The sequence below is a fragment of the Neopelma chrysocephalum genome, unplaced genomic scaffold (assembly GCF_003984885.1).
Source record: "Neopelma chrysocephalum unplaced genomic scaffold, ASM398488v2 Primary Assembly neopelma1_44, whole genome shotgun sequence".
NCBI lineage: Eukaryota > Metazoa > Chordata > Aves > Passeriformes > Pipridae > Neopelma > Neopelma chrysocephalum.
Genome location: NW_020897703.1, coordinates 12,015,873 through 12,087,961, shown reverse-complemented (window position 1 = coordinate 12,087,961; position 72,089 = coordinate 12,015,873). Strand labels below are relative to the sequence as shown.

Below are 72,089 nucleotides of genomic sequence, written 5' to 3'. Positions count from 1 at the left end.
ATAAACAAACAAACAAAAGCTATAAAAAAAAAATCCCTATCACATATGCAAGACTCTCTGATACTGAGAAAATGCACAAAGAATTTTTTCATGCTCATTTAGTTGTCTGCTTTGACAACTGCTTTTATTTGACTCATTGCCTCAGATAGAAAATACCAGCAAAATTTGGTCTGAAAAATTCAGTGGATTATATATCTTAAATCATCTTTTCCTCTCGGTTTAACGATTCCTACAATTTTGCACCACAACTATTCTGATATAACTTTAAGAAGGTTATAAAGCCATGCACTACAAAGTTAACGCTAGAATAATGGAAGTCTGTATAAAATTAATTCAAACTTCTCATGTATATGTACATAGCCTTCATTTATGTGACTGTATGCTACTTTGGACACAAGTTCCACAACATTTTTCTCAAAGTTCCAGTATGAGTTACTAATGTGCAGAATGAGCAGTGACCACTAAAGCTCTTGAATCATCAGTTCTTCCCCTATTGCCAGTGTATGGTCTTATGAATTTCTTTCTATGCACTGTTCAAAGCATGTTTTGAAGACAAAAGTCCTCATTTTATCACTCCTACAGCATTTACTTTCTATGAAGCATCTGTCTGCCTACTATCTCTTTGAGGTAAACAGATACTACCTGTAATTCACAGCTGTTGACTTAAGGTAGATTGATATAGAACCACAGAATCATAGAATATCTTGAGCTGGAAGAGACTCACTCACACTCATCGAGTCCAACTCCTGGCCCTGCACAGGAAAACCCCAAGAATCACAATATGTATAATAATTCTGAGCATTGTCCAAATGCTTCTTGAGCTCTGGCAGGTTTGGTGCTGTGACCACTTCCCTGGGGAGTGTGTTCCAGTGCCCAACCACCCTCTGGGTGAAGAACCTTTCTCTAATATCCAATCTAAACCTTGCCTGACTCAGCCTCATGCATTTCCCTCAGGTTCTGACTCTGGTCACCAGAGAGAAGAGATCAGTGTCTGCCTCTCCGTTTCCCATTGTGACGATGTTGAAAACTGCAATGAGGTCTTGCCTCAGTCTCCTCTTCTCCAGGCTGAACAAAACAAATTACTTCAGCTGCTCCTTGCAAGGAATGGTTTCCCCTCCAGACCCTTCACCATCCTTGTGGCCGTCCTTTGGACACTCTCTAATAGCTGAATATCTTTCTTTTATTGTGGGACCCAAAACTGCACACAATATTCAAGGTGAGGCCACACTAGTGCAGAGCAGAGTGGGACAATCCCCTCCCTTGACTGGCTGGCGATGCTTTGCCTGATGGTCCCCAGGACAGGGTTGGCCCTCCTGGCTGCCAGGGCACTGCTGACTCATATCGACCATCAATCAGGACCCCCAGGTCCCTTTCCATGGTGCTGATTTCCAGCTTCTCACTCCTCACTCTGTACATATATGCAGGGTTGCCCTGTCCCAGGGATATTAAAATCAGAAGTTTCCAATAAATTTGGCTGCCCATTTTAGATGGTTAATTTAGCAAGAGAGGGGAGCAGTGATTAGTAGCATGTAGTACTTCATACTTTCAAAATTCATCTGCCAGTGACTTTTGCTGTGAGCAATCTTTAGTGCTGAAAGTCACAGCACATAAGCCTTATTGACCATGTGCAAATTTGCTGCAGAGCAAGATACAAGGCATCACTAAGACATTGTGTGGTAGACATGAACCCAGGAAGACCCATGGAGAGTTTTTTTTTGGTTGACCTTAATTTAAATTCCTAATTTTTATCAGTGATTTCAGATATAGCCCTGGTCTGTAGCCCTGGTCTTGGGAGAATTACAATAAGTGAAGTATCAACTGTCATTCACGTTTCAAACATCTGAGCTGAAGGATGATCAATTACGTTGAAGATTTAGTATACATCTGAGCCAACTGGATACAAAATAAATAGATTTCCTTGAATAGTAACAACAGTCCATTTTAAGATCACTTGCCCCCAGGACACACCCATTGCCATAGCAACAACTTTCATTCATAGCTCAGTGCACCACATTTTCCAAAGGTGAGTCAGTGTCACTCTCACTTTTTCAGATCCCCAAAGCATTAGGGAGATGGTTTGTAATTCATGCAGCAAATTATTAACTAGGCAGCAAGTGAGGGTCATGGACTCACTACAGGGGTCTGGAATTCAGCTCAGTTAGCAGGAAGAAAGCGACCAAAATAGCACTATACCATCAATGTCTTGATACATAGTATCATTGAATTGAGCGCTCTTTTAGATTAAAAGACATCCAGATACCTACACTCTTAAAAGCCATTACAGTAGTCAAAAATCTGCATAATGCTACCATTAATCTGAGTGCACTGTGTTGCACGGAGTTAGTTACAGCTCTACATCCCTTGAGATTTTCTCCTCTGCTCTGGGAACACACTGCTGCCCAAGTCCTAAGGGCTGTGACTCTAACATGCCACAGCCTGTGGGCAGGAGGATGTGGAAGAAATACAACTTCTTTAAGCTGAAGTGTCAGTGAAGGACAAACCATGCTGAGTTTTCTTGTCTTTATGAAAAAGGTCTTAGGAGGGTATATAGATTCTCAGTGTTGGCTGCTTTGCACTCACAGGAGAACATTATTATTCTTCTGCATCAAAGTACAAGTAAGCTCTGGCCAAACAACAAAAGATTTACTGCTTCTTTAATTTGTTTTTAAATGCAGCTTGACAAGTTTAACCAAAGCCCACATACTAGCAGAATATCTTATGGAAAAATCCTTTAATGTCTGGGATTTATTAAGTATGTGTGTTATATTAGAAACAGCATAATAGAGGAGCTGTGTTTGAGTGTTAGCTACTACAGACTTTTTTACCACTTAGCTAAAGTGGTATTAGCTATTATACCAGCTAATAATAATTACTGTAAAGTGAAACACAATCTTCTGCATTTTAGTTTATAGTCACCATTCTTAGGTAGGTATTACCATTCTTATCTGGACCAGAAACTCAAACATATTTTACGTTTAAAGCAGCACAAGTGAAAAAATAGTCATAATGCATGGAGCAGGGAAAAAAATACCCCCACTTACCCCCTGATGTTGTAAATGCTTAGACCTAGGTGGAGCTGGGGAGGGTCTGAAACAACTACCCTTCATGGTAATCTACACACTAAGATAAAGCTCAAAAATTCCAGTTATGATGTCTGGATGTTAAAAAGAAGTAAAATACATTTTTTCCCCACTGAAAATATAGCAGCAGGTTTTTGACACGGAAAGAAAGAACATCTTCATGGCTACATACTACAAGCAAATACTTAGTAAAAGGATATGAAGAACCAGAGAACATAAAATTAAGTAGACGAGTGATGAGAAGCCAATGTATGAAAGGGAAAACAGGTAGAAACTGTCACTGTATGTTGTTCTTAACGTCATTAGATGGGAGAGATGAAAGACATCTGTAAGGCTCTAAGCATGGTTTGTAGTGCTTCTGCAATAGACCCTGAAAAGCAAAGAGCTGAAACCTTTTCTGCCCTGTAAACCATTCTTATAGTCAGAAGCATCAAAATGCTGCATCAGTTTTTTTCAGTCATCTGTCATTTATTCTGTCAGCAACAGTGAAGTTATGAAAAGGATGCAGAACAGCCTAATATGCACACTGCCGTATTTGGAGATTACGCCAAGCTGGAGAAGCTTCCAAGTTGCTTGTCTACACCAGAAGTGCTTTTTTTCAGATAGTGCAAAGCGTATAGAGTAATGACCAGGTTTTATCCTGAACCCAAGCCTTGTGAAGTGCACCATTCCTCTATCCGGATTAAATTCCCCAAGAAACACAAATGCTGAACTCATCCAAAGGCTTCTTTACATCCCTGTAAGTTGTCCTTTGGTGCTTTCTAAATTAGGCAGCAAATGCACATCCTAATTTGCACAAAAAGGATCTGTGGCAAAAATCATATTTCTTTCATGTAATTGGTTTTCTTTTAATCCCGACCTTAATGTATATCATTCTTGATGAACTGCTTCAAATAGGCTTTGAACTAGGATTTTAAGAAGAATGTTAAATAATGAAAAAAATGCTATCTCATTTTACTGCTTACTTCAACATTCAGAGAGATGAAGAACAGTGACAGCATAGCTGTTCACCCATAACCCTGGGACAACAGGTAAACTGACAGTGTGTAATTACTAAGAGGTGATATTAAGTTAAAACATATAGCCAAAATACTGCTCTTGCATATGCATCCCTTGGTTTTCAAGGCAGTGTTTAAAATAAAAAACCTTCACTGAGACAGAAAAATTGCTATAGTTATATCATAGCACACTGAGTTGCGAACCTTTTAATGAAAGACATAATTCTTCTGCTGTCTGCATCATACTATATTCTCATGCAAAACACTTTAATGCATTGTGTAAATTATCTAAGACTTTCTTAGTATGTATTACATTTCTTAATCATAGATATTGGGTGTAAAAAAAAGAGAATTATGTGACATGCTGCAAAACAAATTGCTTGGTGTTAGCATATACTAGCTGGGTCTATATCTGAAAAATGCATGCATAGAAGGGTTGGATTTTTTTTTTTAATGTGTTGAACTTGCTTCTAAGTGCATATGTTATCAATGAAGCAAAAATGACTAATCTGAAATGATGGTGGTCTGATTTTCAGCCAATATCATCAGTTTAAAAGCAAGGGATCTAGATTACAGTCTGGATGATCTATTCCTTCTGAATTTCAGAAAAGGCTTCAGGCGGGAAGAGGATATATATAAATAAACCAAATGTTTTCAATCAGTTTTTCCATTCAATTACATTTAGTTTAGCTATAAAGAAGTTTTAAATGCAAATCTCGTATTTCAGCAATGAAGAGTTTTTGTTTCCAAGTTAGCAGGAAGGTTTGGTTTGCTGATATTTCACCAGGTGAACACTACTGCAGTGTAAATGGTGGGCAATATCATCAGCACCTTGTAAGGTATGAGTTGCTCATAGATGTTCCTTTTGAGAACAAGATCTGATGAGACATACTATGTAATTTTCTGTTCTGTTTCAGTTTGATTGAAGGTAAAGCTCATTTACATTATATTAACACTGAATATTTGTGAGTACTAAGCAGAGGTTAAAACTTAGCATATTCTATACTATTTATCTAATAAAACTTCATTCAAATAGATGAGACAGCTGCTTTGAACGCAACCTGAAAATCCATATGTCAAAAACCATCAAATAGACCAGAATTTGTGAAGGTTAAACTCATGTGGCTCTTGCAAAACTATAACTGTATATTGCAGTTGTGAGTACAGAGGAATAGGACATCTTTTAAAATGGACTTCTGGGAATAAGGCATGTAGAAATATACACTAAGAAAGTCATGATCTGGCAGTTCAAATGGATCAATTGCAATTATCACACTTAATCATTACAGATATGTTGTTCTGTGTGTAAGCTCTCAGCTCTCTAAAGATCAAGGGTAATCATGGTTTTATATGTGTTCTTTTTAACTAATATAAAAACAGTGGTGCACATTCTAAGAGATGTTGACTATCTGGAGGCAGTGTTCTTCAAATCTTAGTGGCTTTTGTATTATTTTCATAATCCAGGGTGGGAGCTGAGGGGACATATATATACGACAATGACAATGATACCAAACTATCTCTCCCACTGTGTTCTATGACCAATTCCTTAAAGTATACTGCAAGATAATAATATTGTGAACTATATTACTAAATGCAAAGTGTTACGGATTACAAGCAAACACAGAAATTAATGCAATGAATTGTTAATCAAAACACACATGCTAAAATGCATATTTATATAACAAACAAACCCTCTCAATTTTAATTAACACAGGCTTTACAAATAACTTACGCCTTTCGTGAAATATAAATAGAAGTAGTGTTGTAAAATAGACAACATCAAAAGACAGTAACACATTTTTAACAGAACATAAAAGGATCTAAAAGAAATTGCTTGTATATCTTCTGAATTTTTATTCATACCATGGATGAAACACTGGCTGATGTTTGTGGCGGTTATTCATGACATGTCTGGTTGTGTTATGACCTTCCCTTTTTTATTGGTTTATTTGATGTTTGTGGTATTTTATATAATTGATTTATGACTCGTGATATGTTTGGGAGCTTTCTAGTAATATACAACAGTGATTGTACGTCTGTAGTGAGGTTACATATTGCTGTTTGTGAGTTTTCTTGGCCAGGTCACCATTGTAAATAAAACTTGTTCTCAATAGATTTTTATATGGTTAAAGATTTTGACTACTTGAGTGACTGATTGATGGACCAGAAAACACTTGCTAGCAGGACAACAGAGTATCATAAAATATTGTCATTTGTATTTCTGATTCAAAAACCTCACCTTTTCAGTCTTATAAAGTGAAATAGGTGTAACAGCAGTAAATGGTTCACCTGCCTTTCTCCTCAGGTGTCCTGATGTATGTAGGTGCCCACAACATTTCAAAGGTTTCTTCCTCAGGCTTACAGTAATGTTGCAGCAGTTGGCTTTATTATTTGGTAATTATCCTCCACATCCTTCCTCTGCTACTCTAATGAGTCCTTCAGCAAAAACTCTACCAGAAAGTATATGGGAATTGTCTTCCCCCCCCCTCAGTTTCTCTTTGTCTTTCTTTCTTTCTGTCTTTGATTCTCTCTTTCTTTTCCTTCCTTCCTTCCTTCCTTGTTCTGTCATGTTTCTAGGACAGAAATAACAAATGAGAATGAATATTCCAACTACTACAGGGATGGCTTTTCAAAGAGAATTTGGAAATTCCCTCTATAATATACATATTACACAAATTACTCAAAAACTCCTCTTTTTTTTTATGTGGGTCATGCTTTGAGTTCCTGCAACAAAACCTATAAACATTCTAATTAATAGCACATAAAACCCATTTTGCACTGTCCAGACTAGGAAAAGATGGACAGCTTTTAGTTCATGACTATCCATGAACTGGTGCTAATGAGCATCTGCAACATCTATCCAGATGTAGAATAGTTCTGTTACCAGTACTTCTATTGTAAACTCTCATTAGCATTTCCTGAATCTGATTAACAGGTATTGGAGGATCTTGGTCCAGACATGGTTTAATTTTATTTAGAGTCAAGTCCATGGGTTGATATCACATCCAAAAGTATCACTCACTGTTGCACATTCACTGCCTCTCTGACTGAATAGGAGCTCAGCACAGGGTGCAGGTAGAAATTAGTATATCTAGCTTTGGTTTTTCAAGGGAAAAGAAGAAAGGGAAGTGACTGACCTCATCTGACCAGCCACGACCTTCTTTGTCTAAAGAAACCTAATGAGATCAAAGCACAAAATCTTAAAAGTAATACCATTTAACAGTAACCACTTTTCTCCATTTTCAAACATCTTGGGTCATGCTAAATACTGTGGCTGAAATGATGAAACTTACTGTGAATAAAGACACTGTTGTGCGACACACTTCTCCCCTTTCCATCTCTGACCCCCCCTTGTTCTGTAACCTCATTCAGTTCACAAAAATTAATAGAAAAGATATAGTTTTTCTTCTCAAGATAGTTTTCTGCTGGTTTGGTATTTTGAATGGGCTTACAGGGTGATCAGAAACCAGCAAAGGCAGCACCAGAAGGGGACTATGGCTTTCCCTATGGTTCTGTGGCAACAATGACCTAGAAGAACTCAGGCATAACTTTTGGCACACTGACTAGTCACAGAGGATCCTTGTGTAAAATATGTGAGGAGAAAAGACACTTAAAACTCATAGACTTCTTGAAACTTGATTTCCACATGTACACAGAGGACCCTGGTGTGTATCCAATACACAGAGACAAGCACAAGTTCTTATCCAATTTCTGTCTTCTAGTTTCAGAGATAGCATTTTTTAACATTTTGTATTGAAACCATTTCATAGGGTTTTGGGGAACTAGCATTACTTCTGATTTTTGTGACAGAAGAGTGAAGTGGCTTGATCTTAGGATTTCATGGATCCTAACAAATTGGATTAGATTTTATTTTGGTTTTGAAACAGCAAAGCAATGAAAGAGTGAAGACCAGTGGGTTAGTTGGTTTCTCGGCATATGTTTAAGGCACAGATTAACAATAAGACATAGAATAACTGAATTCATAAGCTTTCTTATTTATGTGAATTTAGAAGATTATAACCAGTTGGGATTTTAACTGAAGAAAAACCCCAAGGAAATCGTCTTTAGAATCTTTACTTTACAACTAATCTATCTGAAAGTTAACAGGGAAAATGAAATACCTGCAGAAACTTTATCATGACCTTAGCATGTAAGGTAATATTGGGGTTTTTTGCAGTATTACTCTACATACAGCCTTAAGGGTAGTCACAGCACTGGACAATTCTAACTAGTAAATATGCTGACATAAGCTCCAGAAGGACCACCTTCTGAAAGGACTCGTGTATTGTATACCTCTGGCATGCTTGTAAGCAGAAAGCAAAATGAAAGACTCAAAAATGCCCCATCTTTGATCTGAAGAATATATATTCGAAGAGTAAACAAGTGAACATATAGTTGCCAAGCCAGATAGGATCAATTATCCTCCAAACTCAGAATTCTGCTTTGCCAGGGGCCTATTTAGGTGCTTCAAAGGAATCAGTCAGCTAATTATGCAATGTCTTACATGGCAAAAAGGGATGAGAGGACTATTTGTTATCCCAGTGATCAGCTAACACCCTGAAGTATGAATTTGAGGGCCCCTCCTAGTAAATACAACTATAAATTACACTATTGGTCATAAAATTAAGAAATCCCTTTAAAAATCCCATTGCAATATTTAACTCTTTGACCTCTGTAGGTTAACAACTATTCATATTGTGAAAAAAACTATTTCATGCTTATTTCTTAAATACTTATTTTTTAAATGAAAGTTTCTTAAAGTCATTAAGGCTAATAATGGAAATACCTTCTATGTAATGACTAAAAATTATACTCTGAAGTTCCTGATGTGCTGAAGTCTTGAAAAATATTTGGCATTATTAAAAGAAGTTACATAAACAAGCTACTTAGTTATCTAAGTACTACAGCAAAGTTGAAGTGAATTTGTTGGGGCAAACCATGGGTTGATAGGTTTTGATCTAATTCATGTTAGCTTACCTTTAAAGTGTTCTTACTCCCACATAAAACAAATTTCTTCTTCTTTTTGCCCTTCCTTTGTTTTTAGTGCATGTGCTTTATTCATTGAAAGCAGACTCTTTCTCTCAGCTCTGGTAAGCTGCTGTGCCTACACGCCATCCTGCACTGCAGTAACTGGGAATGCTTATTATCAAGTCTATCTACAGTGACAATTATGCAAACATCATCGGTGATTTTGGAATACAAACAAATGTCCACTGAGACAGACAAACTACCACTGACACCTTTTTTTTTTTCTAAAGCTTTAACCCTTTGAATCAAAACAGTTTCCTGGAAATTGTTTGATAAGTTTCTTTTATCAAAATAGAAAACATGAGGAGAGAAGGAATAACACATCTTTAATTAGAAAAATTCAAATCAGCTCTTAATTTAATTCACCATACCAGCAGCCATGATTAGATCTGCATCATGATATATCTCCAATACTATCAATTTTCATAAATGCAAACTTTCCTGAATATGGTTCTGATGTATCCTGACATTTTAAAATATGTCCTATTGTCCTTTTCTGTGCAGCAGACCAAGCACAGAGTGTTCAGTCCTATATCACTGTCACAGTGGTATTAGACCAGATGGCTGCTTCCTCGCAGAATCAAGAATTAGAGATAATTTATGCTGTTCACTGTTATTAGAATGTAAAAATATAAAGAGTTTGCAGCATGCATACATGAAAAGCTGCTCAGATTCATCAGTGACAACCTGGTGAAAAGGCATTTACAGCATTACTGCACTCTTAAAGGTAAAGTCTTTGGTGAAGCTATGGACTTCTGCAAAGCCTACTGACTGCTCTGTGAAGGATACTACACAGGGGACTATCTAAAGTAGGTTACAGTGCTGCTTTGGTGGGAAAAGAACATTCTGAGTTGGGAAAAACGTCCAAGAGCTGCCTTTTTTCTTCTTTCTTGTAAAATAATTCCACCACATGCTCATTTCCATTAATATGTGACAGTTATTTTTGTGTCATGAGGAATGAAGTCAAAAATGGAAGCTTCCTTCATTCAGTCTGTTAAGCAGTACAGGAGAATAGTTCTTAGTAAGACCTCATACCAGAGGGCATGAGAGTTACAGAAATTTGCTCCTGTGCCAGTTAGGGGAACGAGTTTTCCTTATCAGGGCATCATTGCAACCTGTATCTCTGCTCTACCTGTATATATAGATGCACCACAGTGTGTGTCAAAATACTGAAGAGAAACGATGTCAACCTAACCATTTATTGACTGTGAGCTCATTATAGGTAAGACTATTGTTGACTGCATTTCAAACAGCTGAATCATTTAATAAAGAAATATTATTAATGCAGATGATTCATTTGGAGGAACTTCTCAACCTATTCAGGAACTAAAACGCCTCAGGTTCCTAAAACAAGGGAGAGAAAGGAAGGGTGAGAGAAACTAGTCAGCTTGCCTGTGTTGCTGCAATGAATTATATTAAAACAGAAGTAAAAAGTATGTAAGGACCTGTCAATGTTTGCAAGTAACAAGTTTGTTGCTTTATCTTTCCAGCTCAGGAAGTTTAGCACAGTACTCCATATGAATGATGTCACAGTTGCAGGCAGAATAAGGACAAACACTGTCATCAGTGTTTAGGAATATTACAGGAGAAAAAATTTTACTGGCATTCACTGAAATGACACACTTACTCTGTGTGATTTTGGAAAAAGTGTATCACTGAGAGAATTATTTGATTTACTTTAAGTTAATCTTTAGATTATACTAAGAAACATTACTAGGGACAGATTCGCTTTCAGCTTTCTGTGAGCATATAATTTGTATTTATGGCATACAATGGAAGTATTGTGACTTTGAATGACTGACTAGCACCTTATGAAAGTCATTACTTTGGTATCAAGAACAATATTTGTAACATAATGTGTTCTTAAATGGATCAGGACAGCAGGAAGCAGCTAAGTGGATCACTTATCTTTATTTTGCAATTTAACCTATGTTGTGACAGGGAACCAAAAAATTAGATAATTTATAATTTTCTGTCAGTATTGCATTCTTTGGGGTAAGATTGCAACTACTTGGTATAACTGAGGAGTAAGGAGATTTGGCTGCCAAATAAAACAGAAGAAGAAGGATTACTTTAGAGCACAATGAATTACTAGATGACTGTTTGAACCAGATCACAAAGATTTCTTGCATTTTTGTTTTCCTGATGATGGAATTTTACCTCTGTAAAAATCCTAGTACTAGTTTTATTAAAATAAAGTGTATCAGAATATAAGATAGTTGTTATGCAGGAGCAGTAACTCACATAATATGAGATGGCATTTCTTTCCAGCTCTTGCTGCTCCGCTGGTTCTAATAGCAACCTGGAGCTCAATTTCCTCCTCAAGAACATTGCATTTCATGTGGAATGTCAATTATTAAAATGCAGTGTCCCGTGTCTTACTTTTCACTAGATGAATTCATTCGCAAATTTGCTAATTTATGTAAATGACCCTTAACCTGTAACTGCCTGGTGTGTATTTCTGAGTGCCTCTTTTCAATTCAGACATACATACAAAGAAAATGGTGCTAACAGAACATATGATAATTACCTTGTGTAACCGTTCCAAACCCCAAAGGTTTCATTTCAGAGTAACCCAGAAAGAGCATCTGATGTTTCTTTACATTGTTGCATTTTCAATAACATTAGAGCACTCAGAACAGATAAATGATTTTTAAAATATTACCTCTAGTCATTATCATTGTGGTAAGTATTGTATTAGTATGATATTTTTGTGAGAAGATATGAGCTGAAATTTTTAATTTGATTTTCAGCTTTCAATTTTTTTCGGGACGTCATTGTTACTTACAATGGGCTAAATCACAGCCCATAAGATTTGATCATTCCTAAATTTCAAATTTTTGCAGCTGAATCTCTTCTCTGCATTTTAGAAGTTAAAAGTCAGATGGGGAATTTCCTTTAGGTAGTCAGTGGTCTAGCTGCAACTCTGATCTGTGCATTCTAGATGCACATTCTTGATGCCATTCTAGATTTGTCACCTCATTTCTGGTTTCACCATGAGCACAACCTCTGTGCACCCATAAACGTTCATTTCATTCTCCAAATGATCTCAGGAAACTCAAACTCCTCCTATCTGTCTGCAGTTCTAATGAATTAAGGCACCTTCAGAAAAACGCAGCTGAAGACACCAATTTTTGCATGACTTCCCCTTAATGCCCACCCAAACTGCTCCAATGGTCTCAGACACCAAAGGCAGTTTAGAACCTGTCAATGCACCTGGTTCAAGTTGGAGATTTTAATAAAACCTAAAACTAGGCAATTTTCCTCCATGTTGTTACTGTTCTGTAACTTCCCACAGTCCAAATGAAAGGATCCAGATTCCCTGTGGTGTAATTGCAGTCACAACTCCATTGATTTCAGTGACCTGTGAATGGCAGATAGGACTATGGCCCAAGGCCTCCTCTTGACAAACCAGCTACAGCTTGTTTCTCTTGACTATTATCTGATTTACATGTCCTTGTTTTAGATGCCCTCCACAAGGGGTAAGCAAACAAAGCTCCATTTCAGAGCCAGCTACAGAGATCATTCCAGCCAGCACGGAGGTCCCATGACCAGGACTCGGCTCTGAGCCTGAGCTGCAGGACACGTCCTTCATGGTTCTCCTGTCCAAGTGGCCACCCCTGGGGCCTTTGCAGGAGACTGCTGCTCTCTTTAACTGACCTGAGGTTTTGTTTTCCCAGGGCATAAGGGAGGGAGAGAGGGATGAGATGCCTCCAGCTGACAGGCCAGCATGCTGTCAGGCCAGCATGCTCTTCCGGAGCTGGAGCAGCCTAGTGTCTCAGTGTTTAGATTGGCTTTAGGGAGTGCAAAGCCAAGAAATGTTTGGCTGCTTTACCCCTGTTTCAGCATTCAGATTCCTAAAGAAAATCTCAAAAGGCCACTTGCTGTGTGTTCTGCAGACATTTTAGCACAAAATCATCATTTCCAGTATCACCCGCTCACAGTACCCTGAGGTCTTGGGTATTTGATTTAATTTCTGCTTGGACAGCAACAGGGAAGATTAACTAATACAGTTGTAATTTTGGAATTAAAAAGTCTTTCACCCTATTTCATTGCACTGATCACCTGCAAAAATTTCTGTGTCTGAGACTCAAAGTAGCCTTTAAGCTACTACTTAGTTTTCTCCACAAAGGACATACTTTATAGGATAATGTCTCTTTAAATCTACCCCAAAGATATTCCTTCTGGCCCAGAAGATGCCAAAATGACTTGATGATTTATTTATGTGGAGCTTGGCAGACCATAGTCCAGATTGTGGCTGAGGCTGAATTTTATGAGCTTCCCCCCTAGTGAGTATATTTAAAAATTAAAAAAAAAAAAAAAGGCCTTCATAGATCTTGGCATGAGAATCCAGCAAATATTATCAGGAAGAAGAATGGCAAGGAAGAGAGTTTTAGGACAGAATATAAATATTAATTTATTAATAATACTTTGTGTTCAGAGAATTAGAACTTTCTTTTGATCTTCAAAAAATTAGAAAGGTGAAGTAGGCATTTCTCATCTCAGCAGAAGCTAATGTTTGGTCTGGAATTTTTTTAGCCATATACCACTTGGCATTTTGTACTGGGAACTGGCATTTTTTTCCACAGAAAGATGGATGTCTCATTGTCATTCCAGACCATACAAGCGGCATGTTGGTGCAATGATGTAAGAAAGCAATTTTCTGCCCTATTTTATTGATTTATAGTATTTTAGTAAAGGGATAAAAACTTAATGCTAGGGATAAAAAGGAGACTCATCTGATGTAGAGACAGTAGGAAAGAATAGAGAATGAGGAAGATCCAGCATTACTACATATTTGCTGTGTTTTCTCAGCCTCTCCTGTGCTAAACCATTAACTAAGTTATAAAACCATATCTAAGCTTTTTGACTAGGATATTTTCTAGGCATTAATTCCTTCTTTCGAGGAACATGTTGGTGCAGGATTCTGGCTTTTTGAAGCACACACATGCACAAGCACAGGCAAATCCTAAAGGCCACAGCAGCAGGGACAAATGTCAATTGTCCTGACTCCTTCCAGCTGGGAGACTTAGTGTTGGGTAAACAGATTCAGGGGCACTTTTCTGTAGGGGGAATCAGCAACAAGCAAGAACAGGACTCCTATAGCATTTCATTTGCTTCACAGCAGTTTCTTGGGCAGCCTGTCCAAGGGGTGTTACACAAATTTGTGCTAAGTTCACATTCTTTCTTGCTGCAGAGGAACTTGTGAAGCAGACAAGCCCTGAGGAAGAAACTCCTTTGGGAAACCTTTTGTTGGAATTCTCCCTCATCCTCGTGGTTCAGCATAGAGGCTCTTGCTATATCCATGCAAAGAGGACAGCTTTGATCCTGTCTCCTATTCTAATACCAGGAAATAAACTCCCTCAAGTCCAGATCTATAAAAACTAAACTTTTGCCAGTTTATAGGCAGGCCTAATTGTGTTGGAAATCACTTTGGCTGAAAACTATATTACACACTGTTCTAGAATGTATGAGGGATGTCAGTAAATGGAAGCTGGAGCATGCTAGGAAGCAGCATCACAATGGCATCCCCCCCTTTTCTCCAAACAATACAGGGAATATTCCTGAAGCTCCCCTCAATGGGAGCTCAAAGGAAATTGAAAGGCATTCAGGAGATTTTTATGCTGTTGATAAATCAAGGTCAACAGGAAAATATTCACAGTGTCTACATCCATGCTTTTTGGGGGTTGTTTGGGGTATTTTTATATTGGAGAACTCATCACACTGCAAACATAATGGGAGAAGAATATTTTGCAGCCAAGCATCAAACTAACCTTCTGAAGTCAGATCTATTCTAATTCAACAAGTGAAATATTTATTTGCCCTTGGAGAGTGCCTGGGAACAAACTAAGCTGTACATACCATGTACATTCAGGACTGGGAATTCTATGTGAAAGAAAGGGAATGCCAGTATGACAGCCTAGTGCAGCCCCCATCACACAGTATTAAAGCTCCTACAAGGAAAATGCTTGCTAGATCCTAATACTGCTTGGAAACCCTAAGCCCATGCACCAAAAACACTGATGGACTTCTAACCAAAGTTATTTCTAAAGGCCATGGTTGGAGTGGTGAGACTATATATTTTTATTGCTAAGAAAATTCAGAGGATTGAAAATTATGTCAAAATTTGCGGTCAAAAAGGCACCACATGGAATACATACAGCCAGTAATGCTGCCAGAGATGCAGATTTAAAAGCCAGAAGGAAGCAGTAAATGGCACTTTTGACTTCACATGGTAAACTAACAGGGCATTTACCTTTGGAGAACTGCACAGCATAAATTCAGCCACTGACACCAGGTGAGAAAGAAGGGAAACAAAACAAGTGTTAATTTAACTTCAGTCTCACCATTTTATTTCATAATTTCACTGTGTTGTGTATTGAAACTAGTCCTTGTACTTGACTCAATTTTCTGTATTTTAATGACCTGTCAAAAGCTCAGTCAGGGCTTATTGTATTTATATTTTTAATTAGTTTAGTAAGGAGATGAAGTACTTATATTTGATTTTTTTAATTAACTGTGAAAATTTCTGTACCAGGATGATATTGTGCGCATTGATATGCACGCTTCTGTTATGTTGGCTTTGCTGTGTGATATACTGGAGGTATATGTCACAGGAAAGGCATACCTAAATAGAGCTTCAGAAGTTGCTGGGGCACTGATGGGAGCTGGTTACGTATCATGTAATTAATTCTTTATATTCTAGCATGCAACTCAGGCCAGTATTAAAAAAAATCATATCAAGTCATGTTATATCCCTGGCATTTTTTTGTTACACCTTGGATGTGTACACTCCATGTAAAAAAGTTACACCTTCTCATCTCTGGTGGCTCGCGTTCTCTGGCCACAGAACAAATACTTCACTGGCCATGGCTTCCGGCTGTATTTTGATTGCTATAGGATGCATTAGCCACAGTCTTCTTCAAATCCTGCTCTAGATCTTTTGCTGTTTCACCAAATTCATGTCTGTCTTGTTCAAAATTCAAAACTTTTAAATGTGGGAGTGAATTCAAGGTACCTAATTAATTTCAGAAGTCCCTACATAGCAACTGGGTGTGAGTGAAGTCTATTCAGTGTAATATTAAGCTCGATTTCAATGTGGGTGCTAAAAATGTAGGTACAGTTGTTCATATAGACAAATTTTACCTCTGTCCCATGCATATAGAAATCAATGCATTGCTCTGGTGAGCTTGGATCCACATACCTCACTGAGATACCATCAATGGTCTAACTTACTTCCAATTGTTGCAAGAATGGAGAAGAGAAAAATTATCAAGTAATTTTGATTTGCACAGGTGACCAGGAATAATTGCACAGTTACCAAACAATAGCACAGGAGGATTAACAATTTACTCTGTAATCACTGCTCCCAGTGAAGTTATTCAGTGGATAACCATGTAATGCCATGCATTATTTCACAGTAACTATGCAAGGACTCCAGTCAACAGAGTATGCTGTACAAACGGAGCAAGTAATTGGAAGTTAAAGAGGTCCAAGTGTTCCAAGGAGTGACATGAGTTTTATTAGATGGATGATTTTCAGGTTTTTATTAATAGCCTCAGAGGTTTGGAGAAGAGATATAACACTGCTGGAGTAGCTAAGGAAGAAGCTCTCAAGAACCTATCCAAGGACCTCCCACGTCCAGAGTCATTGGCTCTCATGGGTACATTTATACTCTTTTAATAGTCCCACTGCACAAGGCAATGCAGAAAGCAGATCGTTCTTGTGTTCCCTCAGAGCAGGCACTAAATTTTGGTTGGACTGGAGGAAGAGTTTTAAGCCTTTGTCTTATGCAGCTAGCAGGACTGGATTTAGATCTACAAAATACAAACCTTGTACTCTGTTTAAAAATGCACTGACTCGTGCTCCAGGCACCAGGGACATGAACACAAAGTGCCAAAGAAAATGAGAGAGATTACTCAGCCAATCAAGCACAGACCATGGGCGACTTGCAGTTCTGAACACTGAGGGTGCATTTTCAAACAGTCTTGGACAAAGAAACCATTAGGAAATACAAAATAAGGAGATATTGCTCTGTAGTTAATGTAACGGAGAACAGTGTTTTGATTAATGCCTTCCCATTAGCGTATGGACAAGCTAGATTGTGTTACAGGATTATGGGCTGAGTTGGTAACGCAAAAATAAAAACATGCTCAAAACTGGAGTAACAATTGTGGTTCATGGAGGACATCACTAGGGACTGAGAGACAATATTTTGTAGTGGAACTCTCTGAATAATCATTAATACCTAATTGTTCATATATATTTACATTTTTAAATTAATCCATTTTCATGCTGCTATTTGTGTTGAATTTTAGCACTGAAGTTATGGCATGTCTGCTTGTTAAAACATTCACAGAAATAACCCACACTGAGAAACTGAACTTTGAGTTTCAGATACTGATCATTCAGGACCATCTGCTCACAGTCTGTGGGGCAGGAAGTTACTTAAGTAATTTGACAAAATTTCAGTTAGCAATTAAATTTGTGAAAATCTCAAGACAATTGGCAACAATCTGCAAGCTGCAAAACACAGCAGTTTAACAAAAGAAGTATATTGTTAATATTTGGTGGCTGTTTGACTACCACAGGAATGGACTCAACATAATGACCCAGGAAGTCCCTGAGTGTCATATGTCCTGATCATCCTGAATTATGGGCTCTGTTCTGTATGCAACAACACACAATGTTGTATTTTAAAATGCTTCTCTTAATCTTCTGCAAGGGAAGCGTCTGACAGAGCACCTGAAACAAATGGTTCTAAATCTTGCCTGATTAGTCTTAACTGTGCTTACAACCTACCTCCCCCTATGTTTGTCTATTACTGTTTAAATCTGTATACATTATTCTCATTGCTGGAAAGGTGCAGTATTGCTTCATGATGCTCTTTCTACTCTAATGCTGCATAGCAGTTGCTCTCTTTAGGTCCAGCTCTTACCTACATCTGTGCTTACTGAAGTGAGACTTTAATTTGCTACACCACGCCAAGGTATTAATAGACAATTATTTATTGCAAATCTGAACCATTTATACTGTTTACTGGCTGACACAATGTAAAATTTTGATCCAAATGTTAATGTGCCCATGACATTGCATAATTCTATTCCACGCCAAGGTTTTTTCTTTCCTAAATGAATCAAACTTGCAATATGAGGAAATAGACTTTTTAATGGATGAATGATTTACAGTCTCAAACTTATATGACTGCCTACTTATACAAATAAGGGAAGATTGTCTAATTAAAATAGCACAGCAAATTAGAAAAATTTAGGATTTTACTGGAAGCAAAAGTGAGGGAGAAAAAAATGGAAATAAGTTGCAAATTACTTAAAGGGTAAATGAATAAATCTTATGTTAGTCATTTTAGGGTAACTATATTTTTTAGCAGGCATCTTTGAGACCAGACAGTCCAATAAACATTCAGTTGAATAGAGTGCAGATAAAAATTATCTATTCATAAAGAACTATATGGATAGAAAAGCACTTCGAAGTCTCCAAATGTCTGGTGAAATTACCTTTACAAATATTTTTGCAGTCAGAAAAAGAAAACCCAAACCAGAAAAAGAGCTTTATAGATAGGCAAATTTCATTATACAGAAGACATAATTTCTAGTGTTTATCTCCTCAAGTCTAGATAACATGTTTTTAATGTCATCTAGATATGGAAACCTCTTTATTTGATACCTGCAGGAATCTTCAAAATACAGATGTTTGAAATAAAGTAATATTTTTCTAGAGCTCATTCATCTTGGCTTTTTCTACTGAAACATGCTATTAACTTAATTTTTCCCCTTGTCACGATAAAGGGTTGTGTGGCAGATCTAATTAAATCTCACATAACTATGTTCAAGTAGTAATACCCAGAACCTGTGGTCAACTCAGCCTACAAAAGACATATAAAGCCTTTGCAATATTTCAGCATATGTGGGCAAGATTACACTGGAAATAGCTCTAGCAGACAGATAAGCCTCATTCAGTACCAGAATACAGGAAAAGGCAATCTTACTGAAGACTTCATCGGGGAACAGCAAAACAGCTCCATTCCTCACCTTGCTGAACCCCCACAACTTTTTGTCTGTTTTGTCTTGGTGTGGGGTTTTTTTTGTTTGTTTATTTTCATTTTTTTTCTTTCCTTTTGGGCTTTTTTCAGATTTGGTAAGCACATCAAGGGCCCCACATATCATTCCAGGATATCAGAAGCATGAATAAAGACACTAGATCAGTACTGGGTTTATTACAATGGCACAGATTTGTGGCTGACAAGTTGTGACCCTGTGGAAGCAATGGTCACTGGTAAGAGGTAGAGAGATGCATTTCTGTACATCGCAGCAGAATAACATTAGCCAGTGTGACTTTGCACACTGCATAAAGGAAATGGACACTCTGAACAGGTCTGAGATCTGTGAAATAAGTGGAAATGGCAGCACACTTGTAGATCACAAGCTAGTGTTGATACAAATTTTTTTCAGTAACACTGACAGGGATATTTTTTTGCACCTATAGTGCAAAAATCAGACTGAAGTGGAAAACTGCTAAATTATTTCATTTGTTGTTACTAATTAGAGAAGAAATAACACATAGTTGTGATTCCATGTCTGAATGGCCTCACCAACCTAATCATTGCATGCAGTGCTGTCAAGAGCTCAGCACCTCGGCAAGGCATTGCAGCATCAGCAAGGCTGCTCACACACCAGTTGCTTCTTTGGACTTCTTTAGAAAACAAATATAAGAACAGTTATTTTGAGGTCTACTATAGTACTTCGTAAAATACGACACAGGAACTAGCATGCAGGCAATGACTCCAGCGGAAAAGATAATGCCACTGAGAAGACGAAAGAAATTAAGAATAAGCAAAATTTTGTTTACCATCATTCCTCCAAGTTCAACAATCAGAGCTGTCCTGAACAGTCCCTGTTCCTGCTGTGAATTAGACAACTTCTTCTCTTTGTTTAATCTGCATTCACATCGAGATGCCTTTTTGAGCTACCAGGATACATGCTGTTGATACATATTAATGACAGGATGTAATTTTTACTATTATCATTCTGTAATACAGAATATGTCTAACTACATTTTGTTTATTATTCATAATGCACAATGAAAGAAGACACCAGAATGGCTCTTTTGGAGGCTTCACATGCTAGGCTGCAAATGTGTATTAACAATAGTACACATTTATATGTTATGGTTTCATAAAATGCATTTGCATAATATGAAATCATAATCCCAAATGTACAGTAAAAAACCTATGAAAAATAGTTACTTCTCATATACTACACAATGGTTGATTTTAATCTTCACTGTCTCAGATGTGGAACTGGTTATTAGGGATTTTTTATAATGGGAAAAACACCTAGCCCATCCTACAGAATTAAGTCTTGCAAAATGAACCAATCTAACAAGAACCTTTTGTAAAATAGAAAAGATGGTTTGCTAGTAATTTGCATTCACACTTCATTTAATACACTTCCAGGCTGAGATGTTACTTTCAATATCATACCAGAGACTGAAATAAACAGGCAATGCTGGCAGGTCTGGCTGCACAGCACTCCAGGGGCCTATGAATGCAAAAATGTGCAGTGGGAGTGGAGCAGAAATTAGCTCAGAGCAGAAGTCACTAGCACTAGGAAACCAGCTCAAAGGGAACCTTTGGAAGAATGTGATGTTTTCAAATTCCACTGTCCAATGGATCCCAATACAGTTTTCTCCCAGTTTGATTGCAGAGATGGGTAAGTCTGTTTTAGTGTTGCTTCCACTTAACTGCAGCCACTTGTAGGAAAAGATTGACTACCTAGACATAACTCCCAGTGTCATAACTACAGCTGTATGTTTGCCACAGCTACAATTTCTGTAAGGGGAAACAATGATTTCTACTTTTATTCTTTATAAAGAAGCATGGTATTTTTCACCTTGACTGGCTGCTGTGCTATTTATTTAGACAATTCGACTTTTGAGCTGCTTTTGGTACATATACATTATCAAATGATTAATGGTTAATTAGCATTTTGCTAATGGAAAATAAATGTTGTAGATATGAGTGTGTGCCATTATATTTCCCCTTTTAGTTCAAATTATCACATTTGCATTTTTATCAATAAAATCTATGAGTTTTCTTTTTGCTAAGCCAAATGAACAGTCTTAATTATATTTTAGGCTCCAGTCCTTCAACAGATATTGTCTGGTACCCTGCTGCACCCACACCTGTCCATCACACCTTGCCAGCTCTAAAGTTCTCTTCCCTCTCTCAAAGCATTGTTTCTTAGTACATGGAAAATCTCAGTACTTAGTTATCTACCAGAATTTCTGAGTTCTGATTCCTCCAAGGTCTGTGGTGACTCGTTCAGACAATTAACTCTTCATAGATGAATGTATTTGAAATTATTGGAATGAAATGTTTGATGGGGTGAAAGAGAGTTTTCATACTAAGATTATCATTAACATTTTTACAGAACAAGTGGCTTGAAAGCTGAAGGAGATGGAGATCTCCAGGAAAATAAATATGAAGCTTTTTTTTTTGAGACTTCTACTGATTTACAAGCCATTAGAAAACGGTACTTTGTATGGCTGCTAAGAATCACAGCTTGTGTAGTCACAATCCAGTACTCCTGATTTCAGCTGAGACAGAAAACAGAAAAATAAACTCTTCCTACAACAGTGTATGATAGAGAGAATTATTATTTCTATTCACCTGTCCTTCATATCAACACAGATAACTAACCCAGGTGAATCTACCTACATTTGTCATTGCTAGGCTTTCAAACTTTGTCTGAACTTCAAACATTCAGAATTCACAAAAAGGAACACAATTCCATCTTTTTAAAGTTTTGTTGTTATAATTTACTTATCTGGAAAGTGGGATTTTCAGTAATGACTATCAGTGCCATGCTGTGGCTACTAGTAATCAATGAATGAGAAAGTCAGGAGGAAGGGGAGGGGAGAATGCATTTTAGCAGTGATTATTTTTTTATGATGATTTGTTTGTGCTGCTCACCAGAGATGTGCCAAGCTATTTTCTGAAGCAGTCCGGTGTCATCTCCTTGTCATGTGCAGCAGGCTATTGAACGAGAGTAATTTCCAGCAGTGGAAATGGCAGCTGAGTAATTTAAATATTTATTTAAAAAGAATACTTTCAAAGCTTTCCCCCCTCCCCTGCCCCTGCTAATTTCTTTCATCACTTGCCTTGTTTGGGGATAGATCAAAACTGAAACTGCCCAGCTCCTGGGAGCGTTCAATCACATGAATGTTTTATGCAAATTTTCACAGCTGAGAAGGGTGAGACATGAACTGAGTGGTACCAGTGAAATGGTATCAGCCAGGGTCTGCACAAAGCCTGGAACCATTCTTGAAAGAAGTGGAACGTTTCTGTCTTTCAATAGATTGAAACCTTTGCTATTGCTCAGGGTGAGAAAGGACAGATGACACCTCTTACTGTGATTGCTGGAGAATCTACACTGTCTGAGCTCTGTCTGGAAGCACTGACTAACATAACTGTTGCTTCCAGGTGACACTTGCACTTATTTCTTCAAAGGATAATATCATATCCAACTGCTCTAAAGAGGAGACAGAGCTTTAAAGATGGAGGAATGAGGAAAGGTGTTATCCAAATAATTTGGTGCATCCAAAAACCTCACTCTGGTTCTAATGTTGCCTACGGAGAAAACACTAGAGTAAGGGGATGCAATGAAAATGTGATTTAAATAGCTTTTAAAAATCCTGAAGGAGAAAAGCAGTTTTTTTCGTTCATGCTGACATTGACGTGAAGAATGGCATCTCTTTCCAACATCTAAGAAATGCTGAAACTTGTGTATTTTGTTATACGGCATCTGACTTGGTGCTAAATGTGTTTCACATCATGTTTCCACTGTGATTTAGCAAAGGTGGGTTTTTCCTCTCCGACATTGGTAGAGCTGCAACAGGGAGGGTAATTTTGGTCTGCCTTACCGGCATGCAGCCGTTCTGAAATCAGCAGAGTTTACAGGAAAGTAGAATTTGGCTGTACAGCAGACAATAGCATTGTACTTTCAAACCTGACCTGCTTCAAACCTATAGCCAACAACATTTTGAGTTTGAAAAACCAGGTTCCTTTTTAGCACATGAAAACTGTGTAATTATTGGCACTTACACTTCCAACTCCCTCATTTGTAGGCCCAAGAGGTAGTTAGACATCTAAGTAGCAATAACCAAGACCACAAAATTGCTGGCACAAAAGGGAATTTTAAAAAATCAGGCCATTAAGATATGAGACAAAGACTCAAAAGGATGAAGATGATTAAAAATGACAGACAATGATCCAGAAACGGATGAACTTTTCCATAACCTCAATTTCAAGATAAAATTTTTAATGGCAATAATTTAAAAGAATAAACAGGAAGGAATGTGATCCATAGGAAAAAAATTGTGCCTAAAATAGCAAATGAACTTTGTAATGAAGTACAGTTGAGAAGTATATTGCTACCTTTAAATATTAAGTTATTCCTGTAAGGTACTTTTTTAGGGTGTGATATAATTTTTTTCCTTATTTTAATAGAAATAATAAAAATGAGATATTAGAAAGACATCATTAGTTGGAGGAGTAAGATCTCCTACTCTTAAGAGAACACCACACTAGGACTGCTGCTGTACCTGATATCAGCAAGTCATCACTTATTTAGTGATTTTTAACCATGTGGGGTGAAAAGTTGTGACCTGCATTTCAGGTGAGATTGATATACATGTGAACTCTGCATGTGTACAGTGTTTCTGGCAAAAAAAAATAGCTGGCAGTAACTGAACTCTCTCTTCATTGAAAGAATGCTATAGGGCTGGATACAGCCACTGCAATAGCGCAATAAAATGAGATGAGCTTAACACTACCAGATGGTACCCTGTGCAGTGCCTGAAATAAAATGGAGAATTAGGGTGCCCTAAGGTGTGCACAGGAAAGGCATTTACATGAAATAAATGGGCCTCAGACCTAGATGATGCTCAAGTATGCTACACAGGAGACAGATAGTACATCTGGTGAACAGATTTTATCACACACTGGAAAGCTATAAAGCATTCCGTTGAATTTCAGATCTGGGCTTCACAATGACATTTTACCTGTGTTGGTATTCAGTGCTGTTTATTTTTAAAGGTGCTGTAATCTCAATGATGTGTTTTAAAAGCCTTCTTAACATTGTTTTCTGATGTGCACCATTTTTTTGGACAGATTGATGTAACACGATGCTTTTTTCATGGATAAAATACAAACTACTTTGGCTGTAGATGATCATGTTTTTATTTAATATATCACGTTCCCGATGTGATTTTAGTAATATGGTTATACTTGTCAGCACTCACTGCTTGGGAGAAAGCCAGTATGTTTTTAAAGTTAACTCCCACTTTTCCATTTCACTGCAAGGTCTCACTGCCTATAAAAGAGCACAAATTCCTTGAAGTTTAAGGTAGACATATCAGATTATGTGAGGATATGTACTAGAGTGAATCAAAGCAATATTTTACTTTTGCCTCTAGATGAAATTTCTCTTGGTTTTTAAACTTCCTGCTCCACTTGATATTAAGGTCTTTTTAAGTTTACATTTATCATAACAGGGTTCAAACTGTTAGAGGTGCTGATGAGAACAACATTCAATCTGTGGTGCCGTGATTCTTATGATGGGGAAATAATTTAGAGCTTTTCTCAGACTTCACTGTTTTTGATATCTCTCTCTCTAGTTCCTCTCCTTTCACCTCTCTTATATAAAGCTATTCAGGGGAGCTAAAAATTCTACCAAACTTGCATAAAAGAAAAAATCTGAGTGACTGTAAGGTGAATATTCCTGACAGAAAGATCTGTGGGCTGTGAAATAGTGTCTCTATGGAAGTCATGAAAGTTCCATTCCCTTGAGACATTTAAAATAAGAAGAAACAAAGCACTATTACACTCTGAGGATATGATCCTGTTCTGGCCCCCTGTGAACAGATTAAATACTTCTAATATCTGAGACTCTCTATACTATTACTGTTCATAATGCAAAGCTACAATTGCCATAATGTTAAGGGTTTTACTTGAGGCTTACTTATACAAGAAAATTTACTCATTACTATACTGGTATAACTCTATTGATGTAGTCCTATTAGTACAATCAGCATATCTCAATGCTACTTCTCCAGTAAGTGCCTCATTTGAGCTATTGTATACCAGTTCTAAAATCCACAGAAATAGGATAACATTAGTAAATTTTCTACACTAAACTCACCTTCCCAGCTGCTGGCAAGGTGAGAATCTTTAAATTATTAAGTTCTAGTTGAAGAAGAAATACATAAATAAAGTCATGATGTATCAAACTCACACTGAAGTTTATTGTTAGCTGTATGTGCCACAGAAGATGGATATTGATGGCAAAAGCAAAGTGTCATTTAAAACTCACAACAGTAGCCTCACTTGCAAAACGCTACCAAAACTGTCTTGTGTTCTGGGCAGGGACAAACTTGTTCTCTGTTTTTTGCTTATGTCTAAACAGTCTCAAAACAGGGCTGTTTCTAACCTGCTCTTCAACACTTTTGAATTTTTTTTGCTACTATTATAGTAATTTAGTATCAAAAGACAAGAAGAAAGGAAAATGATGGGAAAGGTTTACGTGACTTTCTCTGAAGTAAACCAATTACTTCAACAGAGTCCTTCCCTTGAGAGTACATCCACTGCATAAAATTGTACAAAACTTCTTGTCCATAATTTGAAGCAATAGGCAGCACAATTTTGAGAAGACCACTTAGGAATTTTCTTAGTTCTGGGGAATTCACCACAGCCACTGTTGAAAGGAAGCAGGAGTTTGGAATATTTTCATAGTTCAATTAAAATTGTGGCACCAACTTTGAGTTTGGGTGTCAGCCTAAGCAAATTTTCCAGGCTAACAAAGGGTTATAAAATATGTGCAATGACAAGTCATTAAATAGAGCAGTGCAGTTGTGCAGTACCCTGTGTACAATTAGCACTGCCAAACAGTACCTTTCAACAGTCAGTTATTCAAGAGCTCTGCTTGTCCTGCTATGCCTGCAGCTCAGTATTTCACTAAGCGACAGTCCTGAATGGATCTTGAATAGGCTGCTGAATAGGAACAGTTCTTTAGCTAAGCGAGAAATGAGGAGATGAAGAAAATAAATGTAGGAAAGAGAAAAATAAAAAGAAGGGAAGAGAAAAATCCTTATATTGCACAGATATTTGCCCTGGCTAGTTAAACAGCTTTGCAAATCCCTCCTCCCACACACACAGAGCCCCCAGCCCAGAGAGGAGCCTCATACACCATGCTTTCTGTTATGTAGCTTCAGTCTACAAAACTAACTTATTTTCTAAGTGGCAGTGACCTTTATCCAGCATTGGTACAGCTACAGAAATCATGAAAGAACAGGAGTAAGACCTCCCAGAGAGAGAACATTGGTGAATATGGCTCCTCCATAACGAGCTGCCTCCATACCAGCTATATGCTGATTTGACTAAAGACTCCAACTAAAGACAGAGGGCCAAATCCTCTTGTAGTGTAAATTATGTAAGCTTCAATACACTCAGTGGTACTATGCCAGTAGTATAGGATCTTATTAAGGATCTTGTCCTCAGGGCTTATCCCATGGGAGCAATCTTCCAATGCACTGAGGGCTAAGGGTGGGATTCAGGTGGATATAGGATCTGGTTGCCATAGTAGGCATCCGAGTTCAAAGTTTAGATCCTCAGTTGCCCACACCCACCCACAGAATCCCAACCATCAAAATCTCAGAACACCTAAGCTTTCAGGTTTACCTGTGCTCAGGTTAGGCACTTCACATTCACGCTGATCATGCTCAGCACATTAAAGCCATTCTCATGCCAAAGCCCCACAGGGTCTCCAGCACCAGGATTACCCCACGCTTCTGCAGCTTCACCAAACATCCAGGTGACATTATGATGCGTGTGGCAGACACTGCACAAGCAGGAGGGACAGGTGATGAGAACAGCTCTGTTTTACCCGCCCAGGGGCCAGCAAACACATCCAGCACTGAAAGCCTTTGTGTCTGTCTGACAATGCTCCACCAGTGACACACAGCAGATCTTTGTCCGATTTTCATTTTTTTCATCTGTTTAGGTAACACAAGCTGCTCAGCATTTAAGGGCTGAGCGGCACTGCCTAGACATGTCTGAACCTGTTACACTTTCTCTGCTTCTTGACCGGCCAACACTAGTCAGGTGTGCACAGCAGTGCCAAATTGAGACTAGGAGAAAAGATTCTGTGGGTCACTTTACAGTTTGTGTGGGCCTGTGAGATTCAACTGATTAGTGGCTGTTGTTGACGGTGAGCACAAAAGGGATATAATGATAACTGCAATTAATTGCTGTAGAAATTAATGCAATGATTCAAAGAATTTTTAAGTCAATTTTCAGTCACACCTTCCTCTGCTATGAACGTATTTTTTAAATTTATGTGATTCGTATTTGTATGATCTAAATATTGTGCAGTTCACGTAGTGGAAACATTATTCTGAAAATGTTCATTGCCAAAAGAATAAGCTCTAAAATGAGTTCACTGCTAAATTAACATCCCAAGTTATCTTAAGTAGAATATTAGCAAACTTGTAAATAAGTTGTTTTGCAGGAGGTGGGTTTTAATCATGATGGAATAGTGTAAATAAATGGAATGTCAATACAAATACTTTCTATGCATTCAAAAGAGCATAAATGATTATTGTAAAAAATAGACTAACTTTCAGTAAGATTATGGACAATTAGGATCACTTCACTGTGGTACTAATGTTTAAAATGTATCTTTCAGGAACTTCACATCTATTAGTTTGGAATCCACAAATGCAAGATAATAGAAATACCTAGAAGGAAAGCAGAGGTAAACGGATATTGGATTACGCTGCTCTCTGAATAGAAGGGGGAACTGAACATACTCTAGTTTATTTGGACTCACAGTGCATTAAAGGAGAGCACTTCTTGGGAAATATGTTTACATATTACTTACAAATCATGATTAACCTATAGAAATGCAATCTGACAATATGGCAAAAGAAAACAAATGTGTATTGGTTGCTTTCTGCATGATTAATGCTTCTTTCCATCAGACACATACACTTCATTTTATTAAAGATCACATTTCTGATTGCAAGAACTTGATCATAAATAAAGCATGCAAGTGGAATTTGAAAATCCTCTAATATTAATGACAAGAAAAATGGATTTATTGAATAGTTACCTGCAGTTCATACATACATAAGCACATAAAATGATAACACAGCAGAGGTACCATCTCCAACCTGGGAGAAGAGACCCTGTTTTTTAAATAGCTTAATAATAATAGCAGTACATTTAGAGAAAGTTATTTCTGTCTTCTCTGTCTAAAATGAACAGAATAACAGCCATTTATCAGCTATTTTCTACCTTGTCACTGTATCTAGGAATTATAAAGTTTGCCTTTACTTGTTCAACTCTGAATCCAACATGGGTGGACTTCAATTTAATAGTTCTGAACTTAGGTATTTTTGCCAATTTGGAAATTGGCAAAAAAAAAAAAAGAGTTGCTGATTAATAAAGAAAAGGCTGAGAGGTAATCAAATGGGATTTTTTTGTCCAAAGAGCTGATATATAAAAAATTTTGTGTATTATTGAAAACTTGTATAGTTCTGGGAAAAAAATTAACACATCAATAAACAAACATAATTTAAACAGGGCTAATAGCCTTCACATGACATAGTACAGTGTTGCTGAGGAAATATCTAGAGCAGTACAGGACGTTAAGCAATTAGAAAACTCCTCCCTAAGGCTGGCAGGGAGCAGAAATAATTCAGTTGCACCATGGAAAGTACCTGTCAGAAAAGTTCATTTTGTGAGTCTACCAATAGCTTTCCTATCACCCACAAGAGGCTTCCTGACCGTTTGCCCCACATAGAAAGGAACATCTGAGGACAAAAAATCTGCAGCTTTGTCCCCTACACATCACACCCCAGGCTGGTTCACAGATCCTGGGGATGCTGTTGCCTCACTGGCTGTTTACTCCATCAAAGCTGCTCACTGTGCTCCAGCTCTGCTGGGCAATCTCCCTTCCAGTTACCACCAGCTCAGCAGCTCATGGGAGTGTCTCTTGCTCGGTCAGTGTCCTAAAGAACTGGGTGGTTGCAGATGTCCATTACTTCTGACACAGGCTAGCAAAGTAGAAAACAGAAAAGGCAGAGCTGGGAGAGTCAGAGGGGTAAGTAGCAGGTAGAAAAAATCTGAGCAAGCTTTGGGCTTACAGTGAGCACCCAACTGTTCTGGAAAGAGCAACTGCGGAAGATCGGCTGCTTGCATGTCTCCAGCAGGCAGGGCAGGTGCCCCAGCTGGCATGGGACACATCCTCCAAAGAATGCTCAATGCATCCAGGGATGCTGAGAGCCAAACTGAAAAGAGGTGTTTCTCACATAAACATCCTTGCAGGATATAGCCAAGCCTATGATTTTTCAAATAAATTCTTTTTAAAATAAATAGTAGCACTTACTTACAAAAAGCACAAGTTGGATTTCTGTTCCCTGCTCCTGTTCACACAACCTCACATAGAAATTTAAAGACAAACCTACTGACTCTAAAAAAGTGCCTGCCAGGCAAGGTTACAGCAGTCACACATGCAGCTATATGAGAAGGATAGGAACTACCATAGAAAGCAGGCAATAACTTCTGTGCTGAAACAAAACTAATTAAATGGAAGATGATACATGTCTCATAACAATAGCAAATGAACTGAACAGTTCCTTGAAAACCAATTAAATCAACCTCTTACTTCCAAGACTTAGAAAGAAATTAATATAACCTTACTAAATGACATATAATTAAAACTTTAGGAAGCCATTCATGTAAAAACGGTATCAGGTTGTCTTATGAACCCACAGAAAATAATTGTAATCTAAATATTTCCAACTGTGATTTGGGAGATCAAGAGTGAGATCTCCGTGTTTCTGAGTGGGTGTTCGCATTACATAGACTACAGATAGGAAGGGTGTTAGGCCAATTTACAAGTTTAAATCCCTGTTTAAAAACACTATCTCAAAAAATTATACAGATAGAATCAAAGTTGACAGAACTTGTCACAGTTCCATTCCCCAAAATTAATCTATTTTCCTTGGTTTAATTATCCAGATACATATCTTAAATCAAAACCACACCAAAGCCCTTGTTTCTAGCAGTCTCCTCTGGCTGTTGTTGACAGCACCAGATCCAGCAGCATCTTACATGTTAGTAGCCACCACCACAGCCTGCTTCCAGGCCTCTCTGCTCAGTTCCTGTGCCAAGCACCATAACCAGGAGGGAAAAAAAAAGATACTTGCACAAGTGCCTGCTTGCATATGTGTGTTCTCACACACATACACCCCACACCAGATAATATATAGGGAGAAATATTTAATCTCTTATTTTATGCTGTGCCAAAAATTGGGGAACAGGTGCATTGATGGGAGCTTATTGTATCCTTCTGTACTTCTAGTGAATTAATAATTCCTCTATTCTTTTTCTTACATTTTTAAACTAAATTTCTGGTGCCAAGTCTTTTTTTCTGCTTTAGGTGGCTACACAGCTATAGTTTCTAATGATTTTCCGTGACAATTCCAGAGTAAGGAACTACCTCTCCCTCTGCTCACAACCCTCATTCCTGTCTCATCCTTTCCCTTGTGTTGACATGATTGTTTTTAGGGACATAGGAACTGGCTCAAGGAAATAGGTTTCAATTTAAAATAGCACTGGAAAAGTAGATAAAAGCAGAGGAATGTTTTAATCTGAACCTGCTCCCTTGCCTACACCTCTTTTAAAAGATTTGTATCAAAACAACTAGTGAGGCAGGTGCAGGTCAGGAAAAATGCACTGAGGACTGAAACCCTCTAAACGATGTTGCTGAACAAGAAGAATGTGAAACTGCACTGTTAAACTGTACCAGGTATTATTTAGCTAGTTAAAGGAGAAGTAATATAGAGCTTGGGAGGTGAGGTTAAAGCCCTGTTTGCCATTAACTTCAAAGCAATGCAAAGAGGGAGATCAAGTCAATCTTCAAGTGTACCACTGGTGTTTGAAATGTATTCATTAAACAAAGGAACTGCAGGAACTGTAAGTACATTTCAAATAATTACTAATTTTAATGTTATTTTCTTGCAGAATTTCTTATGCTTATGATGAATTTATTTGTTTTAGGGGCTGCAGGGGACTATTTTACTTTACTTTTACTTTATTAATTATTTGTTCTTGCTACTGTGCAATAACATGTTTTTTTGCCTTTTTTGTTTGTTTGTTTGAAGGCTTTTTTCCCTCAGAAAAACTATTATTACATGATAGAATTACCCACCTGTAACAAACTCACTTTTGTGGGAGAAAATTTGCATTAAATTGCACTTCAAGATGGGAAGACAATCTACCCCTTAAAGAAAGATGAAAATAGTTGTATGGGAAACTTTTGGCAGAGAACAAAGGTTTTCCTAGAAAATCCTGGTCCACTGACCAGATCCTTTGCTGTTTCTTCAGTTTTTCCATAGCTCTTCAAGATTAATTGTCAGTAAGAATATACGGATTAGATTTTGAGTCACTTCATTTCACATATTTCACAGTTAATTCATTATTTACTTAAATAAAGTTCTCAGGGTTTGGCTCCATTAGAATAGCGTATTTAGGATTTTTACACAGTACTATTCATCAATAATTACTTAGCCGCTTAGGCCTTATTTTTCAAAATCTAAACCTGTATTTGGCTACACTTTAAAATACCTAATATCCTGCTAGGACATCTCATAGGAGTGTTAGAATCCAAGGCAGCAAAAAAGAGGTGTCTTATGGGTTTGATGAATATTTTAATTACTTCAGAATACAGAAAAAATCTTTACCAGAAGACATGGAAAACATAATTGTACCAGTTCCTGTATCAAATGAATTTATTTGGAACACAAAATCACTAACATTAAATTCTAGTGAAATTTTTTAATTGATGGTATTCAGGTACTTAATCCAGTTGAAATTCTCCCAAAGACTGAAATAGTAGCTAAAATTGTCTGACTTTTAGGAACTTTAGGTTCATTTCTGTCAAAGGGAGGAATTTATATTGCTCAGAATATATTGTTCCAAACAGCCACACTTACGAAGAATTAATCCAAAATCAGCAGAGTAAGTACAAATACTCTCTTTGTGCCCTTTTTTCTAATCTGGCATTCCACTCAGTTCCCTGCCCCAAGGTGTTCTGCTTCTGAGCTCTCTCTTAGTGTCTGCCTGCATCTTTCCTTATTTGCTGGTTTTTCTTTGCTAACATATCTGATTATGAAAAAAATTCCCTAGAATCTGGATTTATGACTGGTATCTATATGGCTCAGTTTTTCCTAGGTATTGCCATTTGGCTCAAATATCAGCTTCTCTCTCTTTTTTAAATATGTCTGTTGATATCCATATATTGGTTTTGATGGTGTCAGTGAGAAAGTTCATAAAATTTTCATTTTGACTCTAAGTTCCTATTCAGGTAGTTCCAGCTCTCATAAAGGGTAGTGCCCTATGTTTATTCAGACAAGTAACAAAACATACTTCCCTTCTCTGTTTATTAAATCTACAAGGATCTGAGACAGGGATCCAAAGCTGTCTTAGACTTTCATATTGCCATGTATCACAGCAGCTTCAAAGCATTCTGTTCTCATCCAGGAGCAAATGGGCAGGAGGGAGGCAATGCCTGGAGTCTGGGTTTGGGATTTTTTTGCCATTGTTCCTTGGAACTGGAAAACTTATGTTACAACTTTTTCTGCAATATGGCTAAGCCTAAAGACTTAATTTAATATTACATCCCAAATTATATTATAAATATTATTTGATTTGTTATTTTTGGAGCCTGTATGACAGCATTGATTTTCATCCCAGATTACATCTAAAATAAGAAAGAAAAAAAGGCAGACAGATTTCCTAACAAGCAGTATCTGTTTATCATCAGTTGCCAAGAAACTATGTAGTGGCTTAGAGAAATTGAATGCTTTTTTTCTATGGCTTAGTAGTCCAGACCATCACAGGAACTTATAAAACTGAGAATCCTCATGTTTTATAAAATTTCTCTTTTGGAAATAAAAATTTGGCTTACATTTATTTAATGTTAAAGGTAGCACAAAATAATTTTTCAGACTAAAATCTTTAACGAGACATTCATGTAATAATGTGACCAGAAATTGTTTTTCATGTTTCTAACATTCCTTCTCTGTTCATACAGCTCACAATCTATCATCTACAGGGTTTTATTTGCCTGTGTCTCTTAAAGAGTACAACAGATAGACCAAGAACTAGCCTTTCCTGTACTATGATCACCCATGTATCATTAACTAACCACAAATTAGAAGTCACTACCAATGCTTATGTATATAATATTCCTGAGTTGTTGCTGTAGGAGTTTTGTAAATATGAGCCCAAAGCAACTGTAAAGTATAATCAGTTTATTGAACACAATGCAATCATTGACTCAACAAAATGCTTCACCACAAAAATGTGCAGGTTAGAAGATCTGAATACAGGTCAGCAGTTATTCTTGTATTTTCAGTAATTGAACAATTTCTCTAACTCTGTAGAAATATAGAAGAATCATAAAGAGACAAGAACTTTTCATTCTGGCAGTGTAATCACATTTAAATCCCAGTCAGTACCAAGGTTAATCAAAGGAGCAGGCTTCATTACAAGTATTAACTTGTATTTAAAATACCTTGCAACAAAATCAGGGGTTAACTTTCACAGTCTTTCAAAACATGGCTATGCCCCTGAAAAAAGCTATGTACCTGCAGACATAGTAACTAATGCTAAAGCTATTTAAATAACCTCATTTAAGAACTTTCTGAAACTGTTTGTAATTTTTGATGAAAAAATAACTAAAAATTATTTTCTCCATAATCGGTCCATCCTACTAGTATAACCATAAGATTAAAAAAAAAGCATCTATTCTCCTACCAATTTTATTTGAGTGTTGACATAGATGACATACAAGAAACAAGACAAGACAAATATCAATACCTAAGCAATGTCTCCAGGAGCAAGTAGATTGAATAACTAAATGTGGGTTTCCCAAAATGACTGAGCAATTGTCCCTTGCCCCTTTCACGTCCTGAGGGTATTCAGATCTCCCCTAATCAAAGTGCTCACTTAATCTGGCTCTTAAGTCAGACTCAGAGTTGCTCCTGTTCACTCAGTTTGCTTACCTTCTAACTTACCAACACAGCTTTCATTAACATTTATAGAAATTTTAATTAGTTTTTCATCAGTTTGCTCCCCTGAAAACATACTTATGCTGAACCATAGCTTTATTTGTTCAAAATTTTGCCTCTAGATGCTGTAAAGTTCTGCAATTAAGAATTACAGGATAAAGGCAAAGATCTGCAAGTCCGTATTCAAGATTTGGAACTAGATAACCAGCTAGAGACATCTCACTATTTTTTTTTTTTTAAATGACGTTTCACTTACAATTTATTAAAAATAGGATAGCAACCTCTGCCCCAAGATTCGAGTATGGGAATATTTTATCGTTTTTCCTCTAGCTGATTCACAATCATTCACTGAAGCACAGAAGTCCCCTCTTAGTGAGGAATTCTTTCAGTTGGGATATGCTTTGACCTCCTGCATAACGACAGATGGGTGAAGCTTGCCAAATATCTCAGAAAAGGTGGCTCAAATCAGTGCTTTTTCTGTGTGTCCAAAACACACGTCTGACAATCAGACACCATGTTCATGCTCCTGCTGTTCCCAGACTGCTATCTCTATTGTTGAGGTCCTGGTAAGATATGACACAAGTGATGGATCTCTAGACAGTTAATGTAACAAATGAAGCAAACACTATGTTATCTGATTCAGACTCTGGGACCCAAATTTTCAAGCTTTTCACAAAAATTGTAGTTAGAACTAATATTCCGAAAGTATATGCAGTTTTTTTAAAGAAGCCAAGTTCTCAGCTTGCCTGAAAAATTCATCCATGTATGTCCATAGGTGCGATACAATTCAACCAGGAGAACTTCCTCTAATAATAAGTATTTGGAAATAGTTCTAATAGGTATAATAATGGCACGATGAGATCATCTCTCAACTGAGGCTCAGAATAATCTCTCTACTTTCCTTATAAAATATGCAGTTGAAAACAAATAATGACGTCTCCTGATCTCCCTTTCTGGGATCCTTTTGAGCCAGAAAATTATTTTGTTAATAATCATTACTTGTTTAATAATAACAGACAATGGCTAAGGAACAAGTGTAATACAAGAGAAATATTGGTCATTTCAAGCAAATCAACCATGTCTATAAACTTAGAGGAGAAAACCGTAAGGCACATACTCAGATGCAAAATTATAATCACAGACAGAAATACTGCATAAATCCTCAGCTATGAAAACTGTTCTAGACTGGAGACCTATTTTTACTCCTTCTTTAATATCTATCATCTTGACATGTAAAGATGACAAAAAAAAATAGCCTTTAGACTTTTTCACCAGTATGTTACTGTATTCTCCTTGCTGCTCCACTCAGTGTTTTAAGGTTTTGAGTCCATTGGTTTCACTTCTGAAAGGTTCAGAGGAGAGAAAGCCAAACAGAGAAGATGGATTTTTACTTTGTTCTGTTTAGCTCCAGTAAAAAAAATATGGCATAAATAAAATGTGCCAGGCCCAGTCCCTTTGAAGTTCTTACAGGAAGGTCATACACATTCTCACAAACTCTCACATCCCTCACAGAACAGGGAGAACAAGTAAATAAGGGGAGCTCTGGGCAAGCAGCTAAATACCACATCTGTCCTCAGCTTCTAAAACACATCTATGAGGCCTATCTATAGATGGTCAAGCAGTCTGAAGCTGCTCTGAGTTATGTCTGGGACTCATTCCAGAAAAGAAACTGCAGAAATGACATGAACTGTCTCTCTTCTTCCCAGCTATGCCAATGATTTCTCTGTTGCAGGCTTATTCTTACTGGGACTCACTGAAGAATCCCAGGTTTCATGATGTAAATAAGGACAGACACTGTTATCCCTTGTAGAATCATCAGGCCACAACAGCTTAATCTTTAAGGCTCGCAGTAGACTGTCCCCATTGCTTTCTGAAGTGACACAGGAGGAGGCATACACTTAAGAACACTACCTCTGAAATGAACATTGCACACTTACAAATGAGATCAGTAGAGAATAAAACTAATGAGAGAAAATTCCACATTAAGTTTAATTTTTATTTGTCAGTGCAAACTATTGTTCCAACATTAATTAAGAATATTATCAGGATTACAAAAAGTGAAGATGAAAAAGCAGTACTGTCAACACTACTCCTCTGAACACCGAAGATGTGAGGACCAACCTTGAATTAAATTTCACTCAGTGGGGTCAGAATAAAGAATAGAGCACTGCAGAATATTCCCATCTCTCTTTTCTCCTCAGCAGTCAACTGTGCTTGAGCTACCAAAACTGCTGTAGGTTCTAGCAAGAGACTACAGCTGTAAACTATCTATGGAGAAAAAACAATCTTTAAAAGGAAATTCTCTTCCATATTGTCATAATCATTCTTTTAATAGATATATTGGCCAGCCTGTGTCTTACAACAAGCTATTTATCAAAGCCCACATCCATGTCATACAGCCTCTCTCTAGTTTCCTCTAGTTCCACTTTAAATTACTAGGAGATATCTCTCTGCTTCTGTATTGACCACTAAGAATATCAAAGTATTTATTTTCCTTTTTATTTTTGTAAACTAGTTGCAACAATGGAAATTAAGCTTGATCAGTATTTTGTTTAGCAGGTATAAAGTCTTTCATTTAGACAATATTACTGAAGTGCCTACTATGAACTCTAAAGCAGCTGGGAGTTTAATTGATTCCTAAAAGTGCAATGGAAGCAGAGAACATAAAAAATGACAGAGTTGTTGTTGATGCGAATGAAAATGTTACAGCAAAGCAGCTGGGGAGAATACTGTAGATGTTTACATTTTCCCAACATTCTTACATTGTTTCTTCCAGATTTTCCAGGCAAAGCTCACCTGGTTTTGCTCAAGGCCTGGAATGCAGCGAATTGTGTACAGCACCTAATATTTATTCATGCCATTGTCAAGAACATCTTTGCAGCTCCTGCCAAAGTCTGTCATTGAATGTGTTTGTTCAGCTGCATGGCAAAAACATAATACACAGTCATCATTTTTACTTCGTCACCTACTCAATATTTTTCTTCTCTGATTAAATTGACTCATAAATACTGTGTTTTTCATGCCAGAAAAAATCTTACTACATCCATTCAGCTAACACCCATTTGTACATTTTTATGTTCTTGAACATTTAGCTACTTCAATAATTAATTCTGAAACAATGAAAAAGCCAAATGCCCTAATTTACTGGGGACTCTGGAAACTCTAATCACAATTCCAAAAGATTATATATTCAGGCAAAACTTTCTGCTAAGCTAAATTTCATCATTACTCACTATCAGCTGTAGAATGATGCGTAGGAATGGAGAAAACACAAGGATAGTAAAGCACTTAGTAAAAAAAGTATTACTCTGCATTTCCACATGAAAAGACTGACTGTACAAGAGAAGATTGACTGCAGCACAGGTGATGAAGAATAGTGTTAGGTAGCCAGACTAAAACCAGAGCGCACGAGGGAACCTGGCCAGTCACTTCAGCTTCTAGCCCCCCTTAGTTGCTGCTGCTACCCATAGGAGGTAAAGTACGGATATTCTCTCGCACTGCAAAGAGGTCTCCTGCCCTGGATGGCACAGAAACCGCAGCTTACAGGCATCTGACTTTGTGTCCGGGAATCAGTGGAAAATAAGATTCCCCTGGGAGGTCTACCCTCTCTCTAGGCAGGTTTAATTTGAGAGATGTTCCTCTTAACCCATTCTTAAACATTTTCAGTGATGAAGACTCCACAGCCCTCTCAAAAAATCAACTTTCCTATCTTTAGAGTCAGAAAGCTGTTTTCTAAGGTCTAATTTGAATTTGCCAGAGCAAATCTTTTTTATCTACCATAGAGAACAAATAATTCCTGTAAAAGGCTGCTGTAAATAAAATCAAAGGTTGTTTTCATGGCCCATCAGTCTTCTTTATTCTAGAGAAAGAAATATAATACACTTCTTCCAATTTTTCATATATGTCATGTTGTTGTGACCTGGTTATTCTCCCCTGGGCTCTAACTACCTTTGTATCTTTGTAGAACTTTGGCACCCCAAAACCTGATATAACACAGGCCTTAAACAGTACTGAAATGGTTGTTCAAGACAATATCATGCAACATTTTGTCAAACAGTCAGAATACGTGTGACCTATCATCTATCCACTTTACTTGTGGCCTGTTTTACAAGGAAGTGAAATCAATTTGACATGCTTGGTTAGTGACAAATTCCTATTCATCAAGTGAATGAATTTCACAAATTCATATCGGCTGCTACTTATTTCCTTCTCATCTTTTGGGGCTTGAATTTTGTTACAAATTACAGAAAAAAACTTTGAATAAATAAACATGTGGCTAGCCAGAATTCCTTTTCTCTTTCTCCCCCTTTCTGAAAGAAGACATCACATTCAACTTTTTACAATTTTTGTCTTTGGTTTTCCCAGTGTCCTCCAAACAATTGCTAGCAAATTTGAGGTGGCCATGATGAACTTGATTCTGTGATAATTAGGGTGTGTGTCGAGAATACGAAAAACATTTGTCCTGCCCTTATGTTACCCTAGGCAGAGGCTTTACCCTTTTTAGGTGGTGTTAATTACACTAGCCAGCTGCTACAGTTGATGCATTTAGTAGAGTCTGATCCGATAAAAAGTACAAAATATTTCAGCTGTCACAGCATCACATATCCTTTTCTCTTGAGCTTGCTTCCCAGTTGTCTAACTTCAGAAGACTTTGTCTTCCTGAAGACTATCATTTTACTTTTGCTGCTTTACCTTTCTCTCTTCCTATGCATTGTGAGTTCTGTCTGTTACAATCACAAGTGCTGCTGCCTGCACGTGTCTGTCTGCCACAAGTGCTGCTGCCCTCAGTGTTCTGTAATGGAATGCTGTCATATCTTATGCACATTCCTCAGACCTTGGTTTCTTACTATTCACATCAAAGAAAGTATTGAACATTTGCTCAGGCCCTTTGAATGTCCAAGAAAATCAGAAACAAACTACTTGACTAAGTAAAATGGAAACTTATAAGCACTCAACATTATCTGTCTGACAATGTGTCCCTGAGATATTACCTCTTTCAGGATTTTAAAGAGTTAAGGCACAGTCACAGTGTGCACCCCTGATCACAGTGTACAGCATGCATGGAGGCAGCCTGCAAAAGGGAGCAAAACAAAGGAAGTAATGTGGAATAGGTCCCCCAACCAGGAAATTGAGAAAGATGAGTTGTGAGTTATCTAGTCCTGGTTGAGAGGTCTAGTTAAGTTATAGGACTGAAAAGATGTCTGACAAGAACAATTTCTCTGATGAAGGCAAAATCTAAAGTAAGTCTGGCTTTGAATTCGAAGTCCAAACACAAGGACTCTGCAGCTAAACTGAATCCAGATTAAAATGAGCCTGATCTTCACTGAGCTTTAAACACAGACCTTACGCTTTCGTTATTCAGTACAACACACTAGAGAAGATGAATTCCCCATTGTCTTTGCTGTCCATGCTTCAAGCAAATCACAGGTATCACCAGACCTGAGAGGATGCCTGGGACCTGTTCAGCAAGCCCAAAAGATCTTTTTGCCAAGGTAAAACGTGAGTATCTGAAAAAGTCTCTCAAAAAATTGGAAAACAGCCTCTAGGAAAAAAACCCACAAGCCTCAACTGTTTTGGAAAACTGATTCACCTTCAATTCTTCCCTTTTAACTCTCATCAACCAAGACTTTGCTGACTAGTGCCTTTACCAACAGTTTGATTGTTAAAGAACATAGATTTCAGGGCTTCAGAAGAGTCTACTACTTAATTATAAAAATTATCCCTCACTTGAACTTCCAGATTTAATGCTTTGTAGGAGACCCAAACTGTGATATTGCCTATGTCTGTTTCTTCTTCACCATCATACATATTTTTTGAGCTCCGTTCTGGACATCTGAGCATGTGATAATCTTCCTTGTTTTTAACTTGCTTCTCCTTCCTAAGAATCTATATCCTTTATATCCTTTATATTAATATTCCAGCCATATGAATTCTCTCACCAAGTCTCTGTTACTCCAATTCAGCAATAATCATAACCAGTTACTAAGATTTTCAGTTTTCCTTGTTTATTTTTTATATTCTTCAGTTTAATTATTTTTAATACTCATGACTGACCTGCTGTTTTGTTCCTTGTCCTTGTGACTTTATTAGGAACAAACATTTCTCTACTACATGTAGTTTTTTAACCTCATGCAAGTTGGTGGCGATTATTTTAGTACATGGAGTTTTGCCAGCTCTCTCCTTAACTCTTAGATTAAAGTCATTCTTTCCAGGATAGCAAATGACTGTTGAAGTATTTTTTTTCTTCTTTTAATGTGGGCCCAATATTTGCCCAGCAACTTATAGAATATCACTAATAGTTGAGGTAAACTAACATCCTTTCAGTGTCATAGTGTTCATCTTCAGGCTATGACTTGACTGTCAAATAGGAGGTTTTGCACGAGTTCCACCTGTGTTTCTGATCTCCATGTCTCCATCTCTTTTCTGCAAACATTTTGATCTTCCCAGCGTTGCTTCCAACAGTATCTCTGTGACAGGAGAAGGGGATGCAGTAGAAGAGACCAATGAGGTAGATGAGTTGGAGAAATAGCGATATTTTGACCCAGACTGGTGAGAAGGAGTAGTTCTTTGGGGACATTCAGGAGATGTTAATACTGTCCTGAAAGTGATGGGACTAACTTTTTTCCCTTTCTGGCAAAATGACTACCTATCCATGAATCTCACAGCTCTTCATGGTTTTGTTTTTTCCTTCATTATCACTGAGACAATCTTATTGTGGCCAGAAAAGGGTTGTTCTCAATGTTGGTAGGTGGCTGGCATGGGGTCAGACACTTTGCTTACAAGATGCAATAGACTATACATTCCTTCCTTCAGTACTGGGCATCACCTAATCTAGTTTACAATATCTATTTGTCTAGTTTTTCAGTGCTGATTGTATGTACCCTGTTTTATGATAACAGATGCATCTCTACCTGACCACTTGCAGCTCTTTTGCCTGCTTCATAAGAGATTTTAGTAGCAACCACAATCCAAACCAGATGTCCTTTCCTACCCAGCCTTCTTTGGAAGAGAATGTAGGTCACACTCCCTACAAATCTAATGCAGGACCGGAGCCAAGGCATACAGGATCAGGTCCCCATCTGGGCACGGCATTGTTTCCTAATTGCTTGCACAAACCAGGATGTTATATGTATAAAGAATTACATTATTTGCTGCACTTCACCAAAGCATAGTAGAAAATCTCTAGTTTCAGGGTGGAAGAGAAAAGGAGGAGGAAGATCAAGACAGAGGTAGATTTAAGGCATGTATGTGCCTCTGTGGGATGTTTCAAGAGCCCAAGTAACTAAGTTATAGTACACCCTGAGGTGTTAATGGGCTGCCCCAAAGTCAATAGCAACTGAAAATCCATGTAATTAGGCAATGGAAACACTCCCTTCTGTCTCAACGTAGCCCTATGCCAGTCAGAAGTTTTTCCTCAGTTACTGAGCAGGAGGAATGTTACCCTGCCTAAACTTATTAAACTGCTCTTTAGACCTCTGTACCTGGAGTACAGGAACCACAGCCCAGGCAAGAATATGCCACTTTTTCCTGCAGAAGGCTGACATTCTCTTTGTCAAAGATGGAATAGTCTTCTTTTTTTGTCATATGACTAGAATATGGCTATCACCTGGCTAAAATGCTGGCTAGCTGGCTAGGTACCTACCACCTGAGCAACAGTGTTGACATGTGGCAGCCATGCTTTCAGTCACCAGTCATATGAAATCTGGAGGTGACTATTCAGCTGCCAGAGACAGGGCAGAAAACTAATGGGGGAAGAGCAGGTCCTCAATCGTTATCTCTTTGAAGTTTTATTACAGCAGAACTTCCTTCTGAATATTTGACTGGCTGCAGCAGGAGTGCTGCACTTCAGTGGGCCTCTGTCAGATTCCCTCTGATGAACATTAACATGCAGGCTTGGGAAAAACCTCTATACTCCAGAACACACTAGGATCTGCTAAATAACCCGAGACTCGCCTCTGCTAAGTGTTGTACATACTGGGGAAGGAAGCCTTTTGTTACAGGTTTTACAGCTGTTATTTGCTTTGGGTTTTGTTTTGTTTTCAAAGAAAGGAAAATAAAATGAATTTAACAAGTAGGTTTCAGATCTTTTACAAGATAAATTGATAGGTTTTCTGCATGATTCTCATGTTTTTACATTATTGCACCCATTTAAATCACCCTGTTAGTTCTCGGTGTTGGAAAACCTAGTGAATACATATGGAACCCTTAACTTGCCTTTGCAACTATTTGAAGCATTTAGGAATCCATCAACCAGAAAAGAGAACAGCATATTGCAACTACCATATGGGCATTAAATGTGATCTTGTCAAAGGAAAAGAGAATTAACAATTTTTTACATTCCTTGTGGCCTGCATTTTTTTTCTTTCAGAATATGAATTGTTTCTAACCATGATTTGTTTTTGGAAACTCATTACAAGCCAAGAAAATATCCAGGTTACTAAAAAAACTCAGCAGGTTTATGGTCTTCTCCAATGATTACCTAATACATTTGTCTCATCTGCTTTCCTTGTTGTGTGAAAACACACTGAGGAAATGTGTAAATGTAGTGAATTGTTCCCAACTCTTTTATTCACCTTTCAGCATTCTAGTTCCTTCCCTTGGCATTGATATCATTATGCATTTGTCAAAGACAGACTGCCACTTTAGAGCTTCTATTATGTGCAAGATTTGGCAGCACATTTTACCTTTGGGATTTGCTTATATCCTTTGCATGTTATTGTACTGCTTTGGCATTCAGCAACTTCAGTACACCCTCTTCTTTGATGTTCATTCCAGCCCCTAAATGTGGAAACAATGACTGAAATTTTGGATCAAAGCATCCCATAGATGGCAGGCAACATAATTTTGTGATAATGTACACGAACAGAAAGAAATCCCATAGCTAGAATCTAAGTGTCTAATTGTTCTACAATTTGTGTACTCTAACATTCAAGAAAAGGAAAAAAAATGGGAATGAACAATGTAGAGGTCCAGTTGAATTCATACCAATGGGCAATTTCTCAATATAATTCAAAGAAAACACCCTTATTTATTTTTCCCCACAATTGAACAAGAAATTACAATGTCTGCCTCATATTTTTTCTAGAATCAAGGAAAAAAAACCAGTCTTCCCATTTTTTACTGTTTCCTAAAATACAGTAGTAAGCACAAATACAGTAGCCAATGAAGTTAAATGCAAAATTTCATCCATGATTTAAAATAAAAGAGGCAAAAATATTTTAAAAAAACCAAACTATTTTCAAAACCACCATTCCCATCTATATTTGGAGTGAAAATGAAAATGGTTTGGTCTAGCTGATTTTAAATTAGGTCCCACTGACCATGAGTTTCGTGACCAATTCAGCTTCCTCACCATTCATGCAGGCAGGTAGAGGTGTGCAGAGAAACTAAAACATTTGGGTTTACCGGTGATTCGTTTTACATAAACCCAAATTAAGTTAGATTAAAATAAATGAAAAAATCTATCATAAAATATGCAGGTTTTTTAATTATTTTTTTTTCTTAGCAAGGGCATATGCAAGTGCTAGGACAGCTACTGAGGTTATTACAGTAATTTATTAACACCCAGGCTTTGACACTTCTGCGGTGCAGTTTGCGTGCCCGGTGACCCCACACCCACAGGTGCGTGCGGCTGCCCCAGCCCACGTTTTCCAGCCGGGGCTTCCAGAGGTCAGTTTTTCCAGCCAGCCATGTGCAACAGTGCCATCCAGTGGCAGCTCTTCCTATTCACATCCGGAGAACCTCTGGGAATCCAACAAAATTACTACTTATAAATAAAATGAATGAACACTCCCACCCCACATAGGTAGCAAGCTGTTTTCATGTTAACTGTTAACCATAGAGCAACACATCTTCAGTTCCTGTAAAATCCTCTCATTGTATCCATGGGCAGATTTTAACTATACAAACCAGAGTGCCCTTTTCTCTGTCTGGGGGCTGTGCAGGGTTGGGGCAACGCCCCGTGGAGGTGAGAGCACTGAGCTCCAGGCTGAGAGCCTTCTAAAGTGTGCAGAGCTGCACAGGCCTGGCACTAGATCACGCCTTACCTGAAGTATGTATTCACCACTGAAGCAAGACTGTGACTAATCCTGGCATTAATTGCCATTTAGGGCTGCTGGTTTAGGACCCTAAAATCCCACCCCTCCTTCTCCTATATGACAATGAGTTTCTTTCAAGTGATAGCAACAGCTGTACTTTGTAGTAAGGTAGCACTCTTGATTGCTGCATTTAAAACTCTAATATTCATATGCAAATAAACACCCAGATTGATGTACACGTATTCATTCTATATAAAGCTACACAGAATAAAGTATTGTCATAGTAACTCATTCACAAGACCATTAAATACCCCCCATTGCTTAAAAGAGTTATATGAACATATATGCACAACAGAAATCATGCATTTGGTAATTCTCAACCTTGCACAGTTTCCTTGTTTTGACACAACCTGCCCAAGGCCTTTAGCTATTTAATTCCCACGTGATAACTGCTGATAGAAGTGCTTACTATTTTATTCACTTTAAGGATGGATAGACTAAAATGCAGAAAGTCTAAATGAGTTGCCCAAGATCATGTCACAAAACACTGATACAGCCAAGAAACAGATCATGCAGAACTGACCTTTAGTCTCCAACCCAGCTGCTAGCCCATAGTAGGAAGTATGATTGTCTTTTTTATTCTAAGCAAGAAAATACACGCCCCTGTTATTTTCAATGTAAGAAAAATGACAGAGTGTGTTTCAAGAAAAAGGCTGCAAACAGTTAAACTTTCAAGACTGAGGGAGCATCTGCTCAGGGGAACAATCATATTAAACTTTTTCCTAAAACGTCTATCAAGGAAAAAAACCCCAATCCCTATCATCTGAAACCGGATACTCTTCAGGGCCTGAGCCAATGATCAGCACAGTGGACTCGCTCATTCAGGCCCCAGTCTAGCAGATCCTGTTGCAGGAATGCTGCATTAGGCTTATGAGCAACACTTTGGAAGTAAGTATGAATAGTTCCTTGCTTAAAGTTATAACCATGTTGAACCATCCTTTTGCAAAGGAGCTTAATGATAATGAACATGAACATTTTAGTACCTTCTCTAGAGAAAACAGGATATTTCAGAGCCCAGAAGCCACTAACATGCGCTTTGGCAGACAAGCTCTCCTCACATCACATTCTGTCTCTCAAACCCCTCCAGTTCAGGGAAAGGGACATCTCAGCATCCATGCAAAAAACTCTTAGTACCCTCCACTTTCCTCACCTCAACCCCTGCTTTCCTTCCTTGATCTCCCACGCCCATGTGCCTTCCCTGAGGCTGGGCAGAGCTGGATTGGCCTGCCCCCGGTGCCCAGTGGTTCCCCTCCAGCAGGGTTGACCTACACTTCGCCCCAGTGCTACTGTGTCCTGCTGACCTGAGGAGGAAGAGACCGGCACTGGGAACCCATGCTGGGCTCCTCCTCACAGCCCAAAGCCCAGATCTGTTTTGGTGACCTTGGGTGGGTTTGGCAGTACAGTAAAGAGGTCATCCATGGTGGTCCGTGTATGTTTGGTCATAACCTTCAGATAACTGTGTACTTTAATCTATTGCCTAATCTAACATTGCATTACATTTCTTGAGGATAATTTATACTTACAGGCTGTGGTTTGATGGGATCATGCACAATAAACCTGTCTGACCAAATCCAGATTTTGGAACACAGCAGGAAAATTTGTTTTAAATGGTCGATTGGTCATTTTTTGTATCTCAGAACATATCAGACTGTCCATAAGAAAACATAAATTCTATAAAGTGGTAGCAGGTTTTCTGATTTACTGACAGTTGCTGGTTTGAGTTTTCACAAAAATATTTAGCTATAGGACAGTGTATTAGGCGTATTCTTAAAGGTAAATAACTGCAGCCAATAAAAGTTCAGCCCATAAAGGGTCCCATCTTCTAGGAGTTTTCTGTACCGAGAATTACTACCAGCATAATCATGGCTCCCTGCACACTAATATTTCCTCTGATACAGTATGATCAATGTTGTGGAAAAACATTTATTATATTTCTTCTAGCTACTTAAAGGCATTACTGAATTATGAGCATCGCAAAACGAATCCACTGTGCATTTTTTCTTTATGTGACGTTTTTACAATCTTCATTTTCTGCTTTGCAGCCACTGAGCTATAGTGATCGCACTATGCACCCTCTTCCAACTGACACAGGGGCCAGGAACTCCTTTCTGCTTTATTACATTTGAAATGCACTTCATATGACAACATTCATTCTCATTCTGCATTGGACCCTTATTTAAACAGAGAAGCCATTTTTTTACTGGGCTGTACTTAAAAGGGAGAAGTTATGAAAGAAATTAAAATGAGGGAAGAGGGTTTAAACAACTGTTTCAAATATGCCTAGTTAACAGAGGTGACAAAGTTTTGATGCAAAAGGGACAACAATGGACAAGGATGTATCAAAGCTGTTCTTAAAATGCTAATAATTGTAAAAATGGCAGTTTATTTTCTTTTATTTTACAAGTTTTGAGACACAGTGCATTACTGGGGTGTTATAACTTCACCGGAACAAGAAATAAATGAGTAAGGAAGGAATAAATGAAAGCTGAGTCAGGAGTAAGATTCAGCTACATAGGATACAATCTTGCAGAGGCAGTCCATCTAATGGCTAGCACTCACAGCAGTCACAGACTCATTAAAGCCTTGTGGTAGGAAGTCAGTTAAAATGAGATGGAAATAGTTGCAGGTTCATTGAAATTGTATTTTCCTTTGGCAGAAGAAAATAGAACGTAACTCTTCAAAAAAAAAGCCCAAGTCATATGTAAATGTATTATTTTCTATAGGGATGAAAGAATTATGCACTCTTCCTGCCTTCGACTCAGTGACTCATCCAAATCAAAGTATAAACAGAAAGAGAGAGTGAGGCAAGAAAGAAATGTATAAGTTTGAGCACTTGAGCCTGTGATTTATGGCCTAGAGCTACAGCCAACTTTATTGCAAAAACAACTTCACCTATTATAACCTTACCCTGGACTCTCTGGAGATGGGAGGGGGTTGAGCAGCATTAGAATATCAAGAGGAGTTCACAAACAATTCCAGTCTCATTCTCACTTCCCTTTCCTCTCTCGCCCTTAATGCATATTTATCATCTGTTGCCTCCTTTCCTGCCCCTTGATGTAGGCAGATCATGGTACCTCTCTCTTGTCTTCCTGTGGGAATTGGCCACGGCCTTTTATTTATCATGAGCTCTGACTGAAAGGTTCCTCTCATATTTTTGTCTCCTCTTGTCTAAAGGACAGTACAATTCTGATGGTGACACCTTTGACACCTTTGGTAGTCCTTGAAATTTGCTAATGATGGTTTTCTGCACACTCCAGCTGATGATGAACACTTAACCACCATCTTTGAAGCACTGCACAACACACCAATCAGGTTTTGATTTTGTGAAACTATTGTATCAATTTCCGGGAACTGTTTTATTAAATATATATCTGTACATGTTTAATACAGATTGCATGCCCATTTGCATTGTTCCAGAACTCTGTCTTTAAATTGTCTAGTGAGAATCCTACTTAAGACAAATTAATACTCTCTAAATGGCTTTAGAAGCAGAATTTGGTTTCACAAATGCAGACAAAATAGTAGAGCCCACAACAGATGATTAACAAGGGCGGTGGCACAACTAGTTATGGCCTATCACAGGAAACCTGAAGTTGTCAACAGAGATGACATTTCTTCAAGTGAACAGAAATTCTTCAAGCATTACTCTAAAGAACTTCCTGTGGCATGAATGGGAGTGACACAGAGTGCCCTGCTGGTATCCTGGAGGGTCTGCAAATTATGAAGGAGCTGTGTGTTTACCATGAGGTGATCAACATCACAGCTACAGGACATGGCCTCTTTAAGTAGCTTAGGTTGTTTCCCTCCAAAATAGTATTTTGATGGTATACACGAGATACAAGACTGGCTGTCAGCCAGGTTTTTAAGCATAAATAAGCCATGATCTCATTTGCCTACAGTCTTTACAGGCGACAGTAGCATGTATGAGTGACTGCTATATTTAGGAATGACAAGATGGGTATTATTAATAGCTTAATTGACATTAATGCAATTACCCCTATTCTTATTACAGTTAGTAGAATTACACAGAAAGCACTGGCTGAGGCCTCATTTTCCCTAGAGCTACCCAAGGATACGACATTTTCCACCACACCAAATCTAGTCTTTGACATTAGATACTTAGCTACAGAATCATTCCAGTATATCATTATAAATGCATTATAATAAAGATGTTATGAGGTATTGGATATTAACCTCCAGCCCCTGAAGAGAGATAAATACACTGGCTGCAAGATTTCTGCTTTCGTTGTGCAATGAAGAGAGAGTTTTGCCCACAACTAAAGAATTATAAAATGTTATATTGATAATTAAAAAACACACTTAACCTTCTTGGGTTGGACTATAGCTAAACACATCCTCAACATAAAAAATAATATATCCATAGGATGTAAAGAACTAAATTTTTGGTCCATCACAATCAATTTACAATTTTATTTACAGACATGTATTCGTGTCTATACTGTTTGGAGACACAGCTATCCTGTTTGCGTATGCAAATATCTCCATTTAGACATCTGATAGGTATGCCTGATCTCCAGGAATTTTGTTCCCTTTTTAAATTTTGTTTCTTTGTTTGTTTCTTACTCTTGATCTCTCTTCAATGTAGAAACACAAGATTTTCCAGCCTCAGGACTGCCTAATATTAAACTTTCATCAACCGTACAGGAGTCATGAATTAAATCAGTTTCCAGCACAAATAGAAACAGAGAAATAGAATCATCATGACCATACATTAATTATACTGAAGTAGCATACAGGAGCATTTAGGACCACCACACTAGTCAAGGTATAACCTAATAAAGCAATGGCACATTTCTTCCTCCACAAAGGAATTGCATTGTAATACAAGCAAAGTAAACACAAAGCACTAATCAGTACATGCTGGTCATTATGAAAACCAAGAAAACAATTTTCACAGCAGAGCACATAAAAACCCAAATTGGGATCACAAATTTCATTTTCAACCCAAATATAAAGTTTTTCCAACAAAACATAAAGAGAATACCCATATGACTTCATTGTTTTGCTGTGTTTAGCTTTTTCTAATTCATTAAATCCAATTGATTGTGATTTTGTTTGTCTGAAGTCCATTGTAATAAATCCTGTCATATGTAATTATCATTTTATATATACATATGAGTTTCTATGTCTGTATTAGCATGTGTATATGCTGGTATGCACATATATAGAGCAAAGTTTTGTTGTCTTCTCTTTTCTTATTACCTCCTGAGAGAAACCTGTAGGCACATAGATTATAAACTTTTAAAAGTCATATATCATTGTGGTGCATTCCATTTTTAGTGAGTCTTTCTTGGAGGTGACTGAGAATAAATTCAGCTTGAACTATTCCCTGAAAGAGATCTGTCTCCAGTATAACTGACTGCTCAGTTGTGGTAGTTTGTCAGCTTTCAGGCCAGGGTTCATGTGCCTTATCTGTCCTGGCTGTGCTCCTGATCACAGCTCACACTCCCAGAGAGAACAACTCCCATAATAAAGAATGAATTAAAAATGAAGCTTTAGCACCAGCCAGGCACTTCTTATCTTGTAAAGTCTTAAGTCAGGTACTTCATTATACTTCAGCTCTTCTTAAACAAATACAGATCTGGCATCTGGTGAAAGTGCTTCTTGGGAAGGCTTTATCTGTTCTAACGTGAAACTCAAGACAAGGCTATAGGATATAATTTAGTGTTTTAATCGAATCCTCAGTTCACAATATGCACTGTGTATTTTTTGAGGATAACATTTAAGTGTTTGCAAAGTCCCTATATTTTTTACAGAAAACATTTATTTTTGACTACCATATCGTTAATCACTGAGGCTTATCAGCTATAAGGGAAAAATAATCAGGACAGTGGTGGATGTCTTGCTTATTGATCTCTTCAAAGCGAAGCTGGATGCCTACAGAGAAGATCCCATGGTCCGCTAGAAGGTGTGAGACAATGTCAGGAGAGATGAAATTTCACAGTCTGTAGAAATAAACAGATGATCTACTGGCCCTTGTCAGCCTTCAAGGTTAGCATTGTTTAGATTTATAATATGCATGGGAGGTTTTAGAGAAGAAAATATTTAAGTCTGTGTTATTTACTCCATTATTTCACATCGCAGAGCAAAGAAAAATAGAAAAAAATAGCACTACTTAGGTACTATCCTAACTAGCTGAGATCTGACAACGTTATAAATCCCCATTCTCCTTTCAGAGGAGAGGACAGGAGCTTCTGCAGCATCAGAGGGTCTGCAGTTAGCAGGAAGTCTGAACTACCCTGCACTGACTAGTTTGTAAGGTAATGTCTGAGGCTCAACTCGTTGAATTCAAGTCTATCTTTGCCCAGATAACATCTTGGGTCTGCCTCACAATCCCTTTTGGAATAAGATGCTGTAGCTCAAGAAATCTCTACTCTGTAGAAATTATTGAAACTACAACCCACTCGCTCTCTGAAGAACGTGTGGAGCCCATTAAAGAAGCACAGAGGGGTAGTGTGCAAACTTCCCAGCTGCTGCAATTCATTGTCTTATATATTAATGTCTGGTGCTAAAGCTTTCCACCTCACCTGAGTATCAGGCACCAACAGCCAAAGACAAACACGTCCCAGGAATGACATCTAATGGATTTCTGACAACGGCTAAGGTACAGCAGACCACAAGTCGAGGCCAACAGCGAAGAGGTCAAACCTTGCTGTTGTGGAAACATCTCTGACAAGCTCAGTTTTGAGCACAAGCTGGAAAGGAGCAAAAGAAAGTCCTTTTCTGCTATGCTACTATAACGAAAATAATAAGCATCCTTTCCCAGCTCCTATGATAAAGTACAATTCCTGATCATCACCTTAGGAAACACATCCATACTTCTGACGACTGTTCAAGCTATCTGTGCTGTGAATTCCTTGATAGAAGACTGTCCTACCACTACCTTTGCTCATAGTCTTAGTCCTGTCTCAGGCTTCTCAGATTTATCATAATAAGAATGTGCTGTTTTGCATACTAAAGAATAAACATTACTGTGAATTTTTATAGGATTTAAAACTTTTATATATGGGAAGTGTCACCAGTATGTATTGAATAAAAATTATCCTTTTTAAAACAAGTTAAACAAGAAGTACTGCAGAGAGAAGGTCACTACTTCTAACCACTGTTGATTACATCAACTCCAGTTTTATTGCTGTTCCCTGTTTTGTTTCTTTTGCATGTCAAGGCATTGTTCACACCCAGCCCTTTTTGAAATGACACTGATGCTACACCAGGTTTTTCCTGCAAACAAAGTGACTTTCATACAAAGCTCCTTTTCAACTTCAAAAGTAAAAAATTTTTGTAGTTATTAATGATCTGTTCTTATGACTATCCATGGGTGAAGGGCATTTGCCTCACTCACATCTTTAATAAAAAATAATTAATGAGGTGTTGGAAATTAACAACAATTAACAATGCCTGGGAACAACAGCAGAAGGTGTTTGATCCTGTTTAGATGAAGTTGAGAGAATTTGTTTCTCAGGCAAGGGCTTGTGCCTGCAAGGAGGGAGAGATGGAGGGGGATTTCTAATGTGATCCTCCTTCTGCATTACCTTGTTGAAAGTCATTACAGTGACTTGTCAAGTTGAAAAGAGAACAGGAAGGCCTATCTCCCTGAGATACAGGTACATCAATTCTAGCTTCCACAGGGACTTTGAACCTGAAGTTCTCAACCTTCAAGAAGACAAATCAGAACTTTCTGAGTGGGATCATAACCCCAGACTTTTTGCAGTAGTTAGGTAGTTTCTGTAGTAAACACAAAATTCTGGTCTTTTATATGCAATTATTCATGGTGACATCAGGGCTGCAGAATGCTTGCATGTGTTTTGAAAGGTTAGATATGCTCATGGAAGATGTACCACAGCTCAGGCAATACAGTAAGAATGTTCTGGGAATATTCACTACAGTCTTGTTTTGTCCTTTTGGTCCTACCCAGGCATAGACAAGATACTTGATGCAATGTAGTACAGACTATCAATTTCCTCTTATGTTATATGCAAATAAATCACTTTAATAAGCAGGCAAAATTGCTATAAAAATGTGTAAGATAGTCATAAGCATACATAGAAAGAGGAACAGGACTGTTCTCCTCTAAGTGATATATTTACCATGGTCCACAGAAATGAAAAGCTGATGAAGAAATTTGGTTATGTTTTTCCCTAGTTGATCATGCTCTACTCAGTACAGCAAACAGGAAGATAAAAACTTCAAGATAAACAGTCAAGTCCCCACTCCAACTCCTCATCATGATTTTGCAGAAAAATCTGCTGGAATTGAACTGAAGAATGTAACTGTGTCTGTTTACTCTCTCTCTAAATTTGAACAAGCAGCTGTGGAAATAGCTTGGGCTGACCTTTTCCCTTATTGGAACGCAAATGAAGTATAGAAATTTTTTCAGGAACCTGCCCAAAACACACAGAGTTTCTTCAGTCTTCTAGCTTGGAATCCTTCAGTTTTAGCCTGTGGGATGTAGTTTAAAATGCCCCAAAAAATCTACAGCATATGGCAAGAAAACAGATAGAGAAAAAATTCTTTCACCTGAATAAATGAAATGCAATGATATTCTAATCTCTTGATTTATATATGAAATTGGGAGTGTCTTATTTCTAAGAATGGAACTATACAACAGAACTGAATGATAATGATACATCACACTCTGCCTCTCACCTTTGCCCAGGTGAACAGGAAAGATTTTGACAAATAATGTACTAGATGTAAAATATAAATTTTCTCAGCATGAGTTCAATCAATGATCCCAATTTACAAACTATTTGTGGTTCATCCCTGAATTTCCACATTTTTTGAATATGGTATTACTATTAGCATTTCTATACTCAGTAGGGAGTTCTAGAAAGAAGAAATAATATCTCTTTTTGCAGTTGTTTAGTGTTGGAGGTTTAAGACACTGACTCCAGAAGTAATTTGTTCTGTTCTCTTTCTATTTAGTGCGATGAAAAGACTAGATTTGATAATTCCATATACAAACGCAAATTCCATATTCAGGGAATTTAATAGAATGCACATCAATTGTATTTTGCCTTTGGTTTCACACTGTGGAGGTGATTTCTTGCACTGTGAATCTGATGATCAGTAGAAGATAATGAGTGTACATATCACTTTCAGTATTATATGCACAACTTTTCGTTTCAATCAGGCACTACTTGATTCTACAATTTATTACCTATTTTACTCAGATTTGCTATGGGAAAACCTTAAAGTAACATTGCAAGTACTGTGGAAGGATAAAAAATACGCATAGAATGCACATCATGACACATGAAATGAAAATTTTAAAAAATGAGTTTGTTTAATCCAAGACAATAGTAGCACAAACTCAGGCAAATAACGGTGGGTGTTACTCAATAATTTTATTCCAGAGCTACATAACGTGAAAAACACAAGAGTGTAACAGAATATAAAAATCAGAGACAAGGTCTGCAACTATAGGAGTCTTGTCTGTAAAGAACAAGATGGTGAAAGACTGGAGAATGTTTACAGAGATAAAGCAGATACAAGAAACTTCAGAAGCTTCTGTGTGAGGTTAAGCCTCCACTTTTCAGGTCAACTGCTGTGGACAAATTTGCCACTCAGTGCATGGTGACTAAGTGATGGGAGCTCTGTATCTACAAGCAAGGGTCAAACACTGTTCACCCAAAATGATAGCAGACAGTTTCAGATGAGCAAACCAGGTAGAGAAGGAATGCACTTCAACTGTTTTTAGCATCCCATTGGCTTTATCTGTACTTCTAGGCATGACAGCATGCATGGTATTTATGGCTTAAAAGAATTTCCGTCTGTAAGGTTATCACCTTGTAAAAATAAGTGAGGAAATGACTTAGATACATCCAAACCAGCTTACAATAGGGCAGATAGATTTTATTCTCACTTTGTACACCAGAAAACCTATTAGCATGTTGTTATTAAAAGGTTTCGTTATTAGAGCTCTGCTGTGTTTCAGAAGAGCCAAACTGCTTAAGCTCAGCAGGTCCAGCCACTGCTTTACTCTGCCTCCAAGGTCATAAGCAGATGCCTATAGAAGAACAAGAAGAGGGGAAATATACTTCCCTCTCATATTCTCCAGACTCTTCCTATTTTCAGCGTGGGGACATTCTGAAGCAGAAGTTGTTCCTATACATTTTGTATAGACGAACCACTCCCCTTTTTAGCGACTGTAGAGCGTAAGTATCTACAAGATGCTCTGGTAACAACTTCCAAAGATCTGATATCCACAGCATAAAGGATCCACCCCATCCTTTGGTTTCTGCTACAGAATACTATTAGCAATCTATTTTCCTACTAATCTTATCCTAGTTTTCCTAGTTGTTTCACACAAAGCCTAAACGTGCGGTCTTCCTTCATGCAGCATTTTCACTGACTCCAAGTACTGCATGTTTGGGAGCTGAGTTGTTAACCCTGAATGTGTTACCAAACCAGAGTACTTCTCTGACAGTTTTTTTCTGCAGAAGACCAGCTGTGACTGTAACCCATATTATTGGGCTGAATAGAGTTATAGAATAATTTTATTTGGAAAAGAGCTCCAAGATCATCAAGTCCAACCATTAACCTAAATGGTCAAAATCAACTGGTACTATAGGATTAACTTAGTATTCAACTGATGAACTTTTATCCAAAGCTAGGTGCATTGCTAGGTTTTAAATAGAACACAAAAACCCCAAATGATAGATCCAGATATATAGCAGAAAATACTATCTATAAGGAGAGTACATTAACTTAGAGATACAGATATGTGACTCTGGAAGTAAATGCAAATAATATGAATATAGACCTTTATTCTATAGAATCCTTTCTTCCTCTCCTTCATTTTATAAAATCCCTTTAGAGAATCCAAAGGAACTATTTTCAGAGCAACCATCCACAGCAAGTTCTTCCATAACCACTAGAGAATAATTACACTTCACCATATGATATTGCCTTAAAAACTTAATGATGGGTAGACCTTGGGCATAGATTCTTCACAGTAAAGATTCCAGCTGTACTTGCATACAGGCATCACTGTCAAAAGTGTCAAGTGTCAAAATTACCTACATATTACAAGAGAAGTTAAAAATTATTTGAAAATTAAGCTGGCAAAAGAATAGAAAACAGATTTACAGGGAGAAAGAAAGGACTTAGAAGAGCTTTCTCTCACTCTTTAACACACTACACAGTGCCACGGTCTTCCTTTTCCCCATTTCAATTGCAACTGTGTTCCAATCAAGAGACATCCTTTCCTTTCTAGAAAATTGAACAAGTAAATGAACAAGTAAATTCAAAACACTTTAATTCACTTTCTTCCTTAACTAGTTAGCAAAATGTTATCCGAGTTTTGTTTATTGCCTTATGTCCCACTGAGAGCTACATAGGACCCTCAGATAAATGTATTCTTACACAGTGAAGTTCTTCGAGATAAAATACAGAAAGCAGGTAAACATAACATGATATGCTGGGTATCATACTGGAAATGGTACAAAGCCATCTGTTAGGGAACCATCTGATAGTATTGATGACGTCATTCACAATAAAAAAGAAATGAGAGGATTGTCAACACAGTCATAAAATGAAATTATAGTCCCCCAATATGAAACAGACTCTAATTGCACACATTCCTTGCTTGTGTGTCCCCTCCCCATTGCAGCTGTTTGCTTACCTTCTCTTGCAGATGGTTCAGATCATTTTGTCTCCTCCAAGGCCTTTTCTGTTCCTGCCCATCCTGCATCACCCCTTTTCATTCCAGACTCTTATTTTGAGGATACTGAAGCTGTTGCACACTCTTTGCCAAACAGAATGTGTTCTCAAAGCTTATACATGGTGCAAAAATAAGTTTGCATGAACCAAACTTTGGGATAGAAGTACTACCTCACACTGAAATCTTATACCTGCTTGAAAAGAGGGATAGTGTAAGGTCAGGACTTCCGGACCTAGGAACCCTTATTGCAACCTTCTTTCTCCTCATCAAGCCCTCATCTGCTGTCACAGATTAGGATATTTATTCACGGATGCACAGGACAGAAGCCCCAAATAAATACGCATGTGTAAACATGGATAGAGTTAGTCAATGCTTCATGTGTAACTCCACACGAATGCCAGGAAAGGTTCATAAGTTCAATCAGAAGTATAGAACAGGACTCTTCAGCTTTTTCCCCACAGACATAGTATCTGATGAAAGGTTTACGACAAATTAAATATCATTGTGGTATAATGTATTAAACACCAATGATATGTCTCTGGGTTTCCTACAATAAATGCTTTTCTTTTTACAATTAGTTGGAAGATTCTAAGGGAAAAAAAGGACTGACAACTTCACAGGAAAAGAAGGCTGGGGTTTTTAATATTTATGAGAAAACTTACAGTAGCTTGCAAATTACAACAGAAATATTTATTCCCCAAAGGAACATCGGTCAAAAAGAAGGCAAACCACCACCTTGCTCTGATTTAAGCCCTTTGGTATATCACCTTCTCAACTGTTTCATTCAGTAGGAGAGTTCACCATAGTAGCTTGCTTTCTGAATGTAATCCTGCATTATAAATACTGTCTGAACCCTTCCAAGAGGAATCTGTTTTACTACCATTTTCTATCAGACTGGAACTGGACAGGTTTGTAAAATGTACAGTTACTACATAATAACTTCAATTTCTACTAAGCAAAGATAAAACGATCACTAGGTCGACAGTTTTACACACAAATTTAAGTTCAAAAAGGATGTAAATCCAAAGTCAAAATTGCTATTGAAATTTTTTTTTTAGTGGAAAAAGAAAACCCCACCCAAATAATCAATCCAAAATTCAATAGTAATATTAAGCAGATACATAAAACTAGAATAAAGATCAAATTTTCAACTAGGTTTGGTCACCAGTCCATATTGGTATCATTATAGTTTACCCAATTTATGCTGGAAACTGGTGAAAAAATAGCCCACATAGAGCTGTAACATGGTAGGCCACTTAAACACCATGTTCATTTTTATAGTCCTTTGCTTCTTGATCAGGAAATACTGTATCCGTTATCAAATATTTCAGTAAATACTAGACTTCAGGTGTCCTAGCAAAACATTCAAATGCACACCATGTTCTCATGTAAGGCTGTTCTTACCATTACTACTGATTTCTTCCTGTGTTAAGCAAGAGATTGTAACAGCAAAAGATATGTTTGTTCTAAAACATATTGTGTACACACCACAAAATTAATATTTAAAGTCTTAGTCATGTTCATATATCAGAAAAGATTTTCACAACAGTTAGTAGCATCTTTTTTGCAATGGACCAAACTCAGGCAGGGTCTTGCATTCAGAGCAAGTCTGAGCAAAGCTATCTCTTTTAAAAGGGTTGACGGTAAGGCATTTGTGTGCCATGACTCTTACGGCATCTGTGTCAGGGGTGCTAAGGAATTCTGAATTCTCTTGAATTTTCTAAGCAAGAGAGGATGTTCTCAAGGGAAGGGAGAATGAAGTACATTCATTCTTCATTAATGAGAGTTCTCTGTGACTAAGGAACTGATTAGACAACAAAGAGAAATGAGACAGCATCCTTGCACCTATCAAACAGAAGTCACCAATTCGATGTCACCTACCTGCCTTCCACTACCTAGGAGTAGAGCTACTTACTGCAACTGCAATGTGGTCTTCCTTCCGAGTTACTTCCACGACATGCTGCATTGTGCAATGTGATTTGGATACATCACAGAAAAGCAGGTGAGTAGAGTATCAGCCTACACTAGATAAGATAGCTGGGGGAAATGGCATTTTCCAAACCTCTGTTTTTTAAATGAAAAAAGGAGTGAGAAAGTCAAATTAGGTGTCTCTCTTCAGGATAATTTAAAATACTTTCTTATCACTAATATCAATTATAAACATTTATTCTAATTTATGAACACCTGCTTGACATCAACAGAACTGACACACCCCTCCAATTACTTTTCTTATGTGATGGTATATTTTTTTCCCTCTGATGAGATGAGACTTTTCTAATTTCCTGTATAACCACCCCCAGTTCTCTGTCTATCTCCCATTAAATTGTGAACAGGCTTCACATATATTTTTAGATGTTTGAAAACGGCAGGAAGAGCTTTTTGATGTTTCAGAACATGTTCAGTCCCAGTGTCTCAATATTGTTTGCTTGCTAACTCCTCAAGCTTATGTCATCCATATGAATGGACTTCAGGCTTTTGAGAAGGGTTACCATATCATTACCATCTGCCTAAACTGCTGCAGTCAGAGGCCGTTCCTTCTAATGTCAGTACCACTTTGAAAACAAAGTTGCAGGATTCCTCTGTGTCTTGGAACATATTTAGAAGTCAATGTCTTATTTTCTGTGATTAGTCTGTAACAATGTCAAGTGTGAAATTTAAATTAATGAGCATTTCACTTATTGAAATGACTTCAGCACTTTTGCTACTTTCATTGATTTCTATTTACTTTGGCAACCACAAATGTGAAGAACATATTCCTAGATGTGACTAAACAGACTAATAATATGCTAGTATAGATGTACCTACTAATCGAACATTACACTTAACTCTAAACTTATTTTGGAAAATTAACATAATGGGGAAATACATTATTTATAAAACACTGTTCATTTCCTGCATTTCAGACAGTGTCACCTTTAAGTTATTTTCTTCCAGCTCTCTCCACACTAATGATTGGCCTACACTATTGAAACACAGCAGTAAATACGGTATCAACATTACCCATCCATAGAATCAATTTAAATTTTAACTAATATATTCATCATCCAGTAAATACTATCTCAGCAGCAGATAGGGCTGTAGCTAACCTTCAGGATATTTTAGCCTCCCAGTAGAGGCCAATTTGAAAGAAGAAGCTGTATTTATTCATAAGAGGTAGAGAAAAATTTTTCATTCCCCTCTGTCCTTCCCCACACATCAAATAGCCATTTATTTTATTTGTTAAAAAATCTTAAAATGTTTGTATTTCTTGCTAACATCTAAAAGAATTCTAATCAGTAGAAAAAGCTAAAGGGATAGTTGCTTAGAAGAGAAAGACAAGGCCATTTTTCTCTGCCTATAGGTTGGTTTGGGGGTTTTTTTTAAGAAAGAAAAAAATAGAGAATTAAAGAGAAGTGGAAAAGGGAATACAAGCCTTCCCAAAGGCTATTCAGCATGTTTGCAATGCAGCAGGTGGCTGAGGCAGCATTGTGATGGCTGGAGCTCTGCATATGCTCCACAGCATGGGTTACCCCTGGCCTTCTTGAAGATGTGTTTTCATACAGCACAACCAAATTCACAGCTATTAATGCTACGTTCTCAAGGGAAGTAAAACTAAAAAAAAGTAACTAAAAATGGAATCTGACCTTCAAACAACAGAATAATCACCAATGCAAATCCCCAATCTGTTAAGGGCTGTTACATGCAAATATAGACTAAAAAAAAAAATTAATACTGTAAAAGAATATGGAGAGGTTGAACTTCTTAACTTTCCTTTTGTTTCACAGCCAGATTCTGCAAGGCCTTAAACTTCCCTAAGCAACTGTACCTAAATAGATCCTTGCAAAATCAGTTATTCAGTGTCTCAAAATACTTGTCTACTAATTAGGAAACTTGGATAATGACCAGTGTGCCTGTGACTCTAAACCTGAAGCCTTTGTTCCTGTAGAATTACAAATGCGCAAATCCTCTGGACATCACTGGAAGACGAAGAGTGCAGCATCATGTGTAGTCTAGAAACTTCAACATAGCAATCTGTTGATGTCGGAGATTTATGAATTCTTTCATAGATGGAAGATTGTGCCAGCACAGTGCTACTTGCTGCATTATAAGTTTGAAGATTAAATGACCTCTCTCTCTTTTGTTTCCATTTTGCAGGAAAACCTGCTGCCCATGGAGAATTGCCTCTGGGGATACTTGACCACTAAATATGACAGCTGTGGAAATAGAAAGGTCTCAACCTTCACAATTCCTGTATCCCAGCTTCTCTTTTTTGCTTCATTAATTTCTCTCAATTTAGCAGACCAAAACCTTCATTTTTGTAAAGGACCAAATCTGAAATATTTCCTATTTAAATTCCTAAATGAGCGTCATTCCCCCAGACCCTACCTGTGATCCAAATCCCTCTGTTACTCTCAAGTAGATTGCTGCAGCATGATACCAGTGTATGAGGGTCTTTAAACACAGCATGTCACTTTTTAAAATGGCATTTTTAAGAGCAAGAAGGCTATCTATTACTTCAGAAAAGATTGTCTCTATAGCTGTGATTACACAGGAAGAATGATGTGTTCTTATCAGAATAGATGACAGTACTTTTCCATGTAGAAAAGACTTCTAAGAGCGGATGACAGAGACAAAATTAGCATTTTTCTAGCAAGCATCCCATACATGCACATCTGCAAAGTGTTCCCGCTTCCTTCTCTGCAACCACTACTATACATGACTGTTTCTCTTGAAATTAGAAAAGCATGTGAATCAATTTTGGCTTCATGGTTGCACCTGAGTCTGACTAAGCAATTACAGATGAACAGCAGAAGGCTTACAGATCCTTTTATTAATTCAAAGCTCTCCAAAGTTCCAAGTAAAATGTGAAACCTTTCTCGATGTTTGCATCCAGATCAGAATTTATTTCTTAGTCTTCACTCATTTATGAAGACATTCCGAGGCTTTACAGAAGTTCTGAATTAATATGCCTATACAATGGCTGTTTTAATGTAGAGGAGGACATGTCTGAGCCTATTAACAGGGCTGAAAGGCTTGTACTCTGAAGCCACTCACTAAAACCGAGATTTGAGAAGGTTATATAAAAAGATGTGAAGGATGACACAAGCTCTTTAATGAGCTTGTAAAGAATTCTGGAATCCCTATTTGTGCACAATGTGACCAAACAAAGGTCTGGTTTCAAGTTGGATTTTTAAACTGATTTCACTTATAAAAGTAACACTATTTTTCTGTCATTGATCTCCTAAGTCAATATTAGAAAAACAGTTAAAAGGGCTCATTCACTTGATCCAAAAAAGCAAGTAGAATCAACCATGTGTTTCAATGTAGAAATGCTTTCTCTCAGTGTGATATATACACTCTCACGTGAACAGAGAGAAATCAGAAATAGATGGCAAGACTAGAGGCAGTTGCTGCTAAGAGCAGAATGCTCAACACTGGTAACTACTGTGCAGCTCTAGGGCAAGCACTAATTTGCAAGCAGCAAGCACTCGTTTTCAAGCAATGAGGAAGCAATTTCTTTGGTTATTTCACATGTAGGGATATGGAGAACAGAACTGCTTGCACAGAAAATGGGCAAACTGTCTGTATTGCCATTTTCTAGGCATACAAGGCCAAAATCAGCGCTCAGTTACAGAAGTCTGAAATAACTAAAATCATAAAATATAGCTATAGCTTTCTGGGTCTTGTACTGCACTACAAAAGTTTGTCAAAAGCTGCCAGAAGCACTGTACACTTCAATGAGAAGAGTGAGACAGAACTTCCAAAATTTGCTTTGCCTGTTATGTTTGATAAAGAAGCCAAGTATGTTGCCCAATACACCATGCTGTCACCTTTACCCCTGCTGTTCTCTCCTGTGGTCACCTTTGAGTTTTATGACAAGATTACAGTGAGATTATTGCATAAGGAGGGCAAGGGTTCTTCTGATGAAGTACGATGGAACTCATCTAGCTGCATGCTGAAAACAGAGAGAAGAAATAAAGCGAGGACTGATGCGAGGGCAAAATTCAGCCTGTACTGGTGTGCAGGTGCTCTCTATGTGTGGTGCTACAGCTGTACTGGGAGGAATCAGCAGTTCCTGGAAAACAGCTCTCTTCTGGGTTGTGTGAATTGTTGTGGCACAATGAAAACACAGCTAAACCAGAAGCCAAGGCTTTTTGGGGTGTCAGGATATCTTGCTGCTGGTTTTAATGAGCTGTCCTGTGAATTCAATTCGTCAGCATCCCAATGACCCAAGAACTTCACTAGGTCCTTCCTGTGCTTTCTGACCCTGTCATAGTAATAATAGTAAATGCATAAGAATTTTGAGAGCACTAAGGCAGATGGCATTGACATACAGTCATCATTTTCTACCTTACACCATCAAAACGTGACAACCAGTAACTCCTAGAAACAGATACTGCAACTGCTCAAACTCCACCAATATTTTTACCCCTTTCACTGTGCTACGTGATTGAAAATATATACATTAATTGCTGCATTAAATAATTGTCTTGCCCCACACAATGCAGTGTTTTGCATATTTGCTGATGTTTCCCCAAAAGCACTGGGGGAATGAATCATTACTGAAACAATTTACTTTCAGTTAGTGCATGAATGCCTTCCCATGATGCTTTGATGCTTTGTTTGTCCTCCTATAAAAATTATTTATGACCCACGTGTGATCTTTTAAATCAGAATACTTATTCAGAAATCAAAGCTCCAGCATGTTAATGCAAGTAGAAGCCCTAACTAATTTTTCAAAGCCACGCTGAATATTCAAAAGCTAGGACTGAAGGAAAGGAGTTAACATTAATTAATATTTGAAGCAGTAAAATAAAAGCAACAGTGAAGCTAATTTTGCAGGACAATTAATCATGAGTCTTGCTAATTACACATGGGATTTTGCAAATGATTTTTTTTCTCAGGTAGCAGAGTAAAAATGATAATCCACTACCCATCAAAATCATTGGCTCCTCACCAATGTCCCCAGCAAGAGCAATTAGTGGGAACAGCAGAGCTCTAGTAATTGCATGTCAAGAGAGGAGAATGTTAGAATTTTAATTGCTCCAAATAAAGACCACTTGCTTATACATACACCTGACTGTCCAAAACTAGTCTGCAAGCTGGAGCAAGTATATAACCACTTCCAGGTGTCTGCACAAAAATAACTCTGTGGGAGAACTACTCTAAGCAACACATGCAGTTTCTGGAAGAAAAATATCAATATGCGCTTATATTCTGAACTGCAGTGTCATCACTCGACTATAAGAACTGGGAAAAAAATATATCACCCACTTGGGAAAATGTGCATATTCCTTATATTTGTCAAATATTTATTGCTGACATTTTTTGAAGAACTTTAACTATCTTCAGGGTGCCAAGGGCTTCAAATTTACTGAATTTTAGGATCACCAATAAAATGTTTTTAACAAGACATCTCAAGAGGACATAAAATAAAAAATTACCATATTCATGAGAGCAAGCCTGTAAGATTGCAATGCTATAAACTGGATGTTTATAATTTGCTTGTGGCTTTCTTAATTAAAAAAAAAAGAAACCCAAACAACTAGTAATTAGAGACTCCAGTTCCATTTTTGCACTTTATCCCAATTACTGACATGCTACTATTACTTTTTTGTTTAATATACCTACACACGGATGCACACAATTGCAAATAATCAATAATATTTAAGTATGTGTCCAAGTTCTAAATGATGATGGATATATTTAAATATTGCTTTCCAGGAAATTATTACTTTACTGGTCATGTAGCAACTTTAAAAACTTATAGGTTGAAAGAAATGCCTGCTTTTTCTCTACATCTCTTTAAGGTGTTTACCATTTACACTCATTTTCAAATGAAATGACTGAATTACCTTCCAAGTGCCACTACCTCCTATTGTCTTTTGCTCTCTCCTTCCGCTTCTATGTACACCATATTGAGGTACTAAACCACTTTCTGCTGTTAGCTTTGTTAAGCATTAAACCGAGAGCAGTAGCCTTAACTTGTCTAAATATATTCTTTGCATGTTCAAAATCACTGTACACTGTTTATTACACCATGACTGCTTGAGAGAAAAAAAGCAGGTCATGCAGAGTGCTGCTTCCTTTCCTGAATTACCAGCAGAGCACAGGTGTTTATCAGACTCCCGGAGGTGATTCAGGTAATAAACACCAGGATGGCAGTTTAAATGGTTAGAAGCTTTTCCATCAAATACAGTCCTTGCAGTCCTATCATTTTGCATATATTGCTCACAAATGGCAAATTATTTATGCAGCCTCCTTAAGTGGTTCCTTATGGTTTTACTTTATTTTTTCAAAGCAGGAACCTTTTGAAGATGTGTGTTCTCATGACAAGGCAAACTATCATTCCATCTGTGATTCTTACTCATTTCTTAAAGCTCACTGTAGATGTATAATGCCAGTGACCTTGTTTTGCCCTTCTGTTTAGCTCAAATATCTTTTCTAAGAAAGCACCAGTGTAATCACGGAAGTTACTATTCTGTGCTTGTACAAGGAGATCAAGAACAAAGTGTATGCAGTAGAAACTGGCTTTTAAATAAGAAAAGCTTTTTCAAATATTACCTTGTGAAAATAAAATTAAAATAGACATCATTTAAGATTGCTACATCTAACACAGATTTTAGAAGAGTTTGCTGTAAAATAAAATAGGATGAGTTTTAGGAAAAAAAATGTTTAAATAGAGGGGTTTTTTGTCTAAGCTGACAGAGATGAACTTATGTAGATTTATGCTATTACAGAAAGTTACTGACTGAGACATACGTGTAACAATTGCCCATTACCTGTTAATAACTGGAATTTGTTTCATGGTGCTGAATCACCAAGCCCATATTTAATGCCAGAGCTGTGACACAAACCAGTGTACTGGTATGCAGATCACCTGCTTCTTCCCTTCTTGACAAACAGCTCTGCAGTAATTAGATAGAAATTCCCTATATGCAAAGTAGATATCAGGAAAGGATTTATGGTTGTTCAAAAAAATTTAGCACCAGGAAAGAAAGAGGAAAAGACAGTACAATATAAAGTTTCTAAGAATCATCAGATCATAATTACTGCATCAGTGGTGTAATAACTCTGAATCACTTACAATTTTATCAGTTATACCCTCACCTTGTGAAATAATATGGATTTCCATAGAAATGGTATAGAATAGAAGGTGTTAGGAAACACTCAGAACATCTAAGATCGTTTCTGCTAATTTTCTACAGTTTGACAGATAACCTTAAGCCATAAACTGAAGATTATGGCTGCATCATACCTATCAGGTAAGTAATAAAGTATCCCCATTTTGATCATGGAGGGTAAGAGTAAACAAGTATTGCCCTTTCTACTTTTTTACAGGATGAAAATTAGCCACAAAGGAAATAAGCAACTTGCCCAAGAATGTACAGTAAATCTATAGAAGCCCCAAAACCTGAATCGAAATCTACCAAGCACTGAAATCCTACTAACCCCACCACGTACCCTTTCTTTTGGATTGAATATCACAAATAAATGTACAATTTCACAATCAGTAATTTTACAGCTTAATGAAAACTTATTCTGAATATAATATTAGACATGATGAGGAATGTCAAGTGTTGTGCTATCCAGTATGAAATCGAGACCGAACTCCACTCCTATCCCATTGTCTGTTGAAGGCCTAGGATACAAGTTCTCTAGCATTGTCCATATTCTCATGCCATTTTAGACTGTCACTGAAATAAACCTGTCTTACCTCACAAGATGTGAAAAACTTTATTGACCTTAGTCAATATATATGAACAAAACGCAGAATGGCAGAAAATGCCACTAGGTTGAAATCAGACAAGAAAGATTTTCTATGACTTCAGTTTTGGAATTCCAGACACTTCAGAGAACAATAATTTTCAGAAAAAGTGAAAGTAGTTCTACACACCAGTTCTGTTTTACAGGCAGAGGAACAATTTCAAAATGAACTCCATATCACAGGAATGTCTTACGAGTATTAAAAAGACTGGTTTGCCCAGGGAACTTGTCTTTTTATAACTGTTTTCCAAGAAAAACAAGAAGAATCCTTTTCACTTCGGCAAGTCATGACCTAATCAAAGTCAATGAAGAAATAAGTTGCAAGGTGAAATACATGTTTAGATCAAAAAAGGAAACTCACTTTCTTTTGTCATTGAAATGAAAAAATAAAGAAATAAAAACTCGAAAGTCAAAAATTCAACCCTCATATAATCTCAAGACTTCAAGACACTGATATCACAAAGTCTTACTACAAATTTCACTCTATTGCATTGGTCTTTCACCTTTGATAAAAACCTAATATTCCAAAACACCTTGAGCAAAGCAACTTGAAAAATGGTACTGCACATGGTATGCAAATCGCAGGTGGATTAAATAATATACGTACAGAGCAGCTAGATTTTATCTGGCAAACAGGTGCTAGATTTTGGATTTGCTGAATAGCCACAATTGTAATGACTTTTCAATGAGAGGTGAAATGGGGACCTAGGGAGTCTTCCATTCATGCTTGTCTAGCTATTTTGGTTTTGTTTTGTTTTTACTAGGAAGTTTCAAAAGAACATAATATATGAGTATATCACAATATTCTTCCTCAGAATATCTTACTCTAAGTCAAAAACTGGCAGTTAATTAGCCAGAAAATAATGTGTTTAGATACCGGATTAAAACAAATCCAGTGATGTGGCAGAAGACATTTTAAACAATGCAGCCTAAAGCATCAACACATACAAAGTGCTGCATATCAGAGAAGGTACTTTAAATTTCTAGCTAAGAGTCTTACCCAACATGTTCAAATACATAAGAAGAAAACTAAGCATCAAAGGCATGAGGTTCTCTCAGATTTGGAACAATAACAATGAGGTGCATTTGCTGCATCTGCCCACAGGTTAATCTGGTTCTTTTAGTAACTGTACCTTGTAAAGTCCCCAGCATATTATATAGTCATATTTTTTAACAATTCAGAGTGGCATGGTCTGAGTGCTTTTTACCTGCATAACAGAATGATTACACAGACCAATAGTGATTAATGCATGGAGCATTGGCACTTCCTCCCTCTCTACAAGTAAGGTAACTGGTTATGCTGCTATGCTATGAACTGTGGGGGTTTTAAATATTTTGACTCACAAAACATACATAGGAAATCTTTAATCGCAATTAAAGACACATAAATACAAACTAAAGATAAATATTTGGTTTGAATATCCAACATTGAGGCACAACATAAAATAAGACACTATCAGTAAACTCAGAGCTGAACCATGACCTTCCTTCTTCAGGGGATGCAGCATGTAGAAATGAGTCCTATCAAAACCAACAGCCAGAAAGGACTATTAGAGTAGTAATCTAAACTGAATTAAACACCTGAACAGATATTACAGAGCAGGATCATTAGCTGAGTGATTAAACAAAGCTCCTGGGCTTCCTACTTATCCTCTCAGTTATAAAGAATGGTAAAAATACCATTCTACTGAGTACAAAGCAAGAAGGCAACATTGTCTTTTGGAACAGGAGAAAAGCTCTGACTGGAAAAGAAACTTGCCTAAGGTTAATACAATTCTCTGGTTTCAGATACTTTACACTTCCTATCCAATATATCACTGCAGACTTGCACAAAACGCCAACACATAACCACAGTAATACTGCCTACTCATTAATTATGCCATCAGTCACCCATCCTAAACATGCTGTAGCTGAAATGAAACTGCAAGATGCATTTTCTTTTCCTCAAGGCTCTTTACCTTGGCCCTGTGTCTGTTTTAAGTTTCCATACACGTTTCTCCTCTCCTACAGTCTTTGACCTATTTAGCCTGTTATTTGGCATTCTTTCAAAAAACAGAAATCTAAAAAATGTACAGTTTGGGAGCCAAAGAGAGACGGAAATAACCCCAACTCCCAGAATCAAAAGGATGTTGATTTGAGATCCAGAAGTTCCTTCCCACCAGACAGATCAATGAACAATTATCTATAAAGCATAAGGCTAGGCAGCAGGGTTCAACACTGCTCAGAATTATTTACTTCTCCTGTAATTTTAAAAACTATTCTCCTTGCCCTTCAGTGTGAAAAAAATGTATAGAAGGGCTCTAAAAGCTGAAAATTCATTAGATGAACTAGGAACAAGCTAATAAAGCAAGCTCCCTGTAACACTAATAAGTTGGGGGGGGGGGTGAGGGAATACTATTCTCTTATAAAGAGAGTACCTGCATATGACTATGTTCAATCTGCTATTCATCACAGCAAATATTGGTCCAGAAAGAATCAGCCTGAAGTCCCTTTTCATTAGGAGATAAATAGTGCTTATAGAGCCCTTCCCAAATCTTCGTTCGCGAAGCCTAGCCATTTGCAGGAATACAGGACAACTGTGTGAACAGTTTGCAAACTCTATCTGAGGCCCACTCATGCAGTCAAGATGATGCCAATTTCAGCCTCATCGTGTGTCTCCAAAAATTTTTTGGCCTGATTGTTCCAGTGTCCCTGTGCTCTGTGAAGCACTACCTCCAGTCTCCAGTGCTGTTTCAAAGGCATTACAGCAGAGATAACAAAGACAGCCACATTAAGAGAGAGGATACTGAAAGTTGTGCCAGCAGGAGTTATCTTCAGAGTTGTCATCTGGGCCAGGGATGAGGCAAAGACCTTCGTTCTATTTAGCCACCAATACATGGGTTCATACTTTCAATAATCTGCTTCACAGCCATGATTGCTAAGGTCTGCTATACCCAGATGTCCCAGCAGAGATACAGGTGTAACTGGGATTGGCACCAGATGATAGTTAAATAGCAAGAGAGACCTAAAAGAGTGAACCCAAAGACTGGAGGTAGGGAGGATCATAGCTGTCATCTGCTGCCGAGAAGGAAGATGGCATATGACCCTCTTGAGCAATGAATTCAAGGATACAGAGCCCACCCGAGAGAAGCCTGCTTCCTTTGCCCACAGCACAGACAGGAGTCAGTACAAGTCAAGAACCAGGGAGGGCATTTCTGGACATCACTGCTGAAGCAAAGAGAAGGAGGCAGATTCACTCCTAGACAGGCCTATACCATGCAGTCACGAGTATTCTGAGTTGGAAACAACCCACCAGGATCATCAAGTCCAACTCTTAAGTGAATGGCCCACTCAGGGACCAAACCACAACCTTGGCATTATTAGCACCATGCTCTAACCAACTGAGCTAATCCCGGAGTCTTTGGGCAGCAGCTATGCAAAAAGGGAAAAGGGAAGAATTGATGTTTGCTCTTATGGAAACAACTTGACACGAGCGCCCTCGTGTTTGCTGTATACGCATAAAGCAGTCTTCCCTGGCTGGCTGCAGCACTGAATGACTGGTGTGAGCAATGAAGGAAGCACAGGCAAATGCCATCTGCCAGACATCTATCTTCTGGCAGGCCCTGTACCCTTCCTGCTAAGTTTGGTAAGCGAGGAAAGTCTTATGTGGTGTTTCCTCAGTGAAATTATATCAAGTGAAGGATAAGACTAGCACAGACCTGGAAATTTCCCACTATCCATTTAGAAAAGAATGAGGATGCAAAAGGCAGGCTTGTGGTTGCTCCAGAAAGGACTTGTAAGGGCTTGCAGCAAGCACCGGATACAGTTTCTCTAGAAACTGGACACCAGGTCAGATTGCTACATCAGCAAGTGCCCATGCTCCCTAAGAACATTTGTCCATGCTGGAAGCATAAGCAGCAGGATAACAAGCAGCTCTGGGCACTACTGTGCAGCTGAGTTTTTGATCCTAGTCACCAGCTACAAAGGAAGGCTGACACTTTTCCTCCACCTTCTCCTGCCACTGGAAGGCAAACTATACTTGGAGGTGCTGTGCAATCTAGCCAGGTGGGAGGCTGGAGGGTGTGCACACACCCCAGCTGAAGGAATTGGCCCGGCATTAGTGGGATAAGGGCAAGACAGGATCAAGTTAGCAGGTAGGCTGGCAACTACAGCCTGCAGGAAGCTAAAATACATGTTTTTAAAAACTGTATTTTGGATGCAGCTTCTCCATCTCATGAGCTGTATGCAAGATCTGAACTTTCAAGAGCTGAGAGTCTCAGGCCCCTTTATTTTTGTTTCAATTATATTTAAGGACACTACTGGTTCTACAGGGCACTATGAACTCTGTTGTCCGTGCCCAGCTAGAGCATGGCCTCTTTTTGCACTCGTCATCTTCATCAGGGTGAGGTAGTTAAGGCTCTTGTGTTGAGACCAAGAGGAATTCCGGATGGTCTCAGCAAGAGATCTCTCTTCTAGCTTCCTGTAAAAAACTTCTGACTCATCTTTATGACTTATCATAAATAGCTTGTTTGGAAATATTCAGTGGAATTTGACTTAACTGGTTCTAACTAATCACACAGAAAGGCTGGGCCCCATGCATGAAGTCTCACTGGTATTTTAGTTCTGTTCATCAGGCAGACCCTGGGTGTTGTCTAAACTGTGTTCTAACTTTCAGGGTGTTCCCTTTGCCAACAGTCTCTGTGAGGACAGCAAGAGATTTTCTAATGCTTTGAAACACTTGAAAATATTTTTTTTTAAGAGATGTATCAGTACTGAATGCCTTCCTTCTAGACACTGTTGTTGTAAGACTTAGCTTTGCAGTCTCCTCTTGCTCTTTTCCCACTGCTGTGTGGCAATCTGGGAGGTGTTCAGTATAGTTACTTTCCTTCCCAAGAATGACGCTTGTTTCTGGTCTGGAGCTACTGTCAATTCTTCATACAAAACCATGAAACTAGCCTCCACATTTGGAATTATCAGCCCCCTTCTCATCTGGAAAAGAAAGTAAACCCTCTAACGGGCTACAGTGATGGAAGGTAGGTTGGAGTGACACTACAGAGTTCAAAGGCATCAGCCTCCAACACCTGTGCCATGCACACAATGTGTTGGACAGTATTCAACCTGAGCTGGGTGCCAGTGCCAGTTGCACAAGTATGACATCTGCTCTGAATGTCTCTGCCAGGATGCTTGACCAGGAGCCAATATCATTTTCCAAAAGGGGTGTTAATTCATGGGCTCACACTCACTTCTCAGAAACAGAGTAGACAGAGAAGAAACATGATTTACAAAGTAGATCTAGCAAGTGGATCGTGTCTCTTAAATCCTGATTTGCTTGCCTATGTGATGTAGAAAGCCTCTAGCGAGGTGCTAGAGTTCTGTGTGCAGAACTCTGTTAGAAAGAGAGATAATTTAGTTTTCATCTGCGTAAAGGTGACTGAAGATAATGGAGCAGGTTGTAATAAATTTCTTTCTTTAATTAATGCCTCTGAATCTCAGAAAGGGGAAGTCTGCTCTGTAATTAGGTATGTGTTAAGCTTTACTCCACATCAGTCAGGCTCTCCCTGCAAAGCAGCATATCCCATTCCAGTCTCATAAAGAACAGGGTTCACTTTGTACAGATATACCTGCATCTAATGAACATCATTTATTACTAAGCCTGTGATGCAGGTCCAGTCATACTTCCTAACGCATGATTTTTCGCAAAGTGTCAAAAGTTAACAGTTGTTATGGCTGTTCTAAAGCCATCCGTAACACCAAAACAGATCAACAGTCCAATATTTGAATGCTTGGAATGCATGGCTGTCCAGTTTTCCCAGGACTGATTAAACAGGATATTTGTCAGAGTTGCATCTTGAATTGGTGGAAGGGATGAAGACGGAAGTAAGTAAACATACTGAAGAAAAAAGGTCATTGTGTTTTCTGGAGGTACTGACTGACAGGAACATAGTCTAGCTGAGCAAATGCTTCAACACATCCACAGAGCTTCCTCTATCTTATTAGAACATTTCTTCTGCTACTCTTCACTAATGGACTTACAACAGGCTTACTAACTTGTTCTTTCCATCATCACTAATGCAAGACTATCATTCTTCTAACTAAAGTCAGTCCCTTTTGACATAGTTCATATTCAATCCCCTAAATTCAAAATATCTCTATGATAAACTAAAGACATGGGAAAATGAATTTAACCTAGACCAACTCTGCCTTCTAATACAGACTTCACATGTCTACTCTCAGAAGTTCTCTTCTGACAGTGACAGTAGCACAGTGCGTTTTTTCCTATAACATCCATGGTGTCACTCTTGACATTATCAGGCTGAAT

At 37.8% G+C, this 72,089-nt stretch overlaps 1 long non-coding RNA gene across 1 annotated transcript; it reads left to right on the top strand.

The window, feature by feature from the left end:
- The first annotated feature begins 31,064 nt into the window (after positions 1–31,064).
- On the top strand, positions 31,065–65,541 carry LOC113965055. The gene is made up of 3 exons (XR_003533421.1): positions 31,065–31,163; positions 60,179–60,253; positions 65,366–65,541. It is a non-coding gene; the product is annotated as an uncharacterized LOC113965055 (long non-coding RNA).
- Positions 65,542–72,089: the final 6,548 nt, after the last annotated feature.